The sequence below is a fragment of the Benincasa hispida genome, chromosome 7, assembly GCF_027475165.1.
Source record: "Benincasa hispida cultivar pf3 chromosome 7, pf3_genome.v1.1, whole genome shotgun sequence".
Classification (NCBI taxonomy): domain Eukaryota; kingdom Viridiplantae; phylum Streptophyta; class Magnoliopsida; order Cucurbitales; family Cucurbitaceae; genus Benincasa; species Benincasa hispida.
The window spans coordinates 53,189,227-53,250,174 of NC_143484.1; the positions used below are offsets into that span (position 1 = coordinate 53,189,227).

Here is a 60,948-nt window from a genome sequence, read left to right on the forward strand (position 1 = left end):
TGTTTTGTGATAGAAACAAAAGCCATCAGCTCGGCTTTAAAGTGATTTACTGATTTCTATGGTCCCATCCTATGGCCTTTGGGGGATGCCTTTTGGGCCCCCTGAATATAAAAAAAGGGACAATAGTAAAAGATTCCACCATCATTTAGCTATATTATACTTCGATGTAAGGATTAATGGCTCAAAAGATCGATTTTAAAAGTTTAAAATGGTAGATGATCCAGTTTTTGGAAAAAATGTTAAATGTCCCTTTTCTGATATCATGACCACGTGAAGTTACGTTATTATTATTTTTTTTTCTTTTTCTTCTTCTTCGGTTCGAGAAATCTTCCTCTGCACGTTGTCTTCTTCTTCTCCAACTTCTTCTCTGGCACGACGAGTCCACGCAAGCAACTCCGATGCGACCAACTTCGATGAGCAAGAGACGAAAGAGAGGATTGATTTTGTGAGTGAGAAAACAAAGAGAGAGCGAGACGAGCTAGAACGAGACAAGCTAGAGCGAGAGACATAATGATTTGTGAGTGAAAAAATAAGAAAGAACAAGACGAGCTAGAGCGAGAGACATAGTAATTTGTAAGTGAAAAAAAGAAGAGAGAGCGAGATGAGCGAGAGTGAGACTACTTTTTCGCATGCGTGCGAATATATTTTGGTAATTTGACCCAAATTTAACGTCAGCAAAGCATCATTCGGTTTTTTTTAAAAACAAATCAAGTCATTTCATATTTTTACCTAATTTTTTGGTCATCCATCCGACAAACCTCAAATTTACATATTTTTATAATTTAAATCATATATATGTGTGTGTTTAGCATTGGAGTATGTGAAAAAATAAAAGTAAAAGCACTTTATAGAAATAGCTTCCAACATCATAATATGATAAAAATATTAAACTAATAAACTATTCAGATTAAAATATCATTTCAATCTCTTTTTTTAAATTTAATAAATTTTAGTTACTCTACTTTTAAATGTCCAATTGTGGTCTCCATTTTAATTGAGACATGTACATATAAATAAAACCGCATCAGGTGGTAGGTTAAAGATTAGGTTCCAAAACAAATTATTTTGATCTTTATATTTTAAAGGTTAAACAAAAAGTTTCATCACAAAATTTATTATGAAAGTAATTAGTTAGTCTCTAACCTATAATTTGTAACTACTGTGTGTTCATAAATGTTTGGTTAATGTTAGTCTTCTTACATCAGTGTGTAACATTTAATTTAGTCATTACCATGAAAATTTTCATAAAAATTAAGGGTCAATATGTAAAAACCATAAACACATTTAGTAAAATTTAAAATATACAGAAAGAGATTAATTTGACTAAATTATTAGAAAAATTGAAAATACGTTAACTAAATCAGTTTAATCTGTTTTAAAATATATAAGCCAAAGCGCCAGATATAGTAAAAAACTACCGTCTAGAGTATAAAATACAATTTTGTTACTGACATAAAAAATGTCTCAAACAAATTGTATTTTTTTAAATCCCAAGAGAGTTTCCATATATGCCTTATGAATTGGGCTCCACTCAATTATTAGATTCCATATCAATGCCCCCACAATTGCAAAACATAAAACGATCAAAGTTGAAAATATCGATGTCTTAATTTATCAGAATTTTCAATAAAAATATTGATAAAATATTCGATTTCGATGAATATTTCTTGAAAATTATAAAAATAAAAAATTCAAAAATTAAATTTAAATTAATAACTAAATATGATTTTCAAATAAATTAATATGTTTAGCATTTATATATTATTTATATTAATGACATTTTGATGATTATCTTTTGTGTTTCGTGAGTTATTCTACGATAAAATAGAAATATCAATTCACCCAAATGTTGATATCCAACCTATGGAAACATAGAATTATCAATGGAAATATCCACGTTTCAATGAAAATTTAATATTACGTGAGTGATTGGTGAAATAACAGTTGTCCCAAGCCTACAACTTCATAGCATAAACTTTTCCATTACTGCGCATCCCAAGTTGAACTTCAATCTCACACATTTATGTATTTGTCGGTTTGAATTCTGAAATTTTGATCTAGTACAAGAGCAACACAAGATGGTATTTCCCTGACACATCGGGTTCGATTCGACAATGTGTCGTCGGTAGACGGTGACTTTTTCGACACAAAATGTATCATCGAGTATTCAATGTGGTTCTACGTGATCTAGTTGTCTAAACAATAGATTCTTGTAGATTGAATAGATATTTTGATCTATTTAAAGATCATTAATGATTCAAAATGAAGTTAATAAGACAGACAGGATTTGTTGTTTGGGAATTCAAGCATGTGCTGAGATTTTGAGTGAATCAGGACCTAATTAACATTGCATGATAGATTATTCTAAACTCATATGTTAAGCTGTATGGGTATCATCCAGCAAATTCCAATTGGAGATGCCCTTAAAAACATGTTCAATAACTTCAATAAAGCCTGGATAAACATTCAAGGAAAAACTAAATTCATAGTTACCATCTCTGTTTCCATCCTCTGGTGGGTACAGAAGACTCCTCCGGTGACTGATCAAGCAACTGCGTTGAATTCCGAAACTCGGGTGAATTCTCCAGCCTCGTTTATAAATAGGGTCTATCTACAGTGGATTGTGCTGAACTTTTATGATGATGGAATTTTAGCAGCCCTCTAAAATCATGGGAAAATTATAAGGTTGAGGCATATATAGTACTAGAAAATGGAGAATGAATGCTCTAAGAGTTTAGATGATCATTTTTTCCCCCTCATTTCATATGTGATGTCTATGAATTAAACAGATTAGCCAAAAAATGTGAGTTTGAAGTAGTTGGATGTTATTAGAAAGAGCATCAAAGCTAACCCCTTTTTGCTCCTCTAAGTTTGCTTTAATCAAGGAGTACATGGCGACACCGGCAATTGCTATAGCAGTACTAATTCCAGTTTGAGTTGAAATCTTATTGCCTGCAAATGTATGAAACATCCATCTGTGGTTAGAAAGTCTTTCTAAGTAAGGTAGTTGTTAGTGGAGAGTAAACGTGGCCTTAAGTGCAACTACTGCAATCTAGGCACAATTATTTATGTAAAATGTTAATAGAAAACATACCAAAAAAAACAATGGAGAAACCAATCACAAAAACCCGCTTCAATACGTTTCCTACAGCATGTGTTAATGGTGCAACACGTTCAAGGGTATTAGCGGCAAGCTGCAAACAAAGTAAGCTCAGATGTAATCGAATAGATTGCAGAAATAGCGGGAAATGGTTTGGGGAAGAAAGTATGATTAGGTAAAATAAGGTAACAAATGTTATGTGCTCATCCAAGCTTACAATAAAATCAAATGCTTTTCTTATGACGGCATTCAGTATAGGAGGACCTTCTAAAAAGCATAAAACAAATAATGAATGGTCCTTGATGTTGCAAGCCGAATAAAATAATGAATGGTCGTCTTTGTCCAAACTCCAGACACAATTAAAAGAAATCATGTTGACAGATACCTGATTGTATAGATGATAAAACATGCCGATCCAGAAAAGATCAGACAAGAACTTTTGTAGACCTACTTTGGCAATGGCATCCTTAAAACCATGCTGCAGCAACTGCGGTCCCTCAATCTGAAAGCAAACTCAATGGTTCCGTGTTACTTATGAAAGCAGCTAATGAAAGTGTCGGGGACAACATACATCTTCACATATTCACAATCATATGATATTGCCTACTTGGCATAAATCCTCATAACTTTACTTTTGATTTCACAAAAGATCCCATACTATTGGAGATGTTGTATCCAACTTGTATATCTATGATGTTCTCATTTTCTAGTTAATGTGAGATTTTAGTCACACTCCCGACAAAAAGAAAGGGTTTATCAATTAGTACACTTACCATTACAGCAGGAGGAATGCAAAACAAAAGAGCGATTATTGAGGTGTATGCGTATACATTTGTACTGTCCATTCCTGTCTGTGAGAAAGAAAGTTATCTCCAACATATAAAAGAAGAAAATGGTAAAACCGTGCGCTAAAAGTTTCATTTCCTACTTCTTACCATCGCTTTCTTTGAATAGATACTTCTATAGGTAAATGCAATGTTTGAAATCATTGCACTAACAAAGCCAGTCCAATTGAAAGAAAGTTCCGTTAGTGATGCCATTGACACACCTAATACATGTAGTTTTGCATGTTTAGAAAAAGGCATACTGAGATAAGTTAACAAAATAAAGGTGCATGTTGATTAGGAAAATTGTGAGACAAATCAAGGGAAGATGGAGGAAAGATGTTACTGAATTACCTAAAACAACAGGTGCTAGAGAAAGCCACAAACTGAAGGGAATTTGATGTCCCAAAACAAATTGAGAAGCAGCAGCGTTAAAGAATGGCTCCAGAGCTGTGGAAGGAAGTGTGAAAGAAAATTAGGATTTCCAGTAAAAATCTTCCTCTTTAAGCAAACAAATCCAATCCAGGCATGAAAAATTTTTCTTCAGTTACATCTATATCCCGGAGGGAAGACAGAAGGGGCAACATAAAACATATCAAGAAACCATTAAGGCACAAAGCTTTGCATCACATTCTCATTTTCTACGAGATAGATATGCAGCAATAAAATTGGACAAAGAAATCTAGCATACTGTCTCCCACATCTCATCTGTTTCCCTTAAGCAAAATAACCATGAATGTTCATCGAATGACGAAGAATGATATCAGTTGCAAAGTGAATGGGATGTGAAGGATTCTGTACCTTTAATGGTATGAGTGAAGGACACAGCAACAGCTGCAAATGAAACATTTGACATCACATGTCCAAGTGCATGACATATCGAAACTGGAGTCAATAATAGCAAGAGCTCCTTATCTATCGGCTAGAAACAAGGAGAACTTTATTAGAACTCATAATAGAGTGCAGAAAGAGAGAATTTAGAAACTTACGGCACGTTTAGGCAGACCTACGGCCCAAGAAACTAGACAATATCCAACTCCAACAAGAAGGTGTATGACAGAGACAAAGCTGCAGAATAGAGATGCAAAAAACGAATAAAACGGATGCAAAGGTTGAGAAGAAGAAAAGTGAATGCAATCAGCAATTGATAGTAATTGATAGAAGTAACTTACTATGGATATGGAAAATAATTGTAAACTTTTTTGTTGAGTATGTTGAAAATAACATTTAAAAAGTACCTGCACGAAAGATCAAGATTTGACATCATAAAAATTAGATGCACTTCATTGATTAAAAAAAAAGATTGATGATAAAAACAGCAAGAAGGTTCTAAACTTCTTATGGTCAAACTTAGTCATCTTATTGTACTTAGATATAAGGTCAAGTCCAAGAAAGAACTGTCTAAGTAGATATCTACTACATATAAAATCTAATGTAATGGTACAATTCAATTGGTTTTAGAGGCAGAAGGGCAAAGAAATTGCATACCACATAAAGAAGTAGAAACCAGTAATGAGTGCTGGAAATCTTGCAGCAAAGCTCTTTGAAGGGCTAGTCAACCTGACTTTGCAGACATTGATCAATTAAAAATCAAATTAGAAAGAAAAAAAGGGAGAAACATTTTTCACTTTCATTGTTACTAGCTCTTTGAGCTTAAATTAATAGTGAAATTAATACCATTTTACACTCTATGTTCAATCAACTTGCAAATTATTCAATTTCATGAGAGGCACCCATCTTTATGGGTCACACCCTCATCACATACATAAAAAAATAACTAACATATTTTAACAAATAAGTAAGAAGAATTTTCCACGTATCAAATTATGATTAAACAATTTAATGGAATGCAGATCCAGTATGTAATTAAGTATTTTTCTAATGTCATGATCGAAACAGCTAAATTCAATTTAAAACCGTGAAAATAATCATTACCCATAAAAAGAACATTCATATAACTAAAAAAGTGCCTGCACCTGATCTCTAAAATCTCCAAAAACAGAAAGAAACAACTCACCTAATCGAGTTACTTTTAGACAACTTATTTGAGTGTACAGTTTAATTTGATGAAAATAGAATTCTAAGGTCAAAAGTAACATATCAGTTCATTGATTGAAGTCTACAGCCACTCAAAATGAAATAATAATAATAATAATAATAATAATATTATTAAAAAAAAAAAAAAAAAAAAAAACACACGAGCAGTAATATTACGAAGAAGTTAAAGAACATCGGAATCGAACCCGTCGGAAGCTCCATCGGCATCAGCTGCAGCTGCCCTCACCACCGGCAGACGAACCACACTTCGAGACTTTAACGGTTGTCTAGAACTTAAGAGCTCAATAGCCTTGCTAGATAGTTCCACCGGCGGCAGAACAGTTCGATTCTCCGTCAAAGGTGAAAACGGTGAGTTCAAAGCTTTAAAAGCAAGTGATCGACATTTGAGAACAAAAGAATTGGCGGGAACTGTTCTGTTGGGAGACAATCGAAAGGAAGGTAACCGATGTGAACGAATTGGAGACTGAATTACGTTTGCGATCGAAGCCATCGCATAACCCAAACAAGAATCAAGCCAAAGAAGACGATAATAAAACCCCCAAAAACAGGGGAATGAAACGAAAAACGGTGAAAGGCAAGACCCAGATTCCAGCAGAGTTCTACGAGTAGCAATTTCTCAACACAAAAGAATCGGAACTACAATTTACGTGCAATTCACTGAGGAGACCGTGTTCTATGGGTTGTGTTGGTTGACTGTGAACTGAAAAAGAAATGTAGAATCCAAAGAGAGAAAAATTCGGATTGAGAGAAATCCTATATTCCTTATGCCTCAGAAGAGCTTAGTTCAGAGAGAGACGAATGGCTTCACGTTTCCCTCTAAAATATAATATTTGACTTTTTGCTTCCATTAAAGGGCGATGGTTGTTAGTGGAAGGAAGAATCTTTGAAAACTGAGAAGATGATCATACAACATTTGCTTATAAGTTTTACCAAAATTTATAGGGATACTAGCGTAGCCCAATATTAACTGCGCTATGTTTTATAGGAAAATATATTGGTTAGTTTATCTTTCTCACGAAATTAAATCTTTTAAAATTTTGTAATGGCCTCTTAGTTAAAAATAATTTTTTAATTTTTATTTGAATGATTTGATTATCTCAAATCTATTTTTTTTCCTTCAAATTTTCATGATAATCCTTTTTTTAAATTTTTTTATTTAGATATCCTCGTAATTTAAATTTTAATTTAAACGAAAATATTTTTTCATTGTTTTTAAATTTGCAATAGTCATCTCTTAGTTTAAAATATATTTTTATTATTTATTTTGATTTGAATGACTTTATTAATCTGGTTAGCCAAAACATCATTGCTTTTTTTTTATTCATGGTAATCTTCTTTGAACTTAAGAAAAAAAAAATCACCAACAAAATCTTCATTTATTTATTTATTTGAAATTGGATGATTTAATTATTCTTTTAATCTTGTTAATTTTTTTATTTCGTAATAATTCCTGTATTACAAAGATATTTTTAATTTAGATTTGGATGATATGATTATCTTCTAATTTCAAACTTTATATTAAATTAAAATATTATTTTTCTATTTTTAATATTATTTCTTTTCTTAATTTTGAACTTTATTTCAAATAAATACTACTTTCTTTTATTGACTATTTGATTCACACCTTAATTACTTTGGTTCAAAATATTTACCATTTGTTATTTAGTCTAGTCCAAATCTAAAATTAAAACTCAATGTATACAATTAATGAAATTTAACTTCGTATCCAATTATAAAAAATATTCGTAAAAAAAAAAAAAAAACTATGTCAGGAAGGTAATAAATAAGGTGGAGGATTGAGATTCGTTTTTAACGACAAAGCTCATGAATATTTAATACTCAATTGTTTCATATAAAAAGAAATAGATTGAGAAGAAAAAAAGGTCTTACCAATTATGGAAAAATAGTTAGAGTCTGATTTAAGACCTAGGCCTAACACTGCAACAAGAAAACAAAAAATTATTAACGAAATAGAAAAGAGAAAAAAAACAAATATGACAGAGAGAGAGGAAGAGATAAGATGAAAATTTGGAGTGTAAATATTGAATTTATAAAGAAAATCTGATTGGATCTTAAATCAAATATTGAAAATAAATCAAAATTGAAGTTGTTTCTTTAAATGAATCAAGATATCATTCACACTAAAATGAAACTCATTTTTTAAATATTTAGTACCATTTGATGCTAAAAAACAGGAGAAAAATTATATATTTTTTTTTGTGTGATGCTAAAAAACAGAGGCAAAACAATTTATTTAATATTTTTAAATGTGAAATTACCTAATATATCCCTACAATCATTCATTAAAGGAGACAAGAGGGGAAATCAAATGTTTTTCTCTCATAGCCATAGATAGTACAAATATAGATGATTAGATCTTTAATTTTTTGTACTAAAAAAATCTTTAATATTTTGAATTTTATAATTTAAATCTTAATACAATTAAAAAAATTTAAACTACACAAATTTGAAGTTAAATTATACATAATGTTAAATAAAAAAAATATTACACATAACGTCCATAGTTTTGGAGTAGATTTCAATCATTGTCTTAGATTTGAAAATTTTCACTTTATCCTTTGAATTTTAAAATATGTTTTAAAAAAATATTATTACATAAACTTTTTTAAATGAGACGAAAGTTGGAGAGAGAATTGCTATGTAACATTTAAGAGAAAGACATGATATTATTAACAACATCATTCACACAAATTAATGTGACACTTAATGTATAATAATTGAGTATTTGAATCATTTTAACACGGTATGTTTTTAGATGAAATAAATTGGTAACCAATGAAATATATATAATTGTAAATAATACTGTTCATGCAAGAAGGAAACAAAATTTGGCTAGAAGACCACACAGGCACTCCCCATGGCCATGGGTGCATGTGAGATCAGTTGTTCAGAAGCCGTGTTAATTTTCATTATTTATTTTTTATAGAAATAAACTTTGTAGGAAAAAAAAATCAAATTTTCAGGGTAGATTTCCGATAATTTCTAATTTTAAACGTAAAATGCAAAATTTTAAATTTTATAGGCACGATCAACCTAATCCTAAATTTTAGCTTGGATTGATTTTGTAAGTGTTTATAAAAATCATTTTTTTTAATAAACACTTATTTAAACATTTAGAAAGTCAATACAAATACACCTTGCATAATTTATCTCAAAAAAAAATTTGGTGTCATTAACGAAATATATTTCTTTTTTTTTTTAAAAAAAAAAAGTATTTGATATATTTTAGTTTTTTTAAAAGCTTTCTAGAGGTAATTTTTATAGATAGTAAAAATGTCAAATTGGTTACAGAAATAGAAGAAAAAAAAATACAGATAGACTTCTATGTGTGTCAATTTGTAATAGACATAAATAACAATGTCTATCATAACTATCTAAAAATAACAAAACCCAAATCTAGCACCAACTTAATGGGTAAATCAATTTTAACATCAAACCTAATGGGTGTTCGAAAATAAAATTAACTCAAATGCCTGAAATCTTACCCCTTACATCCAAAAATTCAACGAACTCTAGCTCTAGCGGCAACAAGATAGCGACGACGAGAATTGGGTTGTATGGATCTAGGAGTCAGAGGAAGAGAGTGAATTAGGTAGAGAGAGAAAAATCGGCCCAACGACGAGGTACAACTAGATATGTGATGTAGACCTAAACGACGAAGGATTGACGGTTGTACATGAATGTGGTGGCTACTGGATGTTAGAGTTCGTGGACTAGAGAGAGAGAGATCGAGATTGAGATCAGACTAAAGAAGAAGAAGAAAGTGTGTGGATTAGAGAGCGAGACTGAGATTAGGCCGAAGAAGAAGAAGAGGGAAGACGGAGAAGGAGGAAGATGATTAAATTTTATTTATTATGTGTAAATAGTTTTTTTTTTTTTTTTAATTTGAAAATTTCCTTTTTCTAGGAAATTAAGGACTTAAAAGGATATATATTCTCCGAATAATTAAGTATAGTAGTAGAGACAAACTCCATGACTTAAAATCATGGGATAAATTCATCTATCATTAAATTAAATCTGTATTTGTCTCTATAACTAAAAGATTATGCATATACATAACGCAAAAGGATACTTTTTTAGTAAATGCAAAAGGGATAATCTTAGATTAAAAAATGCAAAATATATATTGTTTAAAGAAAAGCAAATCAAATTTTGCAATATAAAGAAACCTATATTTATATCAAAACATTACATTGAACATTGAAGCATGCGTGAGTGATGTAATGCAACATGTAAGTTGATCAAAAAAATCAAATACTTTCTAAATCTGTCTTCTTTAAATTTTAGTATTTAGGGTTGTTGCATTGTCATAAATGGTAAGAAAATATTGAAAATAATAAATAAGAGGGCCCAAGACGTGGTCCTAACGATGCCAATAGTCAGCAAATGGACCCTCCAATGCTTCCACAAGCCATGTGAACCTAACTTGATTAACCTAACACGTATATAATTTTATTTTGGTCTCTAAACTTTGAATATTGTTCTATTTTAATTCTTAAATTTTAAAAAATTTCTATTTTAGTCCGTGAAACTTTTAAAAAATGCTTACTTTGATCCTTGCTATTAAGATCGTGTTAATTCTTAAACATAATGATGAAATACTTTGTATTTTTTGATGTCTAGGTTGCCAAATAAGTTAGCCATCTTAGAAAATTCTGGAGTTTCAATTTTGAATAAGTCAGTCATACTAAAAAATTATGGGGTTTTAATTTTGAATTAGGTGGTAAAATGATTTTCTATAGGAGATCTCAAAAGTCATTTGTCCAAGATTTTGGTCGTTCACTATTTTGACACATTGATAGTTGATATTTTACTCCACCTTCATATTGCTCAACCTAATGCTAGATGCAATTTCATCCTTAAACAAATTTCATCTCTAAAATATTAACATTCATCTCTAAAATATTAACATAATTTTAACAGTAGGGACCAAAATAAATATATTTTTTTTTAAAGTTCAGGGACTATAACAGACGTTTTTTAAAGTTTAGGTACCAAAATATAATGAGGTTCAAAATTTATGTCCAAAATAGGATTTAATTTATTTTTTTTTTCAGAAATCAAACAATTTAAAATCGAACATTTATCTTTAAGGTTGATAGTACAGGAAACTCATACTAGCAAATAACAAATATATTGTGTATAATAAGAGACACTAGCAGATTTAACAAAAAAGAAATGGTATATTGCAAGCGTGTTTACATTTTTTCTCTTTTACAAATATAGCACTTCAGTCCAACTCAAATAAAGTTGATAAAAAGTCTAAAATGTCTTTCTATACGACTAATTATGCAAGCATCCATGAAGAAGGGTTTCCAAAGTATATTTGATATACTTCATTAATAAACAATCAAATATATTAGTGTACTTTTATATATAATATATATATTAGTGAAACTAGTTAGGTAATCATCTTAATGATATATTACTAATACATAAACAACATAAATAAAATTGTATTTTTAGTGAGTACTTTTATATGCCAATATTATACATAAATAATTTTGAATTGGTGTCAATATACTAATAATAGTCCAATGTTACATTATACTTGCATTTTGGATGAATGTTATTCATACACTTCCATATTTATACTTCATTGATATATATACTTTATATTAGGTGTATCATTGATGCTTAATAGTGTAATGATGTACTTTAACTTTTAACATGTTTTTTTTTATTGAAGTATTTATGTTGATATATAATATATTGCTAATGTACTTGGACTATCATTATATTAAAATGAAACACAAGTTTTTTTTTTCTAAAATAATTAAGTTACTGATTGAATGTTAATTTTTGTTAAATATATTAATTGTAGATATACTCAAATGTTGATTAATATTGGATATTGGTTGATACACTCATGTCTAACTTCAATTACCTCATGTCTTACTTCAATTATTTACTTATTGATATTTGATACACTCATGTTTTATGTCTGATATACTATTGACACACTTATAATATCATATTGATAAAATGAAATTCATGTGTTTTACTTCAAAAATAAGCTATCACTAAATGTTGATTGTGTTGGATTTTATGTCCTAAAACTCGTCGTTTGTAAACAATAAACTTATTCTGTTAATCAATAAAAATGTTATTGAAGTTTGATTCAATAAAGTAGTTATTGAATATATGAATTGCTCATTTCGTTTTAGAAATAAATCCAATAAACTTAAGATCCATGGTTATTACATGAGTATTTGAACTTTATGTAGAAACATAAGAGTGGATTAGGTTCGAGTAAATAACCAAAATAATCAATAGTATATGAATAGGGTTGGGTACCTTATTCTAATAACACTATCAGATGAGATCCACTCTGTAGTTGTTACAGTTTGTTGTAAAGTGCTACAAATGAAGTGATCCTGTTTCGTTTATGTGGGGACATAAAGAGTGAGGATATCCTATGCAAAGAGTTTGCATTAGATCAGACCAAGAAATAAGTCACTCTTACTTTATAATGTTGTTTACTGTTTAAGACTAACTATTTCAAAGCGATGACCTAGGTAACTTAACTTTAATCCTGAGTTAATTATGAACTCTTGTTTAATCGGGATTATCTTTAGATTTGCATGGGTGAGGGATGACTTATCAACATCGGCTCAATAAGTTTCCCATTTTTGGAGTAAGACTGGGTAGATAGCTTGGGACATAGGGTGCAAGATGGAATTCACTCCTATCCACTTTTAAGGATAGTAAAGAAGTTATTCCCTTAAGTGCTGACTCTAAGACTTGAACAAGGGGCTCTACCCTCTCGAACCAATGATTGGATCTCAAATCAATTGTTAATTAGAGGATCAGTGGGACTTAAAGAACAAGAGGTAATCTCAAGGATAAAATAGCTATTGACCCAATCGTTATTACGAACAACTTGTGAAAGGTTAACTTACTAATTATGGTTATATCTAGTGGACACAATATATCTACAAGCTGGGCTTTAGTGGAGTGACCTGGTAGTTAAGAATGGTGGTTAATTAGGTTTTAGAGTTTAGTCGGTTAATCTTGGATCGTTGGAGCCCATGATCTATAGGTTCATTAGGTCCCCTACTAGCTCACAAACAAAATAAACCTTTAGTGTGATGTGTTAATTTAAAACGTTTAAATTTCGAATTAAGAGAATTAGTAATTATATACGATACAATTACGCTTTTAATTATGGAATTAAATGAAATTGGAGAACTAGATAATATTTAAATATTATCTAAATATTAAATTTATGAATAGAGATTCATGGTGGTGGAATTGGTGTTTAATTAATTTAATATTTCATATTAACTTAATAGAATTAATTTAATCATTTAATTAATTAAATCAATTAAATTGAAAATTAAAAATTTGAAATTTGTGAAAATTCAAATTTAGAAAAACAATATTGTTTAATTTTTTTTTGTTGAAAAAATTAGATTAAAATTGAATTTAAAATGAAAATTCATGTAATTGTTTTAAATCAATTTAAAAATAGAATTGATATTAAAATTCAATTTGATTAAAATTGAGTTTAATCGAGAAAATTGGAAAAACTCAATCTTAGTGAGTGTTTCCAACTTGTGTCATCCAAATCCACTACAGCCCTCAAGTAGGAGCTGACATTCTTCCATGTTATGTGATTGCATGAGAAGAATGATGAAAACCATCCGAGTTTGTTGTAAAAAAAGCCATGCAACTGAGTTTTTCAGATTAGAAAGGTCGAAGAAAGTTCTTCAACAAAACCTAGAAAAACTGCCTTCTCCTCTAAAATTCTTCCTTAATCTCAGTTCATTTTGAGTCACACAACTCAATCTAAGGTCCAAGAGGATACTAGAGAAGATCTTGTGGTGGTTCACGACCAGTTGCTAAGGAGATTGGAGCTGAATTTGAAGATCAAAGGTGTTCTTCAAAGGTATTTTTGAAACTCTCTTTATTTTGAATGAACATGCTTAATTTATTGCTTAAATTAATGAATTAGATTGCTTAATAATCCTAAATTCTTTCACTGTTAGCTTGATACTTCTAATAATTGATATCGGAGCATGATTTAAATACTTAATTCGTATTAATTTTAGCTTGGTGGGTGTTTTTCATAAGATGTATGAAATGGTGGACTGATATGGTTTTTTCCAGTTTTGGAATTAAATTCTCTTCAATTAAGTGTTAATTGTTGTAATTGGCTCTTTGTTTATGGGCCTTAATATATGAATAAAAGTCTGTAAATTTGTTAGAGTCAATAAAGTTGAAGTTAGGTTGTAATTGAAGAAAGAAGCAAGGGAAGTCAGCAGTAGAAATTTAGCTTTGAAGCTTCTGCAACGTTGCCCTTAGAGTATTGCAATGCTGCTCCTCTTTTAGCCCAGATTTGAATGAGCAAACTTGTGGCGTCGCAACGCTAGGATAGAGCATTGCAACACTGTTCATCCCAACTAAGAAAGCACGCGTGAGCCCAAATCGACGGTTCAAGTGAACCGATTCAGTCGATTCGGGTCTAGGAGGTCCGATTCAACTTGTTTTTAATCCTAAGGCTGGAAGTACTTAAGTTGACGGTTTACGAAACATCTCTTACCTGGGGATTATGGCCGAATAATTGAGCATCATTAACCCGGTTTTATGAGTACATGTGAACGATGTGAGGTTTTAAAGCTAGTTTATCACCTAGACATCGTAGGTTAAATCCAAATATAAATGCTATACTTGGATAATCACCTAGACTTATGTTGTTTTAATTAGCCAGAACACACCTAAGTAAATATTTATTCAAAAACAAAAAGAACACTTCAGTGTAAGATTAATAACATATATGATATATTTCTCTTAGCTCTCATATCCCCAAGAGTTCACACCACGAGATCCATGCGACGCTTCGTGTCACCCTGAGAGTGACATCCATTCGAAAAGTGTTTGCATAGGTCAATAGCAAGGTGAATAGAGGAAGTAATTCGTAATAAGTGGGTGAAGGATGTATGTCAACGTGTCCTTCTGTCTCTTCCATTAGTTTTGACTGTGAGATTCCTATGTTGCGCCTACTTGTCGACTTTATGTGATCTACGTTAGTTGTTTTACAGCGACTATCCCCTCAGAGGGTTGTAACATAGGATTCGAAACAACTCAAACTCCAAGAATTGAGAGGATTTTTTAAGTCAATTCCCAACCTTGACTCTCCACTTCGGTAGCATCGTTGGAGCCGACCTCTAAAGTCTGAAAATGGAGGGTTACACTTACAAAATTACTAAGTGTTAGTAAGTTTTTGACTGAAAACGGTAACTAAAACGAAATATGAGTTATTCTGAAAATAGTATTTAGTCAAGAATATATTGCTTTAGTGAAAGAGTATTTGACTGTCCCTCAGTAGCACTTATTCTGACTCACTATAGTATCGTTGCAAAGAAAATAATGAATTTATGAGTACATTATTAAATTTGCTAAAATTAAATTGGTTTTAAAAGCAATTTACTAATTAGAATTTGTTTATAATTTTAGCATGTTGAATTCTTCAAATTTACTCGTTTCCAATATGTTTAACGGTAGTTCAACATGGAAATCAAATATACTAGCAGATGATGATTTAAAATTTGTTTTAACAGAGGAATGTCCTCAATCTCTCAGTTTTTCTGCAAACCAAAAAATACCACAAATTAAATATGTTTTACTTGTCATTGCGACATGCTTAGTGGAAAATGATAAATTAACCTGGATAACTGATTTAGATACCGCTAATCATATCTGTACTTTTTCTCAGGAAACTAGTTCTTGGAGACAGCCTATGAAGCACAGATACTTCATGTGAGGTAAAGAATCAGTATCAGACACATATCAGATACCGATACTTCCAAATACTTTCCAGATACGTATCTCACACGTGATTTGATGTATCTATTTCTATGTGTACTTTTTTTTTTTTTTAAGAAAAAGACAAGTGACTTATCTAGTCTTTCCCAATCTAAAATTAAGCAACCTATTTAAAAAGCTCACTATTCGAGTCTGAAACTAAAAGAAAAATAAATAAATAACTGATCAAACCCTAGATTAGAATCATCTAATCTCCATCTTCACATTTGAGTCCCCACAAAGTCCACCAAAATATAAACCATTTGAATATCTTCAACAATAAGTTCTTCGTTTATCTTCATACTTCTCTCTCTAATATTCTTCTTATTTCTTTTTTGCAATGAATCACTTTTCTATTACATTTTATTAGCTATTGTATTTCAATATCTTAGATGTTGCTTTTTTTGTATTGTATTTCAGTGTTTGTATTCTATTTTGTGCTATTGTTATTAACTTCTATACTAAATTTATCTATATCCTAGATTTTTTTTTTAAAAAAAAAGTATCTTCAACGTATCAGTATCCTCGTTTTTTAGAAATATATATATTAAAAAAATGACGCATCCTTAGACATATCCATATCTTAGTTTTTTAGAAATTGGTGAATTGCCGTATCCGATCGTATCCGTATCGTGTAACCGTATCTGTTTCTGTGCTTCATAGGAGACAGCTTACGACAGGCGAGACAACCTTTAAGGTAGGGATCGAGGAGGTTGTTTCAATGCAACATTCCTAAAGGAAGACCACATTAAAAATCATCAACCTCGCAGTAAACTAGTATTAAGTGAGATGTCCAGAGAAACTACAAATAGATCAACAAGAGTTGTTGATCAAGTTGGTCCTCAACAAGAGTGAAGGGAGTACAACTATTGAGCTTTAGTGGAATGACCCGGTAGTTAACAAATGGTGGTTAATTAGGTTGAATAGTTTAGCCGATTAATCTCGGATCGTTTGGAGCTCATGATCTATAGGTCCATTAGGTTCCCTAGCTTATAAACGGAATAAAACTTAGAATAATGTGATTACTTAATTTGAAACGTTTAAATTTTGAATTAAGGAAATTAGTAATTATATGCAACATAATTATGCGTTTAATTATGAAATTAAACGAAATTGGATAATTGGATAATATTTAAATATGATTTAAATATTAATTTTATGAATAGAGATTCATAGTGGTGGAATTGATGTTTAATTAATTTACTATTTGATATTAAATTAATAGAATTAATTAAAAATTTTAATTAATTAAATCAATTAAATTCAAAATTTCATTTTTAAATTTAGAATCAATATAGATTAAATTTAAAACTGAAAATTTGAATTTTTTGAAAATTCAAATTTAGAAAAGCAATATTGTTTTTTTTTTTTTTGGAAACATTAGATTAAAATTGAATTTTAAATGAAAATTCATTTAATTGTTTTAAATAAATTTTAAAATAGAATTGATATTAAAATTCAATTTGATTAAAATTAAGTCTAATTGAGAAAATTGGAAAAGCTCAATCTTAGTGGGTTTTTCCAACTTTGTCATCGAAATCCATTACAATCCTCATGTGGCATTCTTTTATGCAATTGAAGGAACTTGTTTGAAGAGAACCTTGAGTGGAAGCTCGTCCAAATTCTATTAATTATTGAAAACATAATTTACATTAAACATGCAATAGATATGCAATAGATATGCATTCAAAATAAATTACAACATGTTTTTACAAGAAGATACATTACCTTTGAAGACCTTTTTCTTCACAAAATCTCCCTCGAACAGTCACGAACCAACAACTTATTGAAGACCTTCTTCAAGATTTTCTCGAACCAAACAAACCGGTTACAACCACAAAAAGTCCTTGGTATTCCCGGGATGAGAACCCAGAAGTGGTGGACACTGACTATTTTGGTTAGGAGGGATAAGTTTTTGGTGGAGGATGTAGATTAAGAATTCTCACAAGAACACACGGACACATAACTTTTCTCAATCGCTCAATCTGCAATAGCAAATATATATATATATATATTGAAAGAAGAGAAAACTACTTTTCTTTTATTCCTCTTGCCATAAAATTAATAACCACTCACTAAAGTGGTTGAAGAGAAAAGATGGGGAAGTTATTATTCAGATAATAATAAAATAATATAAATAAATATGATAATTAACTTATCATATTTTATTTATATTAAATTATATGTTATATCAAATATAACATATAACCTATAGTTTTAATATTATATCATATACAATATTAACTATAGTTTCTTTTCTTTATTTTATGGCATTTAATTTAAGTCATATTTATATTAAATTTAACAACTATGAATCTAATTCATAGAAAATATATTTAAATCTCATTCAAATATTTATTTCCTTCCATTAAACTATAATGTATCAAATACATTATGACAATTATATCATATATAATTGAAACAATTTAATTATATTATATATAATTAAATCCCTCTATTAATTTGAACAATTCAAACTAACCCAAAAAACTGATTCTCAACTAAATTTTTTTGAGCTACCAAGGGGACCTTATGAACCTGTAGCTTGAAATACATGAATAATTAATTAAATTCTTTAATTACATTACTCACCATTCGTTAACTGTCGGACACTCCACTAAAGACCGATAGCTGCACTCTTCGCACTACAAATATATTTCTGTGTCTATTGGATATAACCAATCAATAGTACAATGACCCTTCACAAATTGCTCGTAAGTACAACTACGCCAAATTACCATTTTACCCCTATAGTTACATCTAACTTTTTAAGTACCACTGATTCCTTTAATGATAGATCATATTCTTACTATAACTAAACCCCTCTCGGGTTAGGAGAGGGTGTGACGTCACATTATTCAAGACCCGGAATCAGCTCTTAAGGGAGCAATTTATCTACTTACCCCTACTTCAGGGAAGGAGTGAATTCCTTGTGTAGCTGTGTTCACAGCTCCCCAATCAGACGAATCCCCAAAATGGTAGGCTTGTTGAGTCGGCGATCTGGCCACTCTCACTATACAAATCAAAGGTCCGCCCTCATAGGCAAGAGTTCACAATTCACTCAGGATTCAGGTCATGTTATTTATGGTCATCCAGGTGAAATGTAAGTCTCTATTATGAACGGCGTTATATTATGAGACTAAACATTTCTTGGTCCAGTCTTATACAAACTTCTTTGTATAGAATATTCCCACTCGCATGTCTAATACATGAATGATCAGGATCAGATCATTTGTAATATTTTACAACAATTGTAACACCTACAAAGTAGACCATACTTGTAGTGTCATAGGATAAGGTACCCAGCCTTATCTATTTACTACAGATCATTTAAGTTATCACTTAAACATGATCCACTCGTATGTCTCCACATACATGTTTAAGTTACAAAGATAACCTTGGATGTTAGTTTATTGATTTATGGTTAATGCAACTAAAATATCACATATTTTATAGACAAAGTGAATAAAATATCATATATTTTATTAATCACATAAAGAGTTTGTTCATACAAAGTTTACAAACTATAGGACCCTACGAGATTTAGGACATAAACCCCAACAACAATGTGATTGCATGAGAAGAATGATGAAAACCATTTGAGTTTGCTGTAGAAAAAGCCATGCAGTTGAGTTTTTCAGATTTGAGAGATTGAAGAAGAGTTCTTCAACAAAACCTAGAAAAACTGTCTTCTCCACTAAACTTCTTATCTAATCTTAGTTCATTTTGAGTTCCACAACTCAATCTAAGGTTCGAGAGAATAGTGCAGAAGATCTTGTGGTGTGTGGTTCACGATCACGTGAATGTGTTTCCGTAGTATAGTCATGATATACATGAGGTCTTTGGGACTCACTTCGGTACACACATAAGCTTTGGGTCGTGTATTGGGGTGCTATGCCTTTTGGAGGGTTGCTCTGCGTGCATGTATGACAATGTTTTTCTTTGCTATTTACCTTGAGTTTAATCGGTGAATAATATGACCATGTTTGCTCTGCTATGGATCTTGAGCTTGCTCAGTATATGGTATGACCATGTTTCCTTGCTATATACATCAAGTTCTTCCGTATATAGTATGACCATGCTTGGGTACTAATTTTAGTGGCAAGTTATGTTATTCATGTTTATGTTTTCAATAGCAAGTACTCATGTTTATTTCTCTACAGTTGATTGATGAAAATTATGTTGTCATAGAATTAATTTTATTCTATCTCTATTATTTGGGGTTTTCAATAAGTGTTTTATAGATTTTATACTATTATTATAGTATTTCTTTAATAAAAACACCACTCATTGGGCTAGTTAGCTCAACCTTTCTTCCTTTATTTTTCCTACCATGTAGCACTTCTTGAGTCTCCAGTTGATGATGTGACGTCTGTCACTTGTCTCATACAATTTTACATGTCTACTTTTGTATGTACTCGTGCTTTTGTTAGAAGTAAAATTATTGTAAATAACTGGAGTTTTGAGGTGGTGTTTATATTTGTTAGTAGTTTAATACGTTATATAGATTATAATAAAGACATGGTTTAAAGTGCAAGTCAGAGCCCACATGAATTGTTATATACATCTCAAGCATGTAACTTTGATGGTAGGCTCCATTGCATGTTTGGGGTTTATTGTCATCACATCTCATCTTAGGTTCAAGTTAGATAATCTAGGACGGGGTATGAAACTTTGAATGTTGATTGATGTTAAATATACTGTTGATACCAATTTTAAAGTAAACAAAATGATTAAAACTTGATTTAAATATAAATTTGATATATAAGTTACATCTGATATACCATTAAATCATTAACAAAACAAAGAATAACACGGTTCATTAAAACCTAAATCAGAATGAAAAATTAAAAAGGAATACAAAGATGTTCAATAATCGAACAAAAACAAATAAAAAAGAAAAAAAGAAATCGAACAAAAATAAAATACATTGTATGGCGAAGATGAAAAATTGGTTTGCAGATAAAAATGCAAAAAAAATACTTACATGATGATCTTAAAGAGAGAAGAAAAATGGTGATCAAGAGAGAAGAAAGATGTTTCAAAATTTGAAAATGCATACATGAGAGAAAATTAAAAATTAATTTTGAGATATATCAAACTATATACTAAAAATGATGTACATTGGTATGCACACATATTTCAAACCAGACAATATGTTATTAAAATAATAAAAAAGAACTTAGGAAGTAAACCCACATTAAAAAGAAAAAGTAAAACGAGAACTTCTGCCCTCTCTCTTAATCTCTTTCTCTCTCTTAGGAATTTTCTTAATTTCATTAGCTGGGGAGAAATTGGGGGAGATAATATGGGAGAAAAATAAGTAGTAGCCACCCAAAAAATTAGGGTAGATTTGGAATGCACAAAAAATTAAATATAGAATTTGATTATTTGCTATATTTGCAAAATCCAAAAGTTTAAAGTCATGCTTGAAATTTTTCCTAATTAACCATCATTATCCTCCAGGTAAATATAGTTTAGTGGTAATTGACATTTACTGCTTTTCATGTATTCGGAAGTTCATATCTCTCCTATCCTATTTATTGTACTAAAAATTAACGACAACTATTATCGTTATTTAATTCAATATTTAGGTCAATTACTATTTTTTATACATAATTATTCATTAATTAAAAAAAAAAAAGAAGGACAATTATTATTACTTTATTTAATAGTAAGGTCAATTAATAGGAAAAACACAACTTCATTATTGTAATTTTAAAAGTTTAGAAACTAAATATTTTAAAAGTTTAGAAACTAAATAGTTTCCAAAGATGACTATTATCATTATTTGATACAATATTTAAGTGAGTTATTTGTTCTTCTTCTTAAACAAAATTACTTTTTTTTTTTTTCCTTTTAAAAAGTTTAGTGGTTAAATAGCTTTCAAAATTTAGCTACGCTAAAATAAAATAAACTAATGACTACTATTATTATTTTATTCATTATTCAGGTGGATTATTCATTTACTCTTACTTCCTTTAAGCACAAAATTACTCATCACTGCTTCAAAATTCAGTTAAATTAGTCTTTTCTTTTCTTTCTTTTTTTTTTACCGTTATAAATATAGTAATTAAGTCAATTATAAATATAACACAATATAAAAAAAAATTACATATATAAAAAATAAAAAATTTAGATTTTGCTGTCGATCGTTAATAGAGGTCTATTAGTGATAAACATATCACTAATGATAGTCTATTAATGATAGAATTTATCACTGATAGTTTCTTTTATATATATATTTGTAAATTTTAAAAAATGTTACTATACACTTTATTATCCTTTCTAAAAGTAATATGCAATGCAATTAATTTTTATTTTTTTTAACTTGAATCGTGCGATGAACAAATGAGTCAAACCTAAGAGAAGAAGAAGCCCACGATCTTGAATATGGACGTGTAACATGTTGGGCCGGCCCATCATATGTAAAGAAGGCAACGGAAAACAAGTTTCATCGTCGTCGTTTCCGTTCCCTTCCCGCGGATGAAACAGCCAAAACCCTAACAAGAAATCACGAAAAGAAAAGAATTTAATTACAAAATTCGGTTCAATCTGGAGGGAAAACACAAAGAAGAGGAAGAAACTCAAGAAATCGAACCAAGAAACTCCCTCAAAGCATTGCTATTCGTCACAGAACATCGTTCGCGATTAACAGTTCACTGATGGAAAGCGGCGGCAAAGGGAGAGAGGAAGAACAAGACGGCATGTCTGTACATTCTCCATGCAAAGCTCCACCGTCCTCCGCTTCCTCTCTCCCCAAGGTCTCTCTCTCTTCTTCTTCTTCTTCTTCTTCTTCTTCAGACATTGTTTTATAACTGCAAGTATTTGAATTTGTTATTGTTTTTTATGTCTTATGGATAGGAGCAACCCCAGATTGAATTAGAACTCAAACTCTTGCAAGCTCTTGAAATTTATCCACTAGTCAAACTCCAAGGCAAGTTTTCTGTAACACTGCTCTTTCTGGTTTTTAATTGTATGTAATATCTTAATGTGAATACTTTATCAGTTTTTGAGTCTGTTCAAGAATCCTTTATTTTAATTTTATTTTAATGAAAAACATTTCATTGACCAATGAAATTAGGAGAAAACCCCAAAACTCCTATAGGATTGCTTATTGGGAATTTAACCTGTTTCCAATTTGTGTATTCAATGATAATGATCAACTTCGTTACTGTTATTATTATTTTATGTTGTCTGATAAAAAGTGATATGGAGGATTAGAAATTACGATTGAGGCAGCCATTCTTACGGTTGAGAAATGACTACAAGAGTGTACTAAACGAATTAAATTCATCTTCCCGGAATGCGGTTGCTCATGATTTCAGATGATTGTATCTTGTTTATTGGTCCTTTTATTTTCCCAACACATGAGTTTCTGTCAATGAATTCTCACTATTTTTCGTACAGGCATACATCGCCATTTCGTCCTCTTTGGGTTGATGGAATTTCTGCGAAGAAGGTTTTCTCTGCCCCATGTACCACCTTCTTTTACATAGTTTATTGAACTTTGACGATGAAATCTAGTGGCTTCTACAATTGCTTTTGTATAATACTCTATTGGTTTACCATCTTCTTGTTACAGCTTTGATCGTCAGTTCTCTTCTGATGAGGTTCTACAGTTGTTGGATCGGTTCTATAACCTGGAGATGCTGGTAAAAAGAACCACTAATGCCTCTTTCTTTTCCCTTGTTTCTTTTTTTAAGCTGCTGGCTTCATTTTATTTGAAAAGGAAGATAATCTAAATAGCATAAATATATATATATGAGCTAGAAAATTGGCTCGTAAATTCACTCTTTTCGAAAGAAAATTTTTGTTCATTCCTAATAACCATATTTATTGTGGAGGGCCACAAATTTGTGACATGTTCTGGTACATACATACCAAATTCGTTTCTGATTTTACATCTGATCTGATAAACATCATATTCACGTTCTTTTTGAAGAAGATACCATTTCCAGCTTGATTAGCAAATTTATCTTGACATATTTCATATTTACGTTTTAATAACATTAGATCGAGTCCTATTTCCTTTCCAGTCCAAAAGTCATCATTGTAATAACTGATGGGATATATGTTCTAATGTTGCTTCGTTTTCCACATCACATTGTATTCAGAAGCCAGACGATGAGGAAATGGAAATTCTGAATCACGAGGAGGATTTTTGCTTACCACAAACCTTCTTCGTCAAAGAAGAGTCTTAAGGCAAATTGCTCATATGGATTAGTATCTTAGCACTGCCTGGCATACGATAGTTTTATTATCACATTTTTTTTTTTTTAATCTAGGGTCTTTCCCTTTTTGTTTTGTAAATGTCAATATAGAATCTTTTGCTGGTTAGTATAAATTCAAAATCTCTCTTTACAAGTATGAATTCTTTAGTGTTCTATACATGAGGCGATCATACTCAATTGAGCTAACTAATATTTTGTGCTGATGCTACCAGAAGTCTATGGCATCGGATATACGTAACATCTTCACTTTCATATTTCAAATAAATCATTCCCTTTTTGGCCGGTTATGAGAGTTGAATGGTGACAACCTTTCATCTCATGACTAGGTTCGAATTATGAAGTAATATCTGAGGCTCCCTCACAAAATTCCCCATCGTTGAACCTTATTTGCATGTTCAAACCTAGAGCCAAAGGAATTTCAATGAGTATTTTGAAAATAATGAATGAAGCTATCGCAGTGTGGCTGTGACAGTAGTATTTCTATTAACTTACATGCTATTTGATACATATTTGAAATATTTTTATTTTATATATTAAACATAAATAGAAAAATTCTTATAAATTGAAAATTTTCAAAAATATTTGCACATTGTAGCAAAAAATTTCAAAAGTGATGTGTACTTTTGGATTTTTTTTTTTTTATAAAGGGTAAATATTTTTATATTTAAAAAGGTCCCTATTAAATAGCATAATTGTCGGTCATATTAACGCCAATAATTTCTTGTGCATCATTGCATGAAAGACAATAAATGGATAGAAAGGAAGTAGCAGGACAGTTTATAATCTATTTTCCAAGGATCTGTCAAATAACTCCTAGCCTACACGATCGTTTAGGACATGTTTGATAGAAAATCTGAAAATATACATCTAAGATATTCAATGAGAACATACCTGTATTTCATGTTTTCAGATATGTGTTTGGGAGTGGATTAAAAAACTGAATTTTAATTTAAATAATTGTTTAAAATGTGATAGGTATTATATTTAAAAATTATAAAAATTGTTGTTATTACCCATTAAATATTAGATGACAATAAACTATTATTAATTTATTTATGAACATGTTTTATGTTAATTTTTTTTGTAATATTATATAATTTATAATATATTATATAATACATATTTTTTATTTTTCAAAAAATGAATTGAGTTTATAACATGATATATTCTACTTCTAAATGTTTTCATCTTTATTTAATATAATTCTGCACTTTAAAATTCATAATCTGGATACAATGGAAACATAAAATTATTGTTTCCAAAATTTGTACTATTTGGAGCACAAAATTCGAAAATAGTTTTCAAAAATAAAATTCGGATTGTCTGTCAAACATATATTTGTTGAATTCGATGAATCAAAAAACATAAAACAGAATCTGGATACTCTATCAAACATGTTCTTACTTTCTCAAAATCAATTTTGAAAACAAGTTGATATTATAGTTCTTAAGAGAAAGTTAATCCAAACATTTATGGATGTATTAAAAAAAGCGAGAAGAAAAGACGAATAGCAATAGTGAGAATTTGATTGACAATTTATTTCCATGCAACATAGGATCCACTGCCCCCAATCTCTTGCGGCCAACATCTTTGAAAGAGTCATATGGCCACAAATTGGTGGACCTAAAAATCCTTCACATTAGCTACCTCACCTTCCTTTGAGAGCAAGCAAGAGGATAATAAAGCTTTTCTTCATTCATGATGGGAGCTTCTCTCAAATAGTTGTCAGAAAGGCTTTAAATGAACCATGATTTGAGTTACACCTAATTACATGTCAATATCCGAAAATTTTATATAGGAGCACTATGTAATCTTACTTGTAAATGGTATGATATATAATAAAATAAATATATACTAAGTAATGTGAATCTAAAAAATTGTGTAAAAAATGAACAATACATTTTCAGTAGAATGTTGTAAAGACTTGAGAATGAAATTTTAGGTTGAAAAGAATCTCTATGACTAAAACTTAAATTCCTTTTTGAGATCACATGAGAGGAGGAGAAGCTACTACATACCAAAACATACATAATGTGTCCCTCAACCACTATCTGCAGATTTCAATTACTAAATTGAATTTGTTTATATATATTTTAAATAATTACTTAAAAATCTATATTAAAAAGACAAAAAACTATAAGTTGAGGGGGACACGTGTCCCTGACCCCTACGTGGATCTGCTGGTGCTTCATGTTCTCCATTTTTTCACACACAATTTTTTTTTTTAAAAAAAAATTATCACATGACAACTTTTTATAGGACATCTATTTGTATAGTCCAAACAACGCATAAGTATTTTTCACTTTAAATAATTAATCTTTCACACCATCCCAATTACTTTAGTAAAAATGCCAACCAAAAACCATTAGGACCATATCCATTTGTTCTCATCAAGACTTAACACATAACACAACCCTCCTGCAACCACAGCAAAAAGCCTTTTAAGTCACTCCTTACTCTGACCTACAAGAAGTAGCTGGTGAAGGTAAATCCATGAAATTAAGGTCTTGGCTCCCTTTTAGAGCATACAAAGGTGAAAGGAGTGAAGGCAATATCAGCTACAACTCATAATTCGCACACAACCCTTTTTTTTCTATCAACAAAGAGAGCCTTCCATAAGATTATTCTAGGTTGTTTTAAGTATGAAAGTCTATTAAAGAACTTATGTTTAACCATCCTAATTTTCTTTAGATTGTTCACTTTTCACTCTTGAAGTTTAAGATTTGGTATTACTCAATCTCCTCAATAAAACTTAACTTTTCCCTACAAAAACCTTCCATCCAATCTTCAACATGTGGAATTGGGGAAAGGATCCCTTTCAAATAGCACAAGTTTAGCAATTTAGGCTAGCGGCTAAACACGGATGTACAAAGAGAACGGAGAAAATTTCTTATACTTCTGCAGTACTTACTTTATTTGTTTACAAATAATTTTTTTTCATAAAAAATATATTTAATGTTGTTAGACCTTACATCATTTTAAAGAATACTGACATGACGTTCAATTAATGAGAGTAGTACTCGATTTCAAAAACAAATTGAAGTTTCCATTGAGTAATAAAAAAAGATCCACAAACCACATACTCAAACAAAGTCATGGAATAGATTGCATTAAAATCTCCAACCAAATATCAAAGATTACATGAACTAAAAAGGCCACTTGACTTGTTCCACTTGGCCTTTCTCTTGTTATGGCTAGAAGGGAAGTAAGTATCTCTTGTGACCCACTCCATTAGCTTAGAAGCAAAAAAAAAAAAAAGAAAAAGAATCTTTAACTATTCCTCACAAGAGAACGGTCGAGAGTCACCAATAATCGAAATGTCCGATAGATCTAAAGCCTCCTACTCTGCCTATTCTACAAATCTATTGCTACATAAAATATTGACTAACAATGTTAGGGATGTAAAAAAGCTTAGTATAATATTAATTATGATTTTTTTAACTTATTTTATGTTTATTAGCATTTACTTTTTATTTAACAAAATAAATAATTTTTAACGTGTTTTGTTCTTTTAAACATCAATATGTGTGTTTATGTATACACTAACCGAGATTCGCTTGATATTTGATATTTGATTTTTAGTTTTTAAAAATTAAACCTATAAACACTATTTTTACCGTTATTCACAGCCAAACGCCCCCTAAATATCTTGTTTAGTTATCTAGTTTTACCAATATTTTAAAAAATAAAGCACCAACTTATGAGAAACTACAAAAAAATGTAGTTTTAAAAAATTTATTTTCATTTTTGAATTTTGATTAAGAATTCTACTCTTTTATTCAAGAAAGGTAAAACATAAGAGAAACAGAGTTAATTTTCAAAAACCAAAAACCAAATGAATACAAAATGAAGTTAGGTAGTAGGTAATAAAAGTTCCACTTGTATAAACACTTCCATATTTCTTGTTAACCATTTTATGCTTAATTGCGGGAATGATGATCAATCTCTGGGCTAACCGTCATGAAAATAATCGACACTGCTAATTGGCCTTAACGAAAGTATCTCAATTTTACATCTGACTTTCAAACTAAGTGCAAACTTTAGATACACAAATCAATTAGCTAAAATTTAAAAATAATACACATTATCCTGGAAAAGTAATAAATCCAAAGATTAGATATTTAAATTTGAACTCGACGAAAAAGAGAACATACATCTATAGAACATAAATGGAAGATGGTCCTCTCTCAATAATAGCCTATGGAATTATTTTGAACGTGTCTCGGTACTGTTACCTCAATTACGGACAATAATGAGCCATACAGTCAAAGACCCATGTGCAAGCAATTCCACATCATAAAGAGGTGTAAATTTAGACCAACCCATAATCAATACCCCATAAAGATCTCATCCATTTTGCCCAAATTCCGAACATCGTAGTTTACATTAAAAGGAAGAAAAAAAAATCAAGAGAGAAAAAGAAAAGAAAAGGAGCGACGAGGGGGGGATGAACAAAGGAAATGACAATTTAATACTTTAAAAGTTCAGCCCAATGCCGTGAAACTAAAAGAGGGGAAACAATGATTCAATAAATGGATCTAATTAATCTTACTGGTTTTGGTTGAACCAAAAAGAAAGCTAATATTCATCACAAGCCACCATTGTACGGGTCCATTACTCCATAGTGAGTAAATGTAATGTCCAATCCAGTCGTTTGTGTGAGGGGTTACTCTCATTTTTACCATTAACGCTGCTGCACATAACAGAATTTAAATTGTAAGGTTGTTTTGAAATAAAGAAAAAAGAACCAACTTATTTATAAATATAGTAAAACTTCGCTATCTATTAGTGATAGACCGCGATAGACATCAATCAATGACATTGTTGATATAGTGATTACTGACATTGATTAATGTTTATCGTGATTTATCATTGATAGATAATGACATTTTACTATACTTGATAATATTGATAATATTTTCAGTAGTTTTACCATTTAAAACAATTATCCTAAATTTTATATCAAAGTATAACATGGTGGAAACTTGTTAAAAGCTCGTGAAAAAATGTCATGCATGAAAGAAAATTACCTCGGGGGCTGGTGCTGCCGGTTTGGAATCCTCAGCTTTGAGGTTCTCTTCACCTACATAAAATCATTCCAGACTAAGCAAATGCCTTAAAAGAGCATAAAATTAAAATATGGTTATATTACAAATTTGGTCCCTATGATTTGGAGAAACTAAGAATTTAGTATCTATGGTTTTAAAAGTTAGAATTTAGTCTCTATAATTTGATAAAATTATCATAAACCGTCTCTAACATAGGTGAGGATTGTATCAAATCATAGAGACTAAGTTCTAATTATAAATTCTAAAGACTAAATTCTAACTTTCAAACTATAGACTAAAAATTTGCAATTTAACATTAAAATATTTCATCAGAAGGGGAAAAAGGATTTTGGCATTTTATGACTAGAAAAGTCTGAACTTTTATTTTTTGTGGTTTCATTTCTTGGGGTGGAGGGTGGCGGCTAGAGGAAGCCTGATTTTTGTCCATATAAAACGAGTATTGATAAATGTTTGTAGAATTCATACAAGAAATTGGGCAATCACTCTCTTCGTTTGGATATGGGTAAACAGAGAGCGGTTGTAGTGAGGAGGTGCCTTTTGACACAAAAAAATATGCCTTTTCCAGATTTTCTTTTTACAAAACTACGTCTATATCTAGCCTCAACAACAAAATACCTCCATCTTCTGGTAAATCAGATGTCCAGAGAGTGAGGTTATCTCTCAGCAACTGCATTATGAGGGTACTGTCCTTGTATGATTCCTCACTCAAAGTATCCAACTCTGCAATTGCCTCGTCAAAAGCTTGTTTAGCCAAGTGACAAGCCCTATACCAATTAGAACAAGTTAGTCAAAGAACCATTGGTGTGGAAGTACTTCCAGAAATAAACTACTTTTACCTTTCAGGAGAATTCATAATTTCATAGTAGAAGACAGAAAAGTTGAGAGCAAGGCCAAGACGGATTGGGTGGGTTGATGGAAGTTCGGTATTTGCGGTGCTCGAAGCAGTCTATCGTGAATTCGGCAAACGGAGCATGGAGTAAGATAACGAATAAAAGTTAAATCATTCAGTTCTAGTAAAGGAAATATAGAAAAATAAACGTGCCTCATATCCCTTCAATGACTGGTCAGCTGCCTCCTTTCTTTCTTGATCTGTTTTGAACTCAGCCAGATATCGGTAATAATCACCTTTCCTAGAATCATCCATGCCATAATATAGGTGATTAGAGATACCATCTCAAATCATTCTCGTGGTATTATTAAGCACAAAAGATCAGTCGAAAAGTTCAAAATTTTGACCATGCTATAGTCAATTTAGAACGAATAATGACTCCCACAAAACTCACATCTTGTAGTAGAAAACTGATGCTTCTGAAGAGGTTGAAGAAGGGATGAGGTGCTTGTCAATAATAGTCAGAATATCGGTACAGATCTTGGAAAGCTCCTCCTCCACCTTCTGACGGTAACTCTTAATAAGTTTAACATTATTCTCATTGTTTTTGGACTCTTCCTTCTGTTCAATTGAGGACATGATGCGCCAAGAAGCTCGCCTAGCACCTATAACATTTTTGTATCCAACAGAAAGCAAGTTTCTCTCTTCCACGGTTAGCTCAACATCTAGTTTAGCAACTTTCTTCATACACTCCACCATTTCTGTGATATTAAAATACAAAATACGCAAATCTTAATTGCAAATCATATTTACACAAATTGATAAAAACATAAACAGCTTCCTCCATCAGATGAAATCATGAAGACGACTTATATTGCCTTTGAATAACAAGATGACCTTAATTACATGATGATCTGACATGTTTACGACCTGGAGGGTATGAAATAAAATACAAACTGGAACTACATTCCAAGTCCAAACATTAAAAAAACAAAACGATAAAAGAGAAAATAAACAGTTAACAACGATCCAACCATTCACATCAAGTCTCCCCAACCTCATCAACGCCATCCGTCAACTCGATTCAGATATATCATTAAAACAAACAACAATTCAATTCCTATAATCCTATCTCATTGTTCTCCAAGAATCAATAACACGAATTCCAATCTATTGCCTCATTATACAAATTTCTAAACGACCGATTAAATTAAAAGTGCATCCAATCTAACAAAGTACGAAGCAATGCGTTCTAATCGCACAACGAATACAGTGGCAGTTCCAGCACGGAAACAAAAATGCTAAACAATCGATGCACTCAACAAAATTTTCAAGGTACATTGCAAAAGTTGAGATCGAAACCGAAATGCTGGATATAATAAAAACAAGGAAGCGGCCGAACGTACCGTCGTAGCGTTCGGCCTGTTCTGCAAGCTTGGCCATGTAGACCTGCGTCTCTCTTTCCTTCTCGGCGGACGACATTGTAGGGCTCACCGGAGAGAATTGAACGAAGAAATGTGAAAAGCGAGAAAAAGAAGGAGAAGAAGAAGAAGAAGAAAGCGAATTTGTGTGAAAAAGGAAGAGAGATTTGTTGAAATTTACGTATATAAAAATAGGAGGAGAGGAGGAGAAGTTGACGCCAGGGGTAAAGAACGAGCAAGTTGAGGGAAGGTAGAGATTGGATCTGGACCGTCCGTTTAGGGGTAAAGTGGGAATTTGGAAAGTGTAAAGCGCGCAAATCGTGTTGGTCTGTTGTAGGGGGTTATACGACGTCGTATTGCTTAGGTTAATAGTTGGATTTGTTCAAAGTGTGCGATCCGAAGGGTTGGAGGGTCTCTCTCGTCGTCTTTCGTGGGGTGGATATGTGATTTACCTACTTTCGGTGATTTTTTTTTTTTTCATAGACGGTCTACTTCAACGGGATGGGTATAAATAATTGAGAATTATTATTTTTTTTAAATCTTTTTCTAAAAAAATGTTAAAATGAAATCTTTTGGTGGGTAGATCTCCTCAAGTTGCTCATTGCTATTGGTGCTAATCCAAGACAAGACAATTCGCACTTGTTGATGGTTGAGTTTCGTATGTTTCAATGCCTAAGTTAGTACACAAAACGTTTGGTTCAGCTAAGCACTCAAGATTGCATACCTGTGATATGATGGACTTGCACATTTCCTCCTTTGTGTAACAACATTGAGCTCGACCCGATTGAGACTTTGTTTCTTACTTTGGGAATGTACAGTCTCCAATGGCGGATTTAGTATGGGCCTAGGGTCTTGAGCCCCCTCAACTTTATGCTCTTTATATAATATATATAAAAAAAACTGGCATAGTATCACAACCATTAGGTAGTTCAATGATAGCTCAACTGATTACATTTATTTTTACTAAATTATATAAAATCATTAGGGTTTTGAATCTGCCACTAGCAGTCTCCCAAGTCATTATGGACTTGAGCCTTTTCTGAGATGTAACCTTTAATAAAATCAATTAATAAAGGTATAATTAACATGTACTCAAAGACTCCATTTCATTACGGTAATTATTGTACTAAGAAAAGATATAAAATCAATTGTTGTGTTCCACTACCACACTATGGTTATTGTTTTCCAGATAATTCCTAATAAATAACAAAGGAATATAATTCTCGTGCAGTTTGATTTTCATTTTTATTCCTAGTAAATAAATGATGCCTTATTGCCCATAAGTATATTATAAATTAAGTAAAATGGAAGATTTTTAACAAAAGGGGATGTAGCTCGAGCGCTCGCTTTGCATGTGAGAGGTACAGGGTTTGATACCCTGCATCTCCAATTTCACATTTTTATTATTTCAATTAATTTTTTAAATCACTCGTAAAACACAAGGACAACGTACGAGGAATGTGAATTAACAAGTATGTGTTGTCTATTTGTGTTTCCCATATTACCTTTGCTCCTGAAGTTTATTTAATTAAAGTATCACTTACGATATGTTTTTTTTAATAGTAAACTTACATGATGTTTCTTTTTAGATATCATTTCTTTAAGCTGCATAGAATATTCTTCTTAAAGCAACCTATAAATTTATTTTATAGAAGAATGATACACTTTTTTCTTTTTTAATTCAACAATTACATGGATTATGAGAAAAATAAATCAAGCAATTTACAAGCAGGGGCAAACCTAAGGAACAGATTTTGAGGGGCCAAAATTATGTTATAATAAACATTTAATCGTCCTTAAATCATTTGTGACAAGAATAATTAGATAAATTAAGAACAAGGTTAGTCTTAACACCATCATCATCAAGTCCATCTAAACTTCTTGGTCCAATTTGAAAATAGTTAAAATATAGTCATAATAAACATACTCAAAATGTTAAATTTATATATATATATATATAAACTAAATTTTCTGTTTTTAAATTTGAACTTGGTTTTTGGAAACGTTTTTAAAGAGTGGATAATAGAGTTAGAAAATTAAAGTAGGATTATGAGTGTGATTTACAAGTAAAAAACTAAAGACAAAATGATTATTATATAGATTAAGTAAATCACGTTGATAGTACTTTTTGAATTTTAGAAACTACATAATTACAATTATCAAGATAGGTAGACTTATATTTATAATTTATCCAAAAAATAGCTGATAAGTTATTACATCTAAAAAGATTTCAAAAGGAAATGAACTTCAAAATAGATTCAATCCTATGAAATTGACAAGGTACAATAATTTTTTTTATTTCTCATTGAGTTGATTTCTACACATTAAGGTCCCGTTTGGTAACCTTTTGAATTTTTAAAATTAAGTCTATAGATACTACTTCCACCTCTAAATTTCTTCTTTTGTTATTTACATTTTACCAATGATTTAAAAAACCAAGCCAAATTTTGAAAACTAAAAAAAGTAACTTTTAAAAACTTGTTTTTGTTTTTGAAATTTGACTAAGAATTCAACAATTGTACTTAAAAAAAACGCAAATCATTGTAAGAAATAGAGATGAAATAAGCTTAATTTTCAAAAGCAAAAAATTAAAAACGAAATTGTTACCAAACAAGACCTATAAAAGGATTCTGTTTTAGTCAATGATATACATCTTAATTACTCCTCACTAGCTAAAAAAAAATTACAAGCACACTATTATTTACAGGGTAACCATCAACAGTTACAAGAAACAGTATAAAAAGCATAATGTTATCTTCTGGTTACCCAGTTGTCCTTTCATTTTCCATATCACATTCATGATACATGCAAATATTTTGCCCAAAACAAAGCATATGATTATGTGTAATATTTCACAATTGCATTCATAGTATGAAATTTGATATTTCTCATTCATATGAATATAGGTTTTCTTCTATTTCAGAACATTCAACTTATGAAAGGAAAGAAAAAAAAAATGGGGAAAAAAAAAGAAATCAGGAACAATGTTGATATTTTTACCACAGTTTCTGATCGAGAGAAAGGAAGAGAAAACTGCCCTTATATTTCGTGGCAATTGGACATTCTTTCCCAAAAGAAGAAAGAAAATTATGTTTCAATTGAAATAGCATGGTCTCAGTATAAAAATAATGAAGATATTTTAGGGTAGAAAGCCAGAAGAGAGGTGAGGAGAGGGGGGATTAAATGAATTTCTAAGAATAAACTGTGGCAAAAATGAATTGCAGCTATTTCTGCGAAAAATCTCAAAATCTAAAGGATTGCACGTGCCTCGATTTCTAGTCATCAACAACGTCGGATTGGATTCATCAGGCTCTTCATCAATATGATTTGATTATATGAACTCCCTATTACCCTGTGACAACCCAGACAAAGAAAATTCATCTCATCTTTGTAAATCTTAGCATTGAATGAATAAAAGAGCATTGCTGAATCAAATTCCTACAGATAGGTGCCTACTAAGGAGAAAAGGAGATGCATGTTATACCTGAAGTTCATGGAAATAAAACAGTGCAGAACACATACAGAGGAGAAGGGGCAACTACTACATTCTTTTTCTTGAGGTTGCTTCCTACTGCTAAACACTACATATCAGAAAGGAGACTGCCTTACCCAGCCGGTTATACAATTAAAATAGTGGGCTTATTTTTTTGTAACCCTTTGGTGCGTGAGGATATCCCATCTCTCGTTTCTTTTGATAATGAAAGTTTCATTTCGAGAAAAGATGTTTGCAAGTTTGCTACCATCTTGGGTGTTTGGGCCCTCAACTTCAAGTGGGTAGAGTAGGTTAATATTTGTGACTCCAATTATAATAGTTGATGTTTCCAACTAGTACAACCTACAATTAACTACTGTATTACTATTTTCTACTCATCTTCACTTTCTCTCTTTGTTAGAGCGTTTATTACTTTCTACGTAGACTAAAATAGTCTACATCCCAAATACAGGCTATTAAACTATTATAACACACAAACTATAATAACCAAAGACTATAAAAACCAACATCTCCTCTTTGTGTTTTAGTTATTTCATGTTTTGCGGTTTGGAGTCTTACTAAAATGCTAAGACATCTATTAAAACAAAAACTATAGATCTCATGGAAAATATTTCAGCATACATGGAGGAATTACCATAGCAAAACAACTGTACACGTTCCCGTTGTGAGATTCCCACATGACAAATCGATCATTTTTTCACAAATGGTTTCTGGCAAACAAGGAGCCTCTGGTCACTCCCATTCTGAAAGTCAATCACCCTTGCTTCCCAACGAATCTGTGTAGCGAACATTCGGGCTTTCTCTATCGGTCCCACTTTGTCCTTTAGGACAACCCAACCCTGACAAACAATAGTCAAAACGATCAATATAATATTGGCACGGTCGGAACAGGAAGAAAATGTGAAGCTCTGACTTGATTATGGTGAAGGACTAGTACCTCAGGGCGCAGTATACGGTCCATCTCTACTAATAATCCAATCATGCTGCACCTACTTGGAAGTAGCTGTGAGAGGAGCCCATTTGCATGGAGCAAATCATATGTTCGTGGATAAGTGGGAAAAGGTTCACACCTACAAATAGACGGGGAATTAAGACCTGTTTTAGGTGCCCGTACATTTGAGGGGTGAGGAAGAACCGGATGAAAACTGACTGGGAAACAATAACATCATATGGCATTGATACTCAACAAAATTTAAAATATTATTATTTAGACGTGTCATAGATTCAGATGCTTGTTACTTCATGAATTTAAATAAGGAGAATTTTTTTTAAAAAAAAAAAAAAAAAAAAAGTCAAGAACAAACAGTGACCTTCCTTTACAGAAAGCTAAAAACACAACATGTGAAGTACAAAGATGAATATTAGTTTTAAAAAGGTTAGTGTGGTGCGAATCAACAAAACCAGGATGTTTTTTTGTTCCAACTCAACACAAACCAATTGGACCAAGAAATACCCAGTCTGATTTAAATTTTCCTTTTTTTTTTTCTCAATAAAGATTAGAAGTAAGAACTGCATACCAATCGTGCAGAACACCAGCAAAACCTTGATCAAGTATGAGCGGAAGTGTATTGGGAGACCCAACAGGGACAACATTCATGACCCAAACTGTTTTCTTCTGCTCCACAAACGCAGCATTTAAACCCCCATAGTGGGCATTCATGTCCATCACATTGCGTATCATGTTAAATGGAGGTAATGGATCTTCATCACCAGGCCTCTTTGGATGGTCAGAGAAAATTAAAGGCGTGAGTAAGGACCAATAGTTTTTCAAAGCGGATTGCCAAATTTGTAGTTCATCAGAGTAGTCTTCTAATTGAACGCCTGCAGATATAGACAGAGGAAATAATCAATAGCAGCACAAAGTGCGAGCTAAGTTTCAGTGCACATTGTACAGACCAATATAACATAAAAAGAACAGCAGGTCCATCATAACACCAAAAAAGAAAAAAGGAATACATTACAAATTCACATGAAAAAGCAATATAGACCCATTATGGAAGAATACTTTCCATGAACTTCAAGTTCAGCTGAATTCAAATGGGAACCAGAAGACCTGTTCTGGATTGGAATCCACCGCTTGCTGGTAGTACTACTTATGCATGGTACCAGAGGTTGATAATATGATGGAGTATCATGCCCTTCTTTACAAACTGGTACAACTTCCTGCTTGCTAAAAGAAGAAAGAAGTCGAAGCATTACTAAATTTTGATACAACAATAACCAACGACAGTAAAGCTATAAGTGAAAACAATTCATGGAAGAGAAATGGTTCTGACGGAAGTTCAAAAAACAACACAATAGAGAATGAACTCAAAAGGTTAATTAGGAGGTAAATAGTAATTATGCTCACCCAGATAAATAGCAATGAGGATCAGTAGTTTTCTGCCAAATATAAGTTTCATATTGCTGAGCCAAAAGACTCCAACATAATTTTCGGGTCATCTCTTCTAATGGTGTCAAAATGTTTGGCTTCTTGGAAGACAGTGAACCTCCAACTGTCTTGCCCGTGGGAGATGTTAAAACAAAATAACCTCCAGGTCTTAGTAATCGGTCAGCTTCAATAAGGAATATCCCACCTGCCCATTATTCACGATAAACAAGATGAGAGAAAATATCAAGTCAATAAAACTACACTAATTCCAAAAAATCTCATGAAGTTTGAAGAATATAATATGTTTAATATGCATATCCATATAATTTTTTGTGGTTTGTAAGTGAACCATATTGTTTCGGTCGGCATATCTGTAAATAGCAGTGTCCATCCTGTTCTTTCTTGTTCTTAAAGACTCATAACAAGTGTCACTTACCCATCAAATAAAATAAGATACATCTGAATTTGTTTTCAAGTTACCTTTATCGTTCCAAGAGATATCACACTGTGCACAGTGAACCATGTCAAATGACAAAGATGGATATGGAAGCTGTTTTCTAATAAAGTTTCCAAGCATCGCTGGAAGGCCTCTCTCGAGAGCCATTTGAACTTGGCTGCCAGTCGCCTCATAGGTTGCAATGCACATAACCATTACATTCATTGATATTAAATGAGCACCAAAGCTACCAAACCCACAACCAATATCAAGTATCGAGCGTACCTATAATTGACATATCAAATCATTGATACATTAAATAGGTTACTGCACTGAATTGCATAAAAGATTGAAAGGACAGAAACACTGGATACTATTTACTACTTAATATGACGTTTTATCCTTTGGGTAATTTTAAAGAAAAACGTTTAACTTGATTCACTTGTCATTGGCATTAAATACCCAAAATGACGATAACAAAAGAAGACAAACAGCCTCTATTTCTTAGATGACATTAAGACTTACACCAGCTTGAAGAAATTCAGAGTCACTGCCTAAACCAATCATCTCTGCAATTTGAAAAGAATACTCTTTGACTCCATCTCCATCCTCTGAGTGGAAAGCTATTTGGTTCTCTTCTAATAACATCAACCTTTGTTGAGAAAAGTAAGATGGTTATTTACATTAAAATCAATAAAAATAACCACAAAGACAAAAATAAAACAACTACTTTGGTTCTAAATACAAAATACTTAATCCTTAGGGTAAAAAAATCTAAGTGTTTGATTCATGTTCGTCCGGTTGAGGTTGAGTACCTTTTGGTAGGGCTCCCAGAAGACAGAAGTTGATCTCTTGTTACCTTCACATTTCCACTCCATATTATGTCCCTGCCAACAGGCCAGCTCAGAGGGATCTTGTAGTCTTTAGGAGGACGAACCAGACACCGTCCTGCTGTTCTAGACACTTCACAGTGCCTATCATACTCCTCCCCTTCTTTGTATCCAGCTAACATGTTTGCTGTAACATTGTAACATGGAACATGGTTTTCTCTTTCTTTTCCACAAAGCCCAAACTCTTTCAGCCGAGTAGTGGCTAACGAAAGAGACTTTAAGTCAAACAAATCAATTGCTGCCCTTTCTTTTTGCCTTCTATAGCTAGCATAAATGTCAGACACTGGTGTAGTGGTAACTGAGTCAAAGGCATTTGAAGTAGATGTACCTAGCACTGCGATTAATGCAAGCACGCTGATGAGGCACAAAATTAACCAGCTGAATGGTGGTTTGGAGCCTAAGATTACAGATATTTTATTGACCCAGGAGCTTCTCATGTCCAATATTTCTGAAGTCCCCTTAATAATCCAGTTCAGAACCACTCTAAACGGGAAGTGCCTTCGGTTTAAATCTCGAAGCAGAGCATAAAGCATAACCTACTATGTCACGTACACTTCTATATAGATTGGTATGAATACAAGCAATCAATACAATCATTGAAGACCTACTTATGCTCCTTCCCAATTGAAAACGAATATGTCACATAACGTACCACCAGATCAGAATGTTAGAAGAAGAAACACGAGGAAGTAACACAAAAGCCCATCATAAGTAGGAACTTCAGATCGAAAGCACTATATTTGGATGAGTAATCATGGATCAGAAACCAAGAAACTGATTATGAACCAACGTCAGACCCCAATTGCACAAAAAATTCTTCTACCCGAACTTCAATGCGACCAATCCAGCGCGATCAATGGTAAGAGATTAAAATTTCCAAAGAATGACCAACGAGATCAACCTGCAAAAAGAAGTCAAAGATCCATCACATCAAATTAGCATCAGACACAAACCCAACGATCCCATTCATTCAACAAACTAAAAGCAAAATTGAATGTCACAACAAATTCCATTCACAAGTATTTGAAATTATCATCCTCCCATTTCCGAAATTCCCCACCACCAAAAATCCAAATGACGAAAAAACAATATACACAACTTTCCATTTATAAGTCAAAGAGCCAAACCCAGATCCCGAAATGGAAACAAAATCACACATAGATCCAAACATAAAATGCAAAAGCACACACCACATAAATCAACAACAAACCCCAATAATTAACAATTACATAAAGATCGAGTAAATGACAGAAATTACACACCAAAAAACACTTTCCAGCAACAGGAATTAGGGTTTTTGGTGCATTAAACTCCGTGGTGGGTTGATGAAGAGTAAGATTCAGTCGAAAAGCAGGAGAAAGAAACGATCTCAACAAAATCAGAATAGAATTTCTGGTTTTTAGGTACCCGTTAAACTGGAGCATGTGTATTTATGGCATTATATGCCACTCCTTTCCATTTATTTTGCTTTATATATTTCTTTTTCTTTTTTCTTTTTTTCTCCATATCTTTTAGAATTGAAATTTTCACGCGATTTACGAGCCAATAATTGTTTGGCTCAATCGAGACCTTTAAAATATTTTAACAAAAAGAAAAAGGAGAAAAAGTGACGGCTGAGATCTGATTTCCTTATCTCCACATTGCTTAAGTTTTCAACAATGCTTTATTGCAAATTAAATAAATAATCATTGAAAAGTCACTAATTAATTAACTGTGTGGAGAAAAAAAAGAAGAAGAAGAAGAAAAAGAAGTGCTCAATTAATTGTATCATTAACCAGTTTATTGATTGAAATAAACTTTTATGTATTATTCCAAAATAATAATAAAGATAATAATGGCGTCATTAAATATTATATGTATGAAACAGAGACGCCAACTTTGGATGCCAGATGTATAGAGAATAAGAGGTAACTTTTGTCCAAAGCTCATATTATAATATTAGGATTATTTTATTGCATCAATCTTTTTGGAAACAAATCATTTATATCAACTTTGTTTCAATTAAAATTTTGAATGGTTAAATCACCCGTCAATTTAAATATTTAAACAGATGAGTTATGGTTGATTTAATTGATTTTAAATTTTAATCCCTAATTTGCATACTTATATAAGACTGTTTTAGTTGCAAGATTATTGTAATATTAAAGATAAATGATATAGGAGTGATTTTTATCTTTTTCATCTTATTTGTATCTATTTATTTATAAAGAATGAAAAAGCGTTAAAATGACTTGTCACTCACAGTTAAGTTGAAAGCACTGACAATAGTCGTAAACAACAAAAATTCCAACAACAATAAAACAAGTAAAAACACACAACAGTTGGCAACAAATACCGATGCCTAGGGGGCGAAACGCTCAAGAAAGATAGTCCACTAATATTAAAGAGTTAAGCAATTTACAACGTAGTACTTATCTGTAATACCCAACTACTATAATGGCTCACATAGAGCATAACTCACATGTCACTTAGGCTCTCCCTAGATGTGAGACTCTCTCTCAACTAAATTTAGGCTCCCCTAAGTATGTTAATATTAGAAACAAACACTCCGGCACCCCACAGTGTGTGAGACTCCCTCTCACGACAATATCTTTCCCAATGTCAGTGAACCCCCTTCACTGATGATTCTTAGGAGTTCTCTAAGATGAAGAACTCCCTTCTTTGAAGCTGAGTCTTGGGCTTCCCCTAAGACTGTGAATCCCTTATTCGGAAGCTAGGGCTTAGGCTCCCCCTAAGTCGTAATAATCTTCAAAGTATTGTATTCAATGGAAGAAGAACTTGCACAGCGAATAAAGTGAGCAACGATCAATATCACAATGTAGGACAATTCGGCCGAAGGCTGCAAATATCTTGCTCTCAAAAACCCAAATCGGCGTAATCAAAATTGCTCATCGAAAGCATACTAGAACACTCATTTTATAGACGAATCCAGAAAATGAAACATCTCCCAAATAGGAGAAAATAAGCCGCATTGCAATAAAGGAAAATGTCAGACTACATCAATCTGACAGATATTTCCAGATTAGGAAAGTATTCCACAGGAAAATATTCTGATGTAAAAACCTGATGTTAGTACTTTATTTGAGACATCTGTAGGGCCACTGCTTTAAAGAAAATTATAATGCCAACAAACCAAATCTCCAACAATCTCCCCCTTTTGCTTATAATTTTTTTTTATAGACAGAACGCAAAACAAACATCAAACATGACTAAATATCATTAAAGAAGTATTAACATCAGATAAAACCAGAACAAGCCAACAAAAAAACAAAGTCTTCAGATCAAAACAACAAACACCACAAAACTCCATCCTCCAAGCAGTAACAACAAAACAAACTCCAACCACAAAACTCTCCCATTTCTGTCATAAAAGAATAATAAAATAAGCATCAGAAGAAAAAGCTCTAGCAGAACGCGCCAAAGAAGCATGCATCGTGGCCATCAAAGCAATCACTGTATCTTTACGCTCCTAAAGCTTCTGAAGCTGAGCATCGATGTCTTTAAGATCAGATGACAAGTGATGCAGAACATGACTGCCGAAAGAGGATTCAATAAATCCATTACAGAGACCATCAACAAAAGCGTTTGTAGTAGGAGTTGCAAGATCAGACATGTGAAAGTTTTGCAAAAATTTTGTATGGATAGAAATAAGCACTGGAACTAGACCAACAACTTCATTAGAATAAATAATGTTTGGTTTCTGAGCTAGCAACACTCCACAAATCAACCAAGAATAACAAATGGATGCTTTAAAGCCTGAGAACCAATATGACGTTTAATTTGATTCATAACAAAAGCACCAAAATCAAGAGAAGTTCCAATACCAATCCGAAACAACAGAGTAGCAAAGGAGTTAGATAAACCAGACTTATGTGAAGACGAACACCAATTGTGAAGGAACCATTGAAGGTCCTTGAGCGGAAACGAGATCGAACCTAAATCCCAAATTTTACAGAAACCATAATTTTATAGAAGAAAAAAATTATGCATCAAATTGAAAAATACAGCATGCTTATAGAAATTTTAGAAAAGAATAATAGGAACTCACCCTTGAAGATCTAATCTTCTTCATGTATCCTCTTCTCCAAAATATCACCAACAACAACGTACTTGAAACCCTAATTTATCCCAAATGGCCATTACTAATTGATTGCCTCTGTATTCTCTGGGATGAGAATCCAGGAGTGTATGAGCTCTGGCTTTTTGGTGAGGGAAAGTTTTAGAGATTTGAGAGATAGGGAGAGACTAAAATTTTACATAACTCTTATGTAAAACCTAAAAGAAGAAGAAGATGAAGGATCCCATTCAACCGTTCTATTCCCACTAACATAGTAGAGAGAAAAAAGGGAGGGATTTATAACTCCTTCCTAAAAAATGTATTTTTAAAAATAACAATAAAATAACTTTAATTAAAACATTAATATATATTTATATGATAATCACTTTATCATATAATATATATTAAACTATATGTTATATAAAAAATAACATATAACCTATAATTTAATATTGTATCTAATACAATATAACCTATAGTTTAATTCTCTCAACCACGATATTCAATATAAATCTTATTTATATTAAATTTAATTATATGAATCCAATTCAGATAATTAATATTTGAATCATATTCAAATATTTATTTAAATAAACTTTATATTATAATGTATCAAATAGATTATAGTAATTATATCATATATAATTAAATTAAATTAATTATATCACATATAATTAATTCCCTCAATTAATTTGAACAATTCAAACTAATCCAAAACTGATTCTTATAAATCTCTGTTGAGCTACAGAGGGGACCTCAAGGACTTGTAGTTTGAAGCTCCAACGGTACTTGAATAATTAATTAAACTATTTAATTAATTTACTCAACATTCATTAACTGTCGAGCACTCCGCTAAAGGCTGACAGCTGCACTCTTCGCACTACAGATATATTTTTGTGTCCATTAGATATAACCAATCAACAGTGCGATGACCTTTCACAAATTGCTTGTAAGTACAACTAGGCTAAAATTATCGTTTTGCCCCTATAGTTACATCTAACTCCTTAAGTACCACTGATCCCTCTAATAAACAATAAATCATAGTTCAACTATGACTAAACCCCTTTCGAGCCAGGAGAGGGTGTGGCACCACATTGTTCAAGCCTTGAAATCAGCCCATAAGGGAGCAATTTATCTACTTTCCCCTATCTTGGGGAATGAGTGAATTTATTATTGTGTAGTTGTGTTCCCAACTCCCCAATCAGAAGAATCCCCAAACTGGTAAGTTTGTCGAATTGGTGACCTGGCCACTCTCACGCATACAAATCAAAGGACCACCTTCATAGGCAGGAGTTCACAACTCACTCAGGATTTAGATCATGAAATCTATGGTCATCCTGGTGAAAAGTAAGTCTCTATTATGAATGATGTTATATAATGAGACTAGTCATTTCATGGTCCGATCTTATACAAACTCCTTTGTATAGAATATCCTTGCTCACATGTCTCCACAAGAATGATCAGGATCAGATCATTTATAGTACTTTACAACAATTGTAACATCTACAAAACAGGTCGTATTAGTAGTGTCACCAGGATAAGATATCCAACCTTATCCATCTACTACAGACCATTTAGGTTATCACTTAAACATGATCCACCTTTATGTTTCTACATACATGTTTAAGCTAAATAAGATAATCTTGAATGTTAATTTATTGGTTTGTGGGTTTAATGCTACTAAATGTCAAATAAAACATCTCATATTTTATTAAATAAATAAAATGTTTGTATAATACAATTACAAACTCCAGGACCCTATGAGATTTAGAGCACCAACCTCAACAAGTTGAATATACCAATATTGAGAAGAACGACATATTTTGAGCTCAAGATTGTAGTGGATAATTGCCTTTTCGTGGGCCAGAACCAACAAACCTCACTAGTTAACTCAAATGTCAACTCTTTCCAAGATGGCCGCTTCTCATAAATCTGTCCTGACACTGTCCTATTTAGAAACTTATTAATCAAATCAACATTGAAGATAAACGCATGATGACACACATGAACTTTCTGGAAACCCAGACTGTTGGGATTATCAAACTCAGGGGAGAGACTGATGATAAATTCGTACACTAACTAAGGATAAAGAGGCCTAAATTCAACATTGTTTTGTCCAGTTGGGCTTGCAGAATCATGTTAACAAGATAAAAACATTCTTGAGTTCGGTCAGACAATTCCTTCTCATCAACATTCTTCCTCTGCACCACGTATTTCCACATGCTGGCACCTTGTTCATAAGAAAGGATACACTATCTAAAGGAACAGAAAAAACATGCAGAGGAGCAATTGCTTTCTTCCCTCGAGTTCTAACATATGCTTTAGTAACCCAATTAGGAGAAGACTTGTTAAGGTCAGTAGAGGTTTTCAACCCACTATCTTAAGAGGAATCAGATACATCCTCGAGCTCATATTAACCAAATTCAGAATCAAATATCTCTGATGACACACTATCAACACTTTTGACATCTGTAAGTTTTTTCATAGAAAGTTTAGACAGAGGAAAATTATCATTAGAATCTGCACTTTCAACACTTTCTACATCTTTATTCTCATGAGAACCTTCATAATATCCTTCAGCTTCCATAACATTTAGATCATTCGCAACAACTTCCATAGGAGGAACCTTAACCCCTTCTTCAATATTACTAGGATTTTTAACTTCTTGAATAATAGTATCAGAAGAAACTTTAGAATCAATATGAACAGGTAAAGATGCAATGGAGGTCAAAATTTCAGACACAACTTTGTTAACAAAATCATTCAATGCATGCGCATTTGAGTCAGGCAATAAGACATTTTCTGATTCCATCGAAATAGAACCAACTTTATCAGCAGGGCTAGGCTCAGTAAAAATGGTTCTCAAAACAAATTCAAAAGCAGTAGTATCTTTCACAAATTGTTCATAAAAAACCTTGGCTTCGGGATGATCCTGATCATAAATACTAGGGACATCCTTAGGGTTTCTAGATACAATCACAAAGTCATGCATGCTACTCGGCAAACCTTCAGATGAAGACTTACTCTTTTCAGGGTATATTTCAACTACTTTTCCTACTAAATCAGTCAGAATAAGAGATGAAGAACTTATTTTTTCTTTTTCTTTTGTTTCCACCGGTTGTCGAAGGGGAAGGAACACCAACTTCTTTTTTTGCAATAGACATTCCACGAACATGAATACCATACTTGTTTGTAGCAATGGAGATACATCTTCTTTCACTACTCGTTTTCTATTTGCTTTTTCCTTATATCTTACCATTTTACTTTCAGACGTATGAGCAACATTCTTGTACTTACCATCAGAAAATGTAATACAAGATTGAGAGGACACCAGAACTCAAGTAGACCTTTACACCAGGACAGTTGGAAAAAGAAACCACCCACGATTTTTAGAGAACAACAAACACACTCTCCTTGTGAAAAATTCGAATTTGGTAGATGATTTGGAACAAAGTACTATTCAATCCCCCTTATTTGAGTACCAACCATAATGAATGATGTTTTATTTTTAAATAACCATTTAGCCTTCTGTGCTTGTTGGACCCCATAAAGAACAAAGACTGACTCAAAGCATTAATTGTTAATTTTTTAAAATGCAAAGGCCCAAGGTAACTCTCAGGCTTTCAAAATAATAATTAAGGGCCTAGGTGAAGATATCATCTATTTGATTTTTCGTGTTAACATGCTCTAACACAATCTGTTTGCTTTCAACAAAGTCACGAATAAAATGTTGGTTGATATCTATTTGTTTAGTACAATTGTTTGAACTGGATTTTTGGATATATTAATCGCACTCATATTGTTCGAGAAAAGAGTCATGACATTGTGTGAGACATCATACTCCATCAACATCTGTCTCATCTAAAGTAATTAAGTACAACTACTCTCAGCAACAACATATACTACTTTAGCCGTAGACAAGGAAACACAATTTTGTTTCTTGCTGAACCATGAAATCAAGTTGTTCCCTAAGAAGAAACAACATCCGGATGTACTTTTTCTATCCTCTAATCTACCTGCCCAATTAGCATCACTGTAATTAACTAGAGAGCTATTGGTATCCAGGGTATACAATAAGCCATAATCGTTAGTCCCATTTATGTATTTAATGATCCTCTTTGTACTGAGTAAATGATTGTTTTTAGGATAGGATTGATATCTAGCACATACACCAATAACAAAGGCAATGTCAGGTCTGCTGGCAGTCAAATAAAGCAAATTTCTAATTATGCTCCTATAGAGTCTCTCATCTGCATTAGTTCCATTGGAGTCTTTTATCATTTTTACATGAGTTGGCGCACGAGTTCTTTTAGCACGAGCACCTTCAAGGTCGAATTTCTTCACTAAATTCTTGGCATATTTACTTTGGGAGATAAAGATTCCCTCATGCAGTTGCTTGATTTGAAACCCCAGAAAGTAGGATAATTCTCCTACCATACTCATTTCAAATTCATCCTGCATCTGTTTCACAAAGAGCTCAACCATCTCATGAAATGTTCCTTAAAAAACAATGTCATCAACATAAGTTTGTACAATCACAAACTTTTCGTTAGATCTCCTTGCAAAGAGAGTTTTATCAACCCTCTCACCTGTATCCATTGTTGACAAGAAATTACGCTTATACCATGCTCTGGGAGCCTGTTTGAGGCCATAGAGGGCCTTGTTGAGTTTATGCACATGCTTAAGATGAGAAGGATCTACAAGTCCTTTGGGTTGAGCAACATACACTTCCTCATTTAGAATTCCATTCAAGAAGGCACTTTTCACATCAATCTGCTATAATTTAAATTTCAAAAGGCAAGCAATGCTAAGCAAGAGTCTAATAGCTTCTAATCTTGCAACAAGAGCAAAGTTTTCATCAAAATCCACACCTTCAACTTGAGTATATCCTTGGGCCACTAATCTTGCTTTATTTCTATCACATTCCATTCTCATCAGTCTTGTTTTTTAAGATCCACTTTGTGCCAATAACATTCACAGAATCTGGCTTGAAAACAAGAGTCCAGACATCATTCTTCACGAATTGCTCGAGCTCCTCTTGTATGGAATTCACCCAACATTCATCTTTAAAAGCTTCTTTAACATTTTTTGGTTCAATAGGAGAAGTGAAGCAAATATTGTTGATCATATTAAGATAATTAACCTTATCCTTTCTTCTGGTTGTCACTTCATCTTCCAGGTCCCCTATAATGTTACTAGGGGGATAATTTTTACAAACCCTGTTGGAAGGTTGCTTGTTGCTTGCATTGGTCTGCTCAATGCTATTCTGGTTAATCTCCACAAGATTTTCTGAGTTTATGTCTATTGACATCTCAAATGAGATGTTAGGCACATTAGTATTAACAACTGGAGTGATATTGAGATCTTCTCCTTCAATAAGAGAAGAACCAGAAGAAATAACATCATCATCAATTACAATGTTAATAAACTCCATTACAGTATGAGTTCATTTGTTATAGACATGACATGCTCAATTGTTTGAGGAATATCCAAGAAATATCCCTTCATCAGACTTGGTATTCCATTTTTTTCTAGTCTCTCTATCAACAAGAATGTAATAGACACTTCCAAAGACATGAAAATATTTCGTATTAGGTTTTCTACCTTTCCATATTTCATACATAGTGCTTGAAGTTCTTGGTCTTAAGGCCACTCTGTTATGTATATGACAGACTATATTTAGAGCTTCTGCCTAAAAGTGAAATGGTAGATGCTTTGCATGGATCATTGCACAAGTCATCTATTAAAGAGTTTTGTTTTTCCTTTCTACAATTCCATTCTGCTGTGGTGTAATAGGAGCAGAAAACTCATGGTGAATCCCATTAGACTGAAAAAACTCAGTGAATTGAGAGTTTTCAAACTCCCTACCATGATCACTTCGAATGTCTATCACATTTAGGTACTTTTTAAGTTGTAGTTGAAGACAATGAGCACGAAAAATAGAAAAAGTGTCTAATTTTTCACAAATAAAATGCACCTAGGTGTATCTAAAGTAGTCATCAACAACAATGAGAACATATTGTTTGCCTCCTAGACTCACAGATTGCATGGGTCTCATCAGTTACATATGAAGAAGTTCAAAAACCCGGGAAGAGCTATAGTGACCTGAATGCTTGTGAGAGACATGAGTTTGTTTACCAGATAGACAATCTCCACAAATAATTCTAGGAGAACTTGATGAAGAGGGAAACCAGTTATAGCATTAGTTGTAAGAGCCTTCTGAATAGTTTTCGTGCTTATATGCCCGAGACATTTATGCCAAAGGCTCGCTTCATCTTGTCTAGAAAGACTACAAATCTGCGAAGGATGATTATAACTCCACAGGTAACAATCATTAGAAGAACGTAAACCTATCATAATGAGGGCTTTGACATCGTTTATGACAACACACTTGTCTTTGGTAAAGCTCACATTCAGACCTTGATTGTATAGCTGACTAATGCTAATAAGATTGGCAGTGAGAATTTCAATCATCATCACATCTTTCAAAGAAGGGAGACCCGAATAATTCAGTTTTCCATTCCCAATGATTTTTCCACGAGCACCATCACCAAATATGACTTTTCTAGAACTGACAGATTTGAGATTGGATAAATAGCTCTTTTCACCAGTCATGTGTTGAGAGCTTCCACTATCAAAATACTAGTCGCCTTTAGCAGAGGATCTAAGCGAAGTCAAAACCACATTACATTTATTTTGACTATTTTTCTATCTCACACCTGTTTGACTATAGTCTGTCTGTTATAATAATCCTATGTAACATAGGGAGTACTTCTGGAATAGGTGGATTTGTAAAGAAGCTTCAGTAACTAGAAACAAAAAGGACGTTTGTGACCCACCTTTCCACAGTAGTGACCGATCCATTTTAGTCTAGTCAAGTGGTTATCTTTTTAGCACAACATTGCCAATAGATTTACCTGTAGACCCAAAAGATTTTGGATCTTAAGCTGTAAAAAATTCAATCTTTTGCTTCCCTTTCTGTTTTGACTGATTATAATACGTACTTCCTCTTTTAGGAAACCCAAGCCTAGAGTTATCACCAACATATTTTCCTTCTGTCAAAATTTTCTCTAGAGATTTAGTACCAGTGTTTAACATTCTAATATTCTTGCATAAGAAATGCTTTTCAGCTTTAACTTAAGAAAGTTCACGCTTCAAATCTGTAATAATCGATATAAGTCTATGATTGTCAGCTATCAACGTCTTAATTCTTTCTTTCTGCATATCAAGGGCTTTCGAATCATCTTGCAATTTGAGAAAAAGAGCAAGAAGGTTCTATAGACTCAAGTTCTGCAGTGTCATGATTAGTTTGTGCATACACATCATATTCAGAAATATTACATGACGAGGCGTCGGAGGAGATGTTACTGACAAGCGCTTTGACATCATCTTTAGAGTCATTGCTATTTCCATATTCAGTATCAGACAACGTTAAAACATAGCCTTTGCGATTTCTTCATAAAAGTGGGACATTCAGCCCATATATAACCAAATCCACCACACTTTCTACATTTGAAGTTATTTTCTTTGTGAGAAAAAAATTACCTGTTTTGTTAGATTCCTTTTTAGTATTATGAGATCTAAATTGATTGGGAGTAGATCCTCCAAACTTATTGTTATTGTAAGAGCCAGACCTCTTACCAAATTTTTTGAGCACACGATTAAGCTGTTTTGAAAGTAATGCGATCAATTTGACAAGAGGATCTTCTGAATATTTATTGTCACCAATCTACTTTTCTTAAGAGTTGATTGAAAAGCAATTCCCTTACTATTTTTTTTTTCAACTTTTCTGTCAAGGGGCATTTCAAAAGTGAGTAAGGAGCTAAATAATTCATCTATTCTCAACTTTGTTATGTCTTGAGCTTCCTCAGTGGATGTGACTTTCATGTCAAATCTCTTGGGTAGAGATCTCAAAAATTTCCTGACAAGTTTTTCTTCTTCTTTTTGAGAGAAAAAGACTCATTTGCAATATCTAGCAACTAAATATTGAATTCAATAATGGATTCCTTATCATACATTCTAAGATGCTCAAACTTTGGTGTCACCAACTACAACCCGGATACCTTTACTTTAGGCGTTCCCTTATGAGCAATAGACAAGATACCACATGCCTCCTTAGCTGAGACACAAGTATTAATAACTCTGAATATGTTGCAATCTATACCATTAAATATTGCATTTAAGGCACGTGAATTTTCCAACGAGGCTTCATCTTCTTCTTCCGACCATTAAGCCTCTAGCTTCAAAATTTCCTTTCCATCCTTGGAATTGACGATAGGATGTGTCCATCCGGACACAATAGCCTTCCAAGTTTTGTTATCAACCGATTTCAAGAAGGCAGTCATTCGAGCTTTCCAGTATGAATAGTTTGTTCCATCAAGAATGTTAGGGTTTGTGCCCTAAAGTCTTGTGTCCTATAGTTTGTAAACAACTTTGTACGAACACTTGTGATGTATAACATATATGATATTTACTTCACCTCTTGACTTTGCACATTTAAATGTTTTTTATTTTACCACAAATCAATAAACTTAATATCCCTTATTGTCTTTATGTAACTTAAGCATGTATGTAGTGACATACAAGTGAATCATGTCTCAAGTGACAATTAAAATAGTTTGTAGTATATGGATATAGGAGGGAAAACCTTATCCTGGTAACGTTACGGATGCAACCCGCTTTGTGGAATGGTCACAAATGTTGTGACTTGTTACAGATGATCTGATCTTGATCATTCGTGTAGGGGACATACGAGCGGGGGCGTCCTATACAAAGAGTTTGTATACGATCTGACCATGAAGTGTTAACGTCTTGTTATATAACATCGTTCATAACTGAGACTTCACTTCACTAGGATGATGACTATAGGTAACACGACCTCGATCTTGAGTGAGTTGGGAACTCCTGCCATTGAGGGCGGTCCTTTGATTTGCATAGGTGCGAGTGGTCAGAGCACCGACTCAAACCTACCATTTTGAGAATTCGTTTGATTTAGGAGCTGGGAACTCAGCTTCACAAGATGGAGTTCACTCATTCCCCAAAGTAGGGGTAAGTAGATAGATTGCTCTCTTAAGGGAAGATCCCGGAGCTTGAACGATGTGGCGCCACGCACCTTTTCATGGCCCAAGAGGTGTTCACACATAGTAGGACTATGTTGTATTGTTCATTAGAGGGATCAGTGGTACTTAAGGAGGAAGATGTAATTATAGGGGCAAAATGGTAAATTGGCCTGCTGTAATTACGAGCATCTGTGAAGGCTCATCGTACTGATGATTGGTTATATCTAATAGATATAAAAATATATATATATATATGGCAAAAAGAGTTCAACTGTCGGTCTTTAGTGGAATACCTGGCAGTTAACGGATGGTGGATATCTTGACTAAAGAGTTTAGTAAGCTATTCACGTATCGTTTGAACTTTGAGCCATAGGTCCATAAGGTCCCTTTAGTAGCTTGGATACAAGTTGAGAGTCAGTTTGAAATATTCAAATTGACAAGAGAGAGTTCGATTATATATGATATAATTGAACGAGTTAATTAAATATGATATAATTAACTTTATATATGAGATACATTAATTTAGAGAAAATTGGATATAAATATGATTTATATCTAATAGAGGAAAATATTATAATTAATATATGATATTAATTTATATGTTATGAATATAATGAGATCACATTCATTGGACGGTTATAAAGGAAATGGGATAACGTTTCTTCTGTTCTAATAATGAATGAGTGTATTGAAAGATCACTTTGAGATGCATAAATAGCTGACGGTGTGTTAAGCATGAGAGGCACGAACATTGTGTTAAAGAGAGTGTCATCACTTAGAAAATCAGTGCCTACACGATCGCTTACATATACGATATTACTAAGCGATCGCTTACCGACTACACCTTCGCGCGCTATTAACTAAACAATCGTTTACCTTTTCCTAAGTGATCGTTTAGCTCCCGATATTTACTAAACGATCGTATAGACGATCGCTTAGTTTTTCCTACACGATCGTTTAGACGATCGCTTACCCTTTTTCTACACGATCGTTTACTTTTTCCTACACGATCGTATACTTCACCTAAACGATTAAGCATCTTGTCTATACGATAGACGACCTCATCTCCCACTTGCTTAATCGTTGATACGACCCCTCTACCAAATCCGAACAGAGCCCACACTTTGGATTTTCACTCCGAGAATACTGAGGGGTTTGAGTGGTGGTGTCATATCCGTTTCTTTCTGTTCGAGTGGTGATTGTTTGAGGTAGACGGTTGGGTTTTAGACTTGTTTTGAAGAAGAAATCTTCATCTGGTATGACTTCTTGATCTCTTTAGCATTATGAATGCATATTAGTATGTTTGAATGTATATGTGGTAATTTTGTCACAATGAATTGGAAAAGTTCTGCTTCCGCTCATAGGTACTCTTAAATAAGAGTTCCTTCAAAGAACAGGTGGATGATTGGTAGAGCCTCATTTCTTGATTCCATCCATGATCGAAGCATCTGAGATAAAGGTGACTCACTCTAATACCAATTGAAAAAGCGTTAGGATGACTTGTCACTCAATATGTGGTTGTTAAGCTGAAAGCACTGACAATAATTGTAACAATAAAAATTCCAACATCAATAAAACAAATAAAGACACATAACAGTTGGTAACCCAGTTTGGTGACAAACATCTACGTCTTGGGGGCTGAGCACCAAGGAAAGATAGTCCACTAATAGTAAATAGTTAAGTAGTTTACAACGTAGTATTTATCTATAATACCCCAACTACTATAGTGGCTAACATAGAGCTTAACTCTCACGTCATCTAGGCTCCCCTAGATGTGAGATTCCCTCTTAATTAAATAAACTCCCCCTAAGTATATTAATATTAGCATTGAACACTTCGACACCTGATAGTGTATAAGAATCCCTCTCACGAAAATATTTTTCCTAATGTCAGTGAACTTCCTTCACTGATGATTCTTAGGAACTCCCTAAGATGAAGAGATCCTTTCTTCGAAGATGAGTTTTAGGCTCCCCCTGAGACTGAGAATCCCTTCTCTAACAACTAGGGCTTAGGCTCCCTTTAAGCCGTAATAATCTTCAAGTTCTTGTATTCAATGGAAGAAGAACTTGCACAACAGAATAAGTGAGCAACGAACAAGATCACAATGTAGGACAATTTGGCCAAAAGCTGCCAACGTCTTGCTCTCAAAAAACCCAAATCGGCATAATAAAAAATTGTTCATCAAAAGCATACCAGAACACTCATTTTATAGACTAATCTAGAAAAGGAAATATTTCTCAAATAGAAGAAAATAAGTCGCACCGTAATAAAGGAAAATATCAGACTACATCAATCTGTTAGATATTTCCAGATTAAGAAAGTATTTCGCAAAAAAATATTCTGATGTCAAAACCTGATGTTAGTACTTTATTTGAGATATTTGTAGAGCCACTGCCTTAAAGAAAATTATAATGTCAACAAACTAAATCTCCAACAAAAAATTGTATGATAAACTTTTCATATTGGTTTGATAAGATTTTAGAAGAGTAATAGTTTAGTTTTTTTAATCATGCTTTACACTTTAATAAGGGGTGGAATTAATATTGCGTAAACTTTTTTTTCTTTTTTCTTCTTTAGTTTTTAAGGGTTTCTTTTTTATGATCAATTTTATTTTTACACATAGATTTGTATGAGTTTCGTGTGGTAGGAACTATACATTTCTATTAGAGATGTCCATGGGGCGGGGCCAGGGGTACTATTCCCCTTCCTCATCCCCATCCCCGCTTCCCATTTCATTCCCCGTCCCCGTGAAATTTCCCACGGGGATCGGGTTTCCCGTTTTTTTTGGTAAAATGCCAATTAATTTAAATCACTTATATGAGCAAATTTTAATTAAATAATTAACTTTATCACTAAATTATTTATTATGGTTAGTTTTATATGACAATTTGAATTTAAAGATAAATTACTCAAATTTTGGCCTAAAAAAGCTAATTAATTTTTTAGTAAAAAAAATAAATATAAATCAAATTATTCATATATATAATCTAACAATAACTATACTAAATAAATATGTAAAAGCTAATCGGGATGGGGACGGGGAATGCATTCCCCGTCTGGGGCTCCGTCGTGGAGAAATTGGACATCTCTAATTTCTATGACTGGATTTTGGAGGTTTTTTTTTTAGTAGTTCTGTTAGTCACATTTTTTTTTTGGCATTCTATATGTATTAATTTTGTATCAAATTGAATTTCAAATTTTCAAAGAAAAAATTGGAAGGAAACCTTTTTGTTATAAAATCCAATAATAATGTATAAATCATATATTTCTTGTTAATCTCTGACATTAGGATTTTTTTTTTTTTTTTTTTTGAAATTTCCGTATTTCTATTGGGATATAGATATATTAATAACTAAGAAGTCTATAATTTACTCTTTTTGTTTAGTTTTTTTTTTAAAAATGTTTTTGTTTAATTCTTTTACATCTAAATGTTAACTCATGGTGCATAATTGTACTTATGTACCTTCAATATATATGACTTACACACACGAGTTCATGTAATAAATAAATAAATGATTAAGATACAAAATATAATATTTAAAAACATAAAATTAAACTAAATGAAAATAATGGTTGATATAGCAAATGTGAAAGGATCGTTGACGCACAAAAGAAGACAGCCAAAAATATAAACATGTTTTTGTCTTTTACAATACTGACATTTTGTTTAAAATATAATGGACAGTTTAAAAAACAAACACATATTTGTCATAATATGAAATTGTTTAATTGCCTCTGTTTTATTATTTTTTTTACTCTAAGGTGAAATCTTGTCATTTATCTGTTACCATTCTGTGAATTATAACGACAAATAAAAGGAAAAAGGAAGAAGCCACGTCTAGCTAAGTAACAAGTTGTTGCATGATGATATATTGAAATACAACAGACTCCACGATCTAAAATGGATTATGGGAGAAACATTTAATTTTTTCTTTTACCCTGTTTTGTTGATGATCATATGAATATCTTACTTAATTTTACATTTAGAATAGTAATAGGCTTGAATCGTAAATACAATTTGATTGCTTTTGATCGTGTTTATTTAGAAATATGAATCTGTCACATTTTACTGTTACCGTCATCATTATCGTTATTGTGTAACGATAATGATGACGGTAACAGTAAAATGTGGTAAATTTAATAATAAATGTGGTAAATTCATAATTTTCATATTATTAAAGTAACAATATCTGTAACATTAACGATAATGGTTACGTTAGGGTGGTCCCATGTAATTTTCAACCGCAATCAGATTGAACACCTTTTATTCCTCAAATAAGATTACACGATTTGATTTCAAATTTCAAGGTGCACCCCACATATTATGGAAAGCAGGTAAACAACAACAAAAGTAATCAACTGGGGCCCACTTTTTACATTACTATTTATTAATTACTTTTCAATCGATGTAAATGTAGCCTTAAATCATTAAAAAAATCACTTAATTTTATCCCGAACATTATCTATGGGTTTTTTTTTTATGAAAAATAATCACATTTTATCCCCTAATATCTTATTCAAGAAAATCTTTAAAAAAAAAAAACTCACATTTTATCTCTAATATTTACCTCACCTTAAAAAAAATGAAAAACAAATTAAAAACAAATCATATTTTATCCTCTAATATTTTATTCACGATTTTTTTAAAATCGCTTATTATCTCTAATAATTTTTACTTCACATTAAATAAATATTTTTTTAAAAAATAAAATAAATTATGATTTGATATATAAATTTTCTCTATAAATAGCTAATTTCAACCTCTCATTTTCCATCAAGTATCTCATTTCCTTTTTTCTTCTGTTTTGTAGAAATTTTGTTGTAGGTATTTTTTTAATTTCATTAATAACAACCTCTTTTACAATGTTTTGTTTTTAATTCTTCTTTAAAAAGTTTAATTATGTGTTTCAAGTATCTCTTCTATCATCTATAAGAAGATATCACCCCTCTCTTTTTTTTTCATGTTGAACGTATGTCCTCTTTTTTAATTTTTTTCACTTTTTAATTTTGTAAAAACATATAGTTATTTAATATAACATTTTTATATGCTTTTGTAGTTTTTTTTCTATATATGCAAATTCTCAAATATTGTAGAAAGTAGAAAAAGACCTTGCTTTTGATATTCAAGAAATTTCTCGAAGTTCAAACAATTTAGAGGTTGTCAAAATGACAGACACGAATGTGAATGTTTTTATGCTTTTGTAGTTTTTTCCACATTTTAAATATTTTTAAATGATATCAATGAATTTAGGGGTTTATAGTAATTTTTACTATTTTTACATGTTTTTGTTCTTTTTTTCTCTTTTTGAATTTGTTGTAAGTACACATCAATTCATCTTTGTATAATTTAAAAATAATTTGTAAAATCAAAATAAAGTTTAAAATCTAGAGGAAGATAATTGCAAATCTAAAAAAAAAAAAAATTTTTTTAAGGGTTTGTGTAGGCATAAGAAATAATAATAATATTTAGTTTAAATTAAAATTAAAAAATTAAATTAAGAGCATAACCAAATCATCTTGTTTGAACAAAATCTTTTTATACGAAAATAGAAAAAAATATAATACTTTCGTTTAAATTAAAGTTTAAAACAAAATAATCAAATCATCTAATTCAAATAATTAAAATACAAAAACATATCATGGTTTAATTTGAAGCTTAAAATTAAGAGTATAATCAAATCATCCAATAAATTTAAAAAGAATTATCATGATATTTTTTTAAATCTTCCCTTGAAGTTCTGTTTTTTTTTTTTCCAAACTCTCTTAATCATAAATTAAAGTTATATTATTAGACTTTTATTTTAAACTTTACGTAGCACGTGCAATGCACGTATAGCAAAATGTCACTGATTAACATTAATAGATATTAATAGATTGTGATGTTTTGTAATATTTGAAAATGTGTTGAGTAGTTTTTTTATTCAAAATAATTTTTCTAAAATATATAATTTTATGAATAAGATTTTTTATTTTTTTGTTTGTTTTTTTTTTTTTGACAAATAAGAATATTAAATATTGACCAATGCCCTTGGACAAATCAAATTGGGAGATTTATGTTCATAAAATTATTAATAACGTCAAATTGTATGTATGGTTTTTTTTTTTTCAGAGATAAAATGTAATTCATTACACCTCAAAGGCCATCAGAATTATGTCCTTTACACAAAGATCTAACATCCAAGAAGGGAAAGGTTTCAACCAAATTCCAGAATATGAGTTCAATTTTTTACATAATGGGTTATATTGATTTTTAATTAAACACAAAGTTAAACTTTATATTTGATATAACATTTAATTTTTAATATTTTTCAATTACGTAGAAGACCAATTAAATATAAAACCTATTAAATATAAAATTGAAACTTTAGACATCTATCCTACAAAAAGAAAGAAAATTACACACTTTTTAGAGTTCAGAGACCATAGACATATATCTAAATGATTGTAGGCCAAACTTCTAAAATTTGCCAATGCAAATTTTATATCCCACTTGTACTAGAACAAAAGAAAAAAAACAAAAAAAAAAAAAACTCTATTACTTGAACTCTACTTGTTTTGTTCCTTCTAGTTCAGAAGATTTTATTAGGTGTTGAGATTCTTGCTTTCTTGATTGGGTCTTGGATATAATTACTTACAACCTTCGTCCAAATTTTTGATTGAGGTGTAATGAAGTCTTTATTCATTAAGGGAAAAAAAAAAAATAAAAACTCTATTACAATTTCTCAACTAATAAGAAACATACTTGAAATTTTAGAGCTTTATTTTAGAGTATACAAATAAAATTGATAAAATAGTTAGAAATTAGAAATTATAATTTAATTTTCCAAAAAAAGAAAAAATCATCTTAACAATTTATTATTATTAGTTGATAATTAAGGATCTTCATTCTTCCTATAAGACCTGCCTACAACTAAATGGAAATTAATTCCTCGTATAGAATCTTTGCCTCAATCTACCATAAAATTTAATCATATATATGAGCTTCAAAGTCATACGTGTTTGGCTTGAAACAATTTTGTGTTGAGACAAAAAATACTTTAAGAACTAGTGTTTGATCTGAGGGAATAGTTTTTATGTTGAGACAAGTGGGTAGTATGAACATGTCGTAAGGGATGCATGGAACTTAGTTTTGTGGCCAATAAATGCTGAATTCGAATTTCAAATCCTAAGAATGAAAGACATTATAGTTTTTCACAATTTTTTTTCTTACTCATATCATCATTCTCACTTATATTATGTCTAGTTGTTGTCATCAAAAACCTTCTTGAATAAGAAGTTACTTTCAAAGTATTCTTGCTTGGAGGAGTCACTTGAATCTTGATGTATATTTTTGGTGCCATGGAGGTAGACCAATTCCCACCTCTTAGCTAGTTGTCATCTTTCAATCATAAGGGGGTGTTTGAGCCCGAAATTAGAGTGCAAGAGTGGCTATTTGGTCTGAGGAGTTTATGAGGAAAAAAAAAAAACACATTAATTTCTTACACTTTCTTTAAAAAAAAAAAAAAAAAAAAAACCTCCTTATATGATTTAGTATTTATTTCAAGGATTGGATTGGATTGGTTAGACATCCTAAGCTTAACCCTTATTTGGGACAAGGATTTGGGAAGCCTAGACTTCTTACACCCTTTCCAATGGGTTTGAATAGTAAACACTATTCAAACCCATGGGTTATCATTTTTTTTATCTTTTTAATTTAATTTAAGAAGTTCGTCGGCCAACTTTCGAACACCAACTCTGATGACCGTCGTAGGCCAACTTCAACCGTCGTCAGGCAATCTCCGACCAACAATTCCGGTGACCACCTTCGGCCACCACTTCCAACAATCCTTCGACAAACTTTTTTTTAAGTCATTCCAAAAAGACCCTTATTTAATTATAATAATACTTTTTAAAATAAACTTTCTCTTTCTTCTAACTATTTTTTCTTTTGGAGTCTTTTTAATTATAATTTTATTAAATTATCTTTTTTAATTCTCTCTCTTCCTTTCTTTGTTTAAAATTAATGTTTTCTTCATTTTATGAGATTTAATTTATTTTCTATTTTTACCAGTTGAAAATCGATCACCTATTTATTGAGATCTCAAGTATATGTTGAATATACTCATAATATAGTGAAAAATGGAAATATATATAGAATATATCATTGTTTATTTTTTGGTGTGTTTACAAATATATTTAAAAATGTAAATATATATCAAATATATTGTTCGGTATGTAAGACAATATATTATACAAATTGCATTGTTCATGCACTGATCAAATATACATTTATTAATTTATAGAAAATTCAAATATAGAGTGTTATATATATCAAATATACTTCGTTTTCTCCTTCAAAACTTCTGGTCGATTCTTGTTTTCATTTATAAGGGGTCACAATTTTTCGGATTTTTGGAGATATTTTCCTTATTTGCATAGGTTTTGAAAAGAAAACTGTTTTGGAAAGTTCATAACCACAAGAAACTTTCCTTATATGTTGAGAGTTAAAAAAATAAATTGTGTCATATTTTTGTGTAAAATAGTAGCTCATTAAACTGCAATTGTATAATTAGGTAAATTTATTTAGGCTATATGTATAGAAAGTCCTAAATTAAGTTAATATTTTTATTTTTTTCGTTGGTCAATTTAACTAGCTAGCTTGAAGATTTAGGATTAAAATGTCGGTACCAACTTAGGCCCAAATAAAAATTAAAACTCAAACTTTATGATTTTTTCCCCTTCAAATGTAATTTGATAAAAAAAAATTATAATTTTTCAATAATTAAATTTACGACTTATACTAGTTTATTTCAATTTGAAGTTAGCATATTATGGTAAAAAAATCGACTATTTTCAAATTAGTTAAAGTAGAAAAGTCTAAGCCAGAACCTTGTAAAATCAAAATAACCAAAATAACAAATAACTAAAACAATAAATTAGTTAAGCAAATAATCTTCTAAATTTGTTAGTTTATTTTAAACTTAACTATATTAAAATAATTAAGATGACAAGTTTGAACTAATATAAAATCTAACCATTTATTAAATGCAAGAAAATATTTCACAAACTCAATGTTATAAATATGCACTTCATTCCTGGGCTTTCTAAACTTGTACTTCAAACACGGGTTTCTTAAAACCAGACTTCTAAAACCTACACTCCAAACATAATTCTCTTAAACCTAGACTACTTAAACTTCCTAGTCTAACCAAGGACTTAATATTCTTAGATTTAAGATTCAAACCTGCACATCAAACGTCTCCTATGAGCTCAGGCTTGAAAACTCCTAAACCACTCCTC

The 60,948-nt window shown here is 31.7% G+C and overlaps 4 protein-coding genes across 5 annotated transcripts; 1 reads left to right on the forward strand and 3 right to left on the reverse strand.

Moving 5' to 3' along the window:
- Positions 1 to 2,319: 2,319 nt before the first annotated feature.
- Positions 2,320 to 6,911, reverse strand: LOC120080806 (triose phosphate/phosphate translocator TPT, chloroplastic-like). Its single transcript, XM_039035450.2, has 12 exons — positions 6,168 to 6,911; positions 5,413 to 5,484; positions 5,097 to 5,162; positions 4,914 to 4,992; positions 4,726 to 4,846; positions 4,279 to 4,374; positions 4,036 to 4,148; positions 3,874 to 3,951; positions 3,486 to 3,602; positions 3,095 to 3,194; positions 2,852 to 2,952; positions 2,320 to 2,661 (listed from the first exon to the last, which is right to left on the reverse strand). Exons 1-12 carry the CDS (start codon positions 6,470 to 6,472, stop codon positions 2,635 to 2,637), a joined length of 1,275 nt encoding a protein of 424 aa, XP_038891378.1. The 5' UTR covers positions 6,473 to 6,911; the 3' UTR covers positions 2,320 to 2,634.
- Positions 6,912 to 22,266: 15,355 nt separating this feature from the next.
- On the forward strand, positions 22,267 to 24,184 carry LOC120082183 (chromatin modification-like protein). Its single transcript, XM_039037439.2, has 5 exons — positions 22,267 to 22,574; positions 22,675 to 22,747; positions 23,221 to 23,272; positions 23,396 to 23,465; positions 23,928 to 24,184. The coding sequence occupies exons 1-5, from the start codon at positions 22,476 to 22,478 to the stop codon at positions 24,012 to 24,014; spliced, it is 381 nt and encodes a 126-aa protein (XP_038893367.1). The 5' UTR covers positions 22,267 to 22,475; the 3' UTR covers positions 24,015 to 24,184.
- A 4,185-nt stretch (positions 24,185 to 28,369) lies between these two features.
- Positions 28,370 to 31,529, reverse strand: LOC120082181 (14-3-3-like protein GF14 iota). Of its 2 annotated transcripts, none has more exons than XM_039037438.2 (7): positions 31,349 to 31,529; positions 30,397 to 30,703; positions 30,156 to 30,243; positions 29,950 to 30,059; positions 29,729 to 29,877; positions 29,075 to 29,127; positions 28,370 to 28,734 (listed from the first exon to the last, which is right to left on the reverse strand). In XM_039037438.2, exons 1-7 carry the CDS (start codon positions 31,422 to 31,424, stop codon positions 28,729 to 28,731), a joined length of 789 nt encoding a protein of 262 aa, XP_038893366.1. In that variant the 5' UTR covers positions 31,425 to 31,529; the 3' UTR covers positions 28,370 to 28,728. The 2 variants fall into 2 exon arrangements, with proteins under 2 accessions (XP_038893366.1, XP_038893365.1); XM_039037437.2 differs by having other exon boundaries at positions 28,370 to 28,737.
- A 2,701-nt stretch (positions 31,530 to 34,230) lies between these two features.
- Positions 34,231 to 40,139, reverse strand: LOC120081520 (putative methyltransferase PMT5). The gene is made up of 10 exons (XM_090315508.1): positions 39,816 to 40,139; positions 38,479 to 39,454; positions 38,189 to 38,315; positions 37,708 to 37,948; positions 37,207 to 37,432; positions 36,865 to 37,026; positions 36,374 to 36,676; positions 35,794 to 35,926; positions 35,491 to 35,695; positions 34,231 to 34,715 (listed from the first exon to the last, which is right to left on the reverse strand). The coding sequence occupies exons 2-9, from the start codon at positions 39,084 to 39,086 to the stop codon at positions 35,546 to 35,548; spliced, it is 1,950 nt and encodes a 649-aa protein (XP_090171634.1). The 5' UTR covers positions 39,087 to 39,454; positions 39,816 to 40,139; the 3' UTR covers positions 34,231 to 34,715; positions 35,491 to 35,545.
- Between the last annotated feature and the right edge of the window lie 20,809 nt (positions 40,140 to 60,948).

What these genes read in the sequence shown, in the direction of transcription:
- LOC120080806 (XM_039035450.2), bottom strand. Translation starts at nt 6,472, where the DNA reads ATGGCTTCGATCGCAAACGTAATTCAGTCTCCAATTCGTTCACATCGG. An exon ending in GCCGATGGAGCTTCCGACGG is followed by an intron (nt 5,485 to 6,167) that starts GTTCGATTCCGA and finishes CTGCAAAGTCAG; the next exon opens with GTTGACTAGCCCTTCAAAGA. An exon ending in ACTTAGAGGAGCAAAAAGGG is followed by an intron (nt 2,662 to 2,851) that starts GTTAGCTTTGAT and finishes CCATGATTTTAG; the next exon opens with AGGGCTGCTAAAATTCCATC.
- LOC120081520 (XM_090315508.1), bottom strand. Translation starts at nt 39,086, where the DNA reads ATGCTTTATGCTCTGCTTCGAGATTTAAACCGAAGGCACTTCCCGTTT. An exon ending in GCTGAACTTGAAGTTCATGG is followed by an intron (nt 36,677 to 36,864) that starts AAAGTATTCTTC and finishes TATATCTGCAGG; the next exon opens with CGTTCAATTAGAAGACTACT. An exon ending in GCTGGTGTTCTGCACGATTG is followed by an intron (nt 35,927 to 36,373) that starts GTATGCAGTTCT and finishes GTCTATTTGTAG; the next exon opens with GTGTGAACCTTTTCCCACTT.
- LOC120082183 (XM_039037439.2), top strand. Translation starts at nt 22,476, where the DNA reads ATGGAAAGCGGCGGCAAAGGGAGAGAGGAAGAACAAGACGGCATGTCT. An exon ending in TCCACTAGTCAAACTCCAAG is followed by an intron (nt 22,748 to 23,220) that starts GCAAGTTTTCTG and finishes TTTTTCGTACAG; the next exon opens with GCATACATCGCCATTTCGTC. An exon ending in ATGGAATTTCTGCGAAGAAG is followed by an intron (nt 23,273 to 23,395) that starts GTTTTCTCTGCC and finishes TTCTTGTTACAG; the next exon opens with CTTTGATCGTCAGTTCTCTT.
- LOC120082181 (XM_039037437.2), bottom strand. Translation starts at nt 31,424, where the DNA reads ATGTCGTCCGCCGAGAAGGAAAGAGAGACGCAGGTCTACATGGCCAAG. An exon ending in ACAGGCCGAACGCTACGACG is followed by an intron (nt 30,704 to 31,348) that starts GTACGTTCGGCC and finishes TTAATATCACAG; the next exon opens with AAATGGTGGAGTGTATGAAG. An exon ending in TGATTTACCAGAAGATGGAG is followed by an intron (nt 29,128 to 29,728) that starts GTATTTTGTTGT and finishes GATTTTATGTAG; the next exon opens with GTGAAGAGAACCTCAAAGCT.